Source organism: Nuphar pumila, chromosome 10 (assembly GCF_984573655.1).
Source record: "Nuphar pumila chromosome 10, dmNupPumi1.hap1.1, whole genome shotgun sequence".
Taxonomy (NCBI): Eukaryota; Viridiplantae; Streptophyta; class Magnoliopsida; order Nymphaeales; family Nymphaeaceae; genus Nuphar; species Nuphar pumila.
Genome location: NC_143258.1, coordinates 41,343,907 through 41,415,995, shown reverse-complemented (window position 1 = coordinate 41,415,995; position 72,089 = coordinate 41,343,907). Strand labels below are relative to the sequence as shown.

Below are 72,089 nucleotides of genomic sequence, written 5' to 3'. Positions count from 1 at the left end.
GAGCGCTACCAGGCTCGATTAGCGGCATAAGGTTATACTCAACAAGAAGGATTGGATTATCATGACACATTTGCTCCAGTTGCCAAGTTAGTTACTATGAGATGCCTATTATCCATTGTCGCCCACCACAATTGGTCCCTTCATCAATTAGATGTTAATAATGCATTTTTGCATGGGAACCTTGATGAAGAAATTTATATGCAGTTGCCACCCGGGTATCATCGATAGGGGGAAAGCCGATTATGTCGACTTAACAAATCTCTATATGGGCTCAAGCAAGCTTCCAGACAATGGTTTGCAAAGTTTTTCAATACTCTCATCAAGTTTGGTTTCACACAAACTCGAGCAGATTACTCACTCTTTTTTAAGAGACATGTTGGACAAGAAATATTTATTTTGGTTTATGTAGATGATGTTATTATAACAGGCAATGATGATGTGGCCATTGAGAAGCTAAAAAAGCTTCTTGACAAAACATTTCACATAAAAAATCTAGGAAAATTAAGATATTTTCTAGGTATAGAGGTGACACGATCAAGACAAGGGATATTTCTTAATCAAAGAAAGTGCGTTCTTGATTTATTAAAGGAAACAGGATTTCTAGGATCAAAACCATCAGCTATTCCCATGGAGTCTCAAAAGAAGTTTGATCATAGTGGAAACATGGTCACAAATGCAGCTGGTTTTAGGAGGTTAATTGGTTGACTCATTTATCTGACCATTACAAGGCCGGATATCACATTCACCGTGCATATTCTCAGCCAATTCATGCATGAACCACAAGAACAACATTGGGAGGCTGCCACCAAATTATTGAGATATCTAAAGGGAACACCTGGGCAAGGTATCATGTTGAAAGCAAATAATAAAGTCAAATTGAGTTGTTATGTGGACTCTGACTGGGCAAGTTGTCCAATAACAAGAAGGTCTACATCAGGTTATTGTACCTTTCTAGGTGACAATATCATATCTTGGAAAACGAAGAAACAAACAGTTGTTTCTAGATCATCAGCAGAAGGTGAATTTAGAAGCATGGCGACAGGAACAAGTGAAGTTGCATGGTTAACATATCTTCTTGAAGACCTTGGTTGTAAGCAAGATAGCCCAGCAGTCTTATTCTGTGACAATCAAGCCGCAAAGCATATAGCGGCTAATCCGGTGTTCCACGAACGAACAAAACATATTGAGTTAGATTGTTACTTTGTTCGAGAAAAAATAGAGGCAGGAGTAATTTGTATCGAGTACGTTCGAAGTAAAGATCAAAGAGCGGACATACTTGCCAAAGCATTAAGTAAAGAAAGTTTCAGGTATCCGGTGAACAAGTTGGGCCTGCTAAACATAGAGGCGCCAACTTGAGGGGTAATGTTGAAGCTTATGGAAAGTTATCCCAAGCATATCGTATGATCTGTTATGAGATCACGATAATCAAGGAAGAGGATATCCTGTAAATCTTACCAAGGATATCATAAATTTTATTGTGAGAAACAACGGTAATCAAGGTCGCCATTTGAATATATCGTGAATCAGATGCAGAGATTTAAGGAAATATTTTAAATGTTATTGATGATCTTTATCCAGAATCTGCCATTGTACAAGTATATATATTAGCTTTGTAAACGTATTTTATTCATTCAATACACAGAATTCCTTTCTCTTCCTCTGCGTACTTTACAACAAGTTTGAATTCCAATGGTATATGGTTGTATAACCAGTAGGGGTCCGTCTAACTCCAGCTTTCTCTGTTCCCCCACCCCCCACCCCCAAAAAAAAAAAGATTCTCCACAATCATTGTTACTAGTTGAGGCCAATACTTTTTGTTCACTACACGTACCTTTTAGAGGTTGCAAATATTTTTTTAGCATGAATGTAAGGATTGCAGGCCAATCAAATTCTAAAAAAGGTATTTGATTCCTAAACAATATAATAAACAATGAATCTCATAATTATCATAAAAATAGGAAATAATTCAAGACAATTTTCAATTGGTGAAGCTGAGCCACTTGGATCCCTAGTTACATACATACAAATTTAAAAAAATATGTAATTTTCAAATTTCTCCCAAAGGGTCACTGCTCTGCTTGTTGTGCATTGAACACTAGATCTAAGGATGTATTCATGTAGAGCCTTACTAAATCCAGAACATTTCATGCCCAGATATTTGTATCTTTGTGAGATCTGTCAGCATGATTGCTTTTTATTGAACTCTGGATTTGAAGATGTAAATCATATAGAGCCTTGCTAAATCCAAAACATACCATATCCATATCCGAGCAATGCAGGTCCAATCCATTTTCAGCCTCTCGTTCAAAAATTTGTATGTCTTTTCTTTGCTCCCTTCTCTCTCTAATTTCATTATTTTCTCTCCCACTTAAATTGGGTAATATCTCTAAGAATATTCAGCCTATCCTTAATCCTTGATCACTGTAGTTGTCAGTTCAAATTCCATGAAAACATTGCCAAGCACAAAAGATGTGGACACGGCTTGACTTATGACTCGAGTTCGATACACCATTTAGAAAATTTTCTGAAATATAGGATAAGGTGATACATGTTTTAAATGTTTTATTCTGAAAAAAAAAGTTATTTTTTGGTATGAAAATATATAATCATTTGTTTTTATTGAAATATTACTAAAAGTTAAAATAGTGTTTAACAAATTAATTAAAATAATGTCCATACATGTTGGAGTCATGTCCTCACTCATGACGCAACATATAAATGGTGTGTCCCAATGACATGGATCGACATAGTCCCAAAAATAAATAAACAAATTGTATTTTATTACTAATAAAACAAGAACTTAAAGGTTGTGTTTGAATGCATCGACTCTTGAGATTTGAAATCCTTAGATTTGAGAACCATGGATCTCTAACCCAACCATACAGAGGGGGCCCACACACCTCCCTAGGTGGGTGAACTAAAGGCTTTCAAGTTGAAGGAGGTGGATCAGCTTAAGGCTTTCAATGTTTGTCACTAACTGCTGGGAATTTGGTTTATTAACCAAACCGTTGTACCAAAGTTTCTACCCAATATATTACAGGGACCTTAGAGTGAAAAATAATTAATATTTCTAACTCTACTATGGTCCCCTGTCTTCTCTTAGCTAGCCCATTTTGTTCAAGGGTCTTAGGGCATGAAATATTATGCTTGCTTTCATTCTGTTTTAGAAAATAATTTTAGTAGACGTATTCCTGCCACCATCTGATTGAATAACCTTTATTTTCTTTCCAATTTGGATTTTAATAAAATTATGAAAAAACTCAAAACATTCAACCAACTCTGATTGTTGCTTCAAAGGTAGAACTAAGTATAACGAGAGTGATCATCAAAAAAAAAATGCACAATAGTGAAACCCTTGATTAGAAATTATAGGAGACGGACCCATAAATCTTAATGAACCTTATCAAAAGGCTTATTATATGAATAACCAGAATCATAAAACGACACTCGACACTACTTGGCCATTGCACAACTAGTGCAACTTTTATTCAACTTATGCAAAAAACTAGTAATTATCATTTTTATTCTTCTTCAAGAAATTCACGACCTCCATTTGTGGGTGCCTGAGCCTTTGATGCCAAATGTTGTCATGCACTACTCAATTACGAGTAGCAAAGCGAGTTTCATTCTTTCTTGGATCAAGAATATAGAGATCTCCACTTCTATGCCCCACTGCTACTCCCGACTTGCTTGCCCTGTCCTTTAAGATAAACCCATCAGAGTAAAATTTGACAGCCAGTGGTTGTTCCAAAGTAAATTGGCTAACATAAATTAAATTTCTTCTTATTTTTGGAGTGATCAAAACATTGTCAGGACATTCGATCGACCATAATCTTCCCAGGTGCTTCATACTTAACTAAGTTGCCAAGTTTACCTGAATCAAAAGACATATGAGACAATGCACTAGTGTCAGAGAACTAGGCATGATCCTAGTTGTTCGAAATTGTCATAACAGGTACGTATTACTAAATGTCTTTCGCTTGATATGTTTGATTTAAACAATGCCAACATTTGAGAGTCATGTGGTTTGGCTTGAAGCAGATCTGGCATAGCCCATCGGTTTTTGCGCTTGATGTCTGATTTTGAGTTTGGCCTCCTTGCTATAGCTGATTATTATTTTGTTCACCTCTTCTATTTGAACCTTGATTATTGGCCTCCTTGATCTATTGGCTGACTCTTGGGAGAATCCTCTCCCTCTTTGATGTGAAATTTCCAGGACTTCTCCCTTACATAGTGACAAAAGTTAAATTGAAACGGCAAATCATTGGCAGCTAAAAATTTGTGAGAGTTTTTTTTTTTGAAAATCTCACATTTTTGGCAAAATTATGACAATAAAAAATTAAAATATATTTTTTATAAGAAAATATACATAAAAATATTTAAAATTAAAAATACATATTTTTCATGATAAATAGATGATTAAAACATAAATATCATGTTTAAAATACGATATTTATGTTTTTGATGAAAAACTCATGAGAAATTGAAAATATCTTGAGAATTTACTCATTTTAATTTTTGGATAATTTCTCATGCTAATTTTGTGAGATTTTCATAAATCTCAGGAGATTTGTCACTATGCTCCGTTGAGGGTGACCAAAGAAGGCAACATTGTAATTGACAAGGAATGACAGTTTGCCTACATGAAAGCTCTTCATAGTTTAATGTCCTTGAAGCATTGGGACAATCTCTTTGAACGTCAAAGTAGGAGGTTTTGACATTGTTGCCACTAAGTACTCATATCTAGGTCTGAGTCTGTTCAACAACATAGAAACCTTGGTATGAACATTGATTGGTTTCTCGATTGCTGCCAATTCATCACAAACATTTTTAAAATTAAGATAATCGAACACAGACAACTTTCTTTTGTGAATCATTTGCAACTTTAGCAAGAGATGACACTCTCTTTTTTGAGAGTCCAATGTGAATGCTACTGAAACTTTTAAGACTGAATCATCGTAAATGTGTTGTCTTTTAAGCAATAGTTGCTCTACTTAGAATCAAGTCATCAGAGTAATGAGTACTCATGTAACTATGCTCTCAAGATACAACAGAGCTTTTGAATGATTGGACCATGCCCTACACTGGGTGAGCCCAACAACCTCGACTCAGACCCCCTTGAACAACCTATTGACTAGTGTTGAATCAGGTATAAATTCTGAGTATGGATACGAGTATGAATCTGGATCCTATAACAACTTGGCTATGGATCACAACTGGATCTAGGCTAACTCAATTAGGACCAAAAGAATTTGGGCTAACTGAATCTGGGTTAACCGGATCGAGATAGCAATCAAACCTGGATTTGAATAGTAACTGAATCCGAACTTTGAACTTTGAAAACCAAAAGAGGAAAGAGAAAGCATAACTCAAGGAGAATATAGTGAGCAAAGTGCACTCGTGAGAGAAAGAGGAGAGAAGAGAATGAGATGCTTAGAATGGGAGAGGGTTGGGGTTTATATAGGCCCTAGCCCAACAATTATCAATTAAGGTCATATAGGGCTTTGAATAGGCCCAAACGATAAAAAATAAATGGACCACGGCCGACTAAACGGTCAGCCATGAATTCCCAAATGGCTGGAAAGAGAGGGCACCCATTTTCGGTCCAAAATAATAATGGAAGGGTCAAAGTCAACCAATACTGGGTCAATAATAGAAGGTCAATAAGTTTGGATGGCTATGGACCGTTTGGATCTTTAATGCCCATGCAAAAATGTTGAGCAAGGCCCAAACGGATTCTGGTAAGTGTCCAAAAAGATTCAAATAGTTTTAATGGAAAGTCAAAATCGATTTAATGGTTGGTCAAAGATGAAAAATATACTTGAGGATTAAAATAGTCGTAAGTACTAAAACAAAGTCAAAGACGAAACCAAACCAAGTCAGGTCGAGTCTAGGTCTGTAATCCACAAACCCAAATCTAAATCTAAATCTAAATATATGTTATTTATGATCCAAGATCCAATTGTGGGTTTATAAGTTTGTTCAAGCCCAAAATCAAATGCCCTTGAGGGCAATGCACTCTAAGGCACCACCCTTCTATACAAAGTCAATGAAAGTTCCTACAACTTCCAAGACCAAACTTTTGTAGAAAACTCAAAACCCACAACTTAATCAAATGAAGAAAAATAAGTAGGAAACTTAGGTAGTTTTAAGATATAATCCCAATAATCCCCATGTGGATTAAAACTATAAGAAGAGGTCTCAAGAGACAATTCGCAAAGTGTATAATTGAGGGTACCTTTTGGATTTAAACCCCTATGTTAGTGTTACTTAGTCTTAGTTAGTTTGAGATCTCAATGATGGTAGTTTTGAATTGAGAATCATAATTGACTTTCTAGACAATGTAACAAACACTTTCACTTTAGGTGGTCAAAAGTGTGTCTATCAATATATAAAAGCCGCACATTAAGGGTCATGTGTTGTATCTCAGTTTTATGAGTGCTTTAAAAACAAAGTTCAAAGTCTCATATAAGGCAACCCCTACCTTTATACTCACATAGATAAGTCCATCAAGGGTGTAAATTTGTTTGAAACAAACCCAACTATAAGGCATATGGATCTTATTAAGAGTTCAACTTGAATCAAGCTATGTATGCAAGTTTCAAGCACTTGACATCAAGAATGAAAAAATTATTAAGTGTTCAATTTAGTTACTAAGAGACTTGTTCTTTCATTAAACCACTCAACATAGTTTGACCATTATCATGTGGTTGTGTTCCCATCAATGATGTTTGCCTTTATAGACTTTAACTCAATTTTTCTTGATGTCTTAAATACAATATCTCGAGAAAATCCTTTTGTCGGCGGATCTGATAAGTTTCTACATATTCAATTGAGATTACTTTTTGCTTGAGTAAATTATTCACATAATTATGCTTTAGACTTATATGCCTAACTTTTTTCACAAAAAATATTACTTTTTGCTTTATATATAGTTGTTTGACTATCACAATGCATAACTATCGAGGGTACAAACTTATCTCTTAATGACATCTTCATTAAGGGATTTTTTAGCCACTCAGCTTTGATACTGGTTGATGCTAGTTCTATCAAATCTATTTTCATCGTAGAATGGGTTATCATAAAAACTTAGAAGATGTGTTGGATTGGATTGGTATGTGTCTTTTAGGATTGTGATATATGATCCTGTGATGGTTTCAACTCTTCACACTTACTGAAAATATTGACTAAAAAGTCTAAAACACACAAAGTCTGATCTGATAAGAATGAATCTGATCCATAGATTGGATCTTGTTGCATGATCTGTATAAGAAATTCAGGCTGGGTCGTGGATTGGATCTTCATTCTGGATCCCATGACACCTTGGAAGTTATTGGATTTAATTGGCCCGTAATTCCCCCCGTAAGTGCTTTAATTGGCAAATAGTGATTAATCAGCCTCGACCATCCTCATCATTTAGATTCTTTGAAAAATCATGATTAATCACCACAAAAAAATTAGTCATTTACATTTTAAGAATAAAATAATTAGAACTAAAATTATTATAAAAAAAGAGTTCGATAACACAAAACAACAATTTTGAGTCTAAACCCCGTCACGTAAGCTGACCTAAGTTTTGTTTAACTTTCTACCACTAGATGGTATTAAAAAACAGTCAATATTCTCCCCGTAAATATATATAAAAAAAAATCTAGGCATGTGCCCTATGTCGTATCAGTTGCTCCTCACCCTACATCGGATCATCAGATCAGAGATTTTTAGGTACCAAAAATCCATGGTTCCATCACCCCAAGTCTCTATTATGTACTCTGGTTGCTTGTGTGCTGCATTTGGGCCCAGAAAAATCTTTGGGTAAAGGTTTCCCTTATATCCAATTTTCGATCCTATTAAGAAGTTAATTTATCATGAAAATAAATTTCTTTCTTCTTAAAACATAAAACAATTTTGCAAGACATTTTTTTTTAATATGTTTACGTCTAGAATTAAGTTGAGCCTTACTGCCTCAAAGTGCTATAAGGCTTACCTCTTGTGTATATTTTTCAAAAATGCCTCGTCATGCTTCATAGGTTTTTAAATCCTTCGTTGGGGTTTTGATAATTGCTTGTTGTAGCACTGCAATGCCAAGACAAATTTCTTTGATTTTCTTGAAAATAAATTCTAATAGAGTTGTCATTTTTTCTGATATTCCAAAAGAGCCATATATTTCTTAAAAAAATATTTTATGGCCCAATTTTTCACAACTGTCAAATAGAGTCCCCATCAAGATTAAATAATCGAGATTTTTTCTTTTATAGCTTGAATACAACAATGATCCACTACAGACGGTTGAGATATAGAAATAAATCATATGACTTATCTTTCCAGATTCTATTACAGCCCACTATACACAGTTTGCAAGAGCACAGCCACGCAGGTCATATAGTTACTATTCTTATCTACGAGAGTGCTCCAATTGCATGATAAAACAAGCATAACAACCTTTTCAAAGTAAGGTTAAAACGACTTTTTATGAGGATCTTAGCAAATATCAGGCAACAGGCAGGTCTTCAAATGAAAATATCTATTTTCTTTAAGTTTTAGCCTTCTTTAAAGTAATGGGGTCAAACCAGAACATGTCATCCCGCTCCTTCTTGTGTAAGAGTCAACATGACCTCATCCTCATCCCCTTGGGAAAGCAACTCCATGCAGGAACTCATGTGCATCATAATAAATTCGTGTTATTTTGTGCTACAGTGGGGGATGTGAAACCATAGTTAGTTATTAGGTTACAAAATGAATACAGGAAGCAATGTGTGGAGTCAATGCAAGAAAGTAAGTGTTAAAAAGTAATATGAAGCATGCAGTTGGATTCATTTTTGAAAGCGATTGTGGAAGTGTGTGAGAAGTGAAGAAGACAGTGTGTAGGAAGCAATGGAGAAGTGGAAAGCAAAAGCATTAATTATTATTATGAAATATAAAAAACAAGAGAAAAACAAGATGGAAGCGATATAAATTGAATGAGAAGCAAAGAGAAAGCATGTTGCCTTATAAAGCAGCAAGTGTGCTTCTCACAAATAAGAAGCGAGTCTTCCCTTCCATTTTCTAAAGCATGCTTCCTCACTAAGTGAGTACTTCCAGTAACTATGTGTGAATCAGTCAGAAACATAGGAATGTCGGCTAGGTCCAATGCAAGTACAACCCAAATTGAGTTTCAAATTTAAACTCATTTGTTGCCTATGCGGGAAAAAAGGAGGGTGACTTGGGCGCATTTTTTTACGTCCGTACGCACTAGCGAGAGGTTTGAAAATTCTACGGTAATCCCTTCGTGGTGTTTGCGTGGGTGGGTCCCACTCCCACGTCCGAGTCGCGCTGGAAATGGAGAACGGGGCACCCATGCATTTTCGCGGAAATTCTCTCCACTTTCCACGCAACGCAAACGCTCCTTCAGACAGCAGAATGGGTCGGTGGTCGTTACGGTCTAGGCTCCTCGAATGTCGTTGATCCAGTGGATGAACGGCACTCAACCACTGGAGCGTTTGCTGCTCAGCCATCTAGATAGCGCTCATCTAGAGCCTCAAAAGCTCTGAAGGTTTTCGTGGGGCCCATTTTACTTGGGTCAGTAGAGTTACCACTTAGTGGACTTGAACTTGAATCCGATTGGGTATGGTCCAGTCAGGTTCATATAATCTTTATAGGACCTGGGTATGGTTTCTTTTATGGTGGGTCCAATTGGACCCAAAAATGAACCCGGTACCAGCACCTTAAATCAGATCCGATCCCGCCTAGGTATGAAGCAGGTTTCATACTAATATCATTAGACCGTACGTTTCTCTTGATATGTTCAAATAATAGCTTGGAGCGTAAACTGAAAATTTCAGTTCTCAACCAAAACCTCTGTAAAATTCAGCAAAAGTACTTAATTCTATGCAATTGGCAACCTGATGTCATGTTGCTTCATTTATGGATCATCTCTGTTTTTGTTTCTTTACGAGAAGAAATCACAGCTTTGGTTTGGATGGTAATGGCCGAGAGCTGCTGTGCTGACCGTGATGTGGTTTCGATGTTTGTGGTACAAAACTTTCCTATTATTTTCAGTCCATCCAGGATAGTTTTTCATTGGCTTGTAGCAATTGGCACCTTTTTGTTTATAACCCCAATAAACCGCACCTGGCACGAAAACTTGGTCGCGGCTCAGCCTGCCATACCTACTCCTAGGACCCCTGCCCCCGGGCCTATGCTGGCATCGGCCTGCGTAGAGGGGAGACCTCTTTTGCATGTCGATCTTTTTTTTTTTTTGAGATTTATAACTCGAAGAAACCTCACCCAGCATGAAGACCTGGTTGCACTGGCTCAGCCTACAATACCTACAATCATCGTGCCTGCCGCATAAAACTCCGAGGCTAGGACCCTTGCCCCTGGGGCCTATGCTAAGCCTTGGCTTGCGCAGAGGGTTGACACCCATCATGTCAAACTTACTTTTGATGTCCAATTCAAACTCCCCCCCTAAAGGAACCCACATGTGATGTGAGCTTCTGCGTCATTTCTTGTGCGACCCGTATCACTAGGGAAGTAAAGCAGTCTCATGGCCCTGGGAAAGTAGAGCTACTGCTAGGCTAACCTAACAAGTGATAGCTGTTAACATGACTCTCTTTTTTCCAAACTCAACATCCATTTAGCAAGTCACTTTCCTAATTTCCTTGTACACATTTGCCGTCCACCAAACGTATAAGCTTTATGTCGCTTTGGAAGAAAGACAGAAAGAAATGAATGGCTCCCTTGGCCTTTTTTCTAAGATTCTGTTTGGGGGAAGATAGTTGGGATGAGAGTTTATGTATTTGGTAAAATCTTGGTCAAGATCAAACGGTGTCTGCTTTTTCTTGTTTTTGGAAGTTTAAAGGTGAGTAAATTGCCTTACGGAGCAGTCTCACGTAGAGGTAGGCCCCCGTTTTTGTGCCTACCACTGTAAAAAAAAAAAGAGGCGTGGGCCTCACATTAAGGCCCACGCTTCTTAAGTATTGCTAAGCCCCTTGTATGGGGAGGGCGTAAGCCTCACCACCCAGCAAAGAGGCTTAAGCCTCAAGGCGTTGGGTTGGGTAGGTCGTTAAAGGCCTACTCCTCCTTTAACGCACAACACCCTTAAAATATCTCGACACTCCGGTGTTAAAAACTATTGTTTTTATAGTCATTGAAAAGCTGAGACATAGATCTAAAAGTTTTTCTTTTTGGGTCAAAACCAAAAACCCCTCTAGGGTCCTCGTTAAAGGATTCCAAAATTTGAGACAAAAATCTGGTCTACAAACAATAGTCGTCATACAATTTGTGTTCTAGAAGTCATTTCTCTCTAATCACTTATTAGTTTAGGACGATCTTAGTGGAGTTGGAAAGCTAACATCCCATTCTGCTTTTGTTATTTTTACTACTTCCAATTTCTGGCATTAGTGGTCCAAAATTAGTTTAAAATAGTTAGAAAAGGTGCTCCAGTGCCTATTTTTCTCCTATCTTAGGTTCATTGTTGGGGCTCTATCTCAACGTTTGTTAGTTTCTTTTTTGATGAATAGGATATCATTGAAAAGGTCTTTGAGTTTGATTTCTCTATTGCTTTTGGAGTTTTCTAAAAAACTATCATTTTCTTAGTCCAAAATTAGTGTAAAAAATGTGAAACGGATATTGGATTTCATGAGAATCCATTGACTCTTTAGTTTTGGATCCGATCTGGTTTTTGGGTACCGAAATCCTATGATTCTATCACCCCAAGTCTCTATTCTGTCCTTTGGTTGCTTGTGTGTTGTGTTTGGACCTGGAGAAATAGTTGGGTAAAGGTTTCTTTTAGATCCAATTTTTTATCCTATTAAAAAGTTAATTTTCTGTAAAAATCAATTTCTTTCTTCTTAAAACATAAAACAATATATATAGTGTTTTTTAGTGTTTATTTCTTGCTACATAGGTAGATACCCAAGGTAGAATTAGATATTTGCTTATTTGCTTTAGTCTAAGGAATTTACTTAGAAACTCTTGTTGGAGAATATTCTAACACAATTTTTCTTATAAAAATTTCAATAACCTCTAACCAATCAGGTGTTCATTTTGTGTGAGATATTGTCTGCAATGTCTTTGTTTTCTCTCATTTTATCCTTGTTTTCTTAAGACTTTGATTGTAGAGTCTCTATTTTCCTGCTTGGATTTTCAAAACCCTTAATCATGTCTTACATTTTAGATATTCAGATCTCTCCATTAGCATCTGAAGCCATCAACTTTGGTATATTGTGTTGGACTAAGCAAGTTGCTCACATGTACTAGAAGTCATAGCTTGGGTATATAGCGAAAGGTTCGGTAAGAGAAAGCCTTAACCCAATAAAGTGACTTAACAGGTTCGTGGAGCAATCGAGAAGACCTAGAAAACTTGGTTTTCAAAATTTTTGATTTGTACGTTGTGTGGTTTAAGTGATTTTTTGTTTGTGGATAGATCTCAAACCAATGGGTCAGAAGAAAGATTCCCATATGGATCCTCTTAAGAACCCAAACTCATCTAATCAGAGACAAGGTTTCGAGAACCTCAAACCAAATACATAACATGAGTCCATAGCCCAAGATCCGCCTAGAAACTCTAGGAAGAAACCTCGAGGTATTAGAGAGTTGTGAGCCATGATGGGTGGCAGTTCATACCCCGAAATGGTGGTGACTATCCCATATGGATGAGATTCTTTCGATCAACACAATGTGGAAGAGACTGATTCAGAAAATAAAGAGGGAGATGTCTAGTCTGAGATGTCAAGTAAAGGAAAGGGAATAGTCTAAGATTTTTCAAAGGAGGCTGCTTTGGAGGAATTGGAAAACCTGAACGCTGCTATGAAATTAATGATGCAAGAAATCTATTAGAAATTCATGAAAAATGAGGCCAAGTTGAGAAGTTACAAACATAAGGGTCAGAGTGTTCCCGTCAGAAGAGTTCAGTCAGTGTGCTAAAGATACTAGTCCCAACAGTCTGTGCCACATCCTCCCAACCCAATGAATACAGGCAATGGTTTTGAAATTTGGAGGAAGAGATGAGAAACATGAGTCACTAGATGAAGGAAACAAAAGTTGAAAGAAGACTATATGAGGTCAAAGATTTTGTCTCGAGTCAAGATAATGAATGTAAAACACATAATTTTTTAGGATTATTATTAAATAAAGAACTCATTTTTTTATCTCTAAATTAGAAATGTGTTTCTAGTTTTTGAATTTTATTTATTGATATATTAAATGTTCATTTGTGTATTCAAGTCAATCAGGGCATAATTTGCATTTATATAACTATTTTGGACTATAAATAACTATTTATATATATATATATATATATATATTATATTTAAATATATTTTTGATAGAGTTTATAAATTATTGGAGTGTATTTGTGTATTATGTAGCTCTTGGTAATGGTTTATAGAATAATTTGCTATTTTTGGTTAATCTTGTTATAATTGGCATTTTTTTTTTAGTTTTTGGCATTTGCGATCACATACGAAGGGTTCGTTGTATTGCTTGGGTAGCAGTCTTTGCGAACTTTGAAAGCCTTTGGTCTTTTGAGTATCGATTAATTGTTCTCCACATTATTAAGGTAAGATACTTTAACTGAACTTATAAAGAGCATGTTTAGGCACTAATTGTGTAAGCATGATGTTGTTGCACCGAATATCTAAATGAATTGCAAATACAAGTTATGCTCACACACTTTACTTCGTTATGAATATCTAGGACTCTTGTGATTGTAGTTCGGAGATCATACTTGTCATGATTGTAGTTAGCAGAATATGGAGTATATTTTTTACTGTACATCTTTAAGTTTTATGAAACTTTGGGATGGCACTGCCTTCTTTAAAGTATTGGGGTCAAACCAGAACATGTCATTCCGCTCCTTCCTGTGTAAGAGTCAACATGACCTCATCCTCATCCCCTTGGGAAAGCAACTCCATGCAGGAACTCATGTGCATCATAATAAATTCGTGTTATTTTGTGCTACAGTGGGGGATGTGAAACCATAGTTAGTTATTAGGTTACAAAATGAATACAGGAAGCAATGTGTGGAGTCAATGCAAGAAAGTAAGTGTTAAAAAGTAATATGAAGCATGCAGTTGGATTCATTTTTTAAAGCGATTGTGGAAGTGTGTGAGAAGTGAAGAAGACAGTGTGTAGGAAGCAATGGAGAAGTGGAAAGCAAAAGCATTAAATATTATTATGAAATATAAAAAACAAGAGAAAAACAAGATGGAAGCGATATAAATTGAATGAGAAGCAAAGAGAAAGCATGTTGCCTTATAAAGCAGCAAGTGTGCTTCTCACAAATAAGAAGCGAGTCTTCCCTTCCATTTTCTAAAGCATGCTTCCTCACTAAGTGAGTACTTCCAGTAACTATGTGTGAATCAGTCAGAAACATAGGAATGTCGGCTAGGTCCAATGCAAGTACAACCCAAATTGAGTTTCAAATTTAAACTCATTTGTTGCCTATGCCTTGGGCAAGGACCATTAATAACAACTTGCCCAAATCAAATCAGGGCAAACCCACTAGATTTGACCTACAACAAGTATCATAGTAAGATATTATAGACACCACAATTTTGACCGAGTCATTTCATGTCAGGAGTCATATGCCAAAATTCAGTATTTTTGGCTAATTTTAAAATTATGCTAAATTGAAATTTATTTTTTGGCCTCCAAAATGACACTTACAAGATTTTTGTCCAACATATCAACTAAATTAGAGGATTTTAGCTTTGCAACAAGCCAGAAATCAGGTCAATCTGACATTTGAGCCAAATGTTATGACCAAAAGAAGGTGAATTATTTAGTAAAAATCCACTTTTTTAGGTAGATCTTATTTTGAGTACTTTTTTTTACCATCAAAAAGATCAAATTTGATTTTTTACTTAAAAGATTAAAGTAAAGAATGTTAGCGTTTCAACGCATTAAAAATCTCTTCAAAACAACATCTAGAAAAAAAGATATGGCCAAAATAAGTTAACATGTCGAATCTGTTTAGCATGTTTTTCTAACAACAATTCATGTGTCATTAGAAAAATGCTAATGGCATATGGATTGATCTAGATCTCCTATCTCACCCACCTTCAGAACCTGCACCTAGCTGGAGTACTACTTAAGCCCGATGTGAGATTTGGTTTGTTCTTATGCTTACTTAATTTATTTAATTTATTTTATAAGGGTAAATTTGACTAACCTTCGTATATTGTTCATGTGTCTTGCCTTTTTTTCGAGCCTTAGTAGCTTATGCCATCAAGCTCATTTTTCTAGGACTTGTATACGAGGTACATGAACCTGCAAAGCTGAAGCCCATGTTGAAGATTTCAAGTCCTTCGTGCAACTGATCCTTTCTCAACAGTGGTGGAAAGGCGTGTAACTTGAAGAGTGAACCTCATAAACTATCAAGTTCGGATCCAGATTTTGATTCAAATTAAAATTTTCTTTTAAAAAACCCTCCTTTTGCTCTTTTGAAAATTTGAGGATCTATAGAATAACGATTATAGTGGGACCAATTGTTTAGACTTCAAAATTGTCATCTTCAGAATTTTCAGCGCTGCAAGGTTAATACATTTATTCTTCTTTATTTTTTAGATATTGGATCAATCTCATATCCAAAATCAAAGTTTTTGCTTTCTTTCAAGTTTGACTATGTCCTGTTGATAGAGTCGTATCTGCCTCTTTGTAGCTCATATTTTCATGTTCTAAGACTTGTTGAAAAATAGACAACTGACCCTATAGTTCTCATTTTTATCATGGATTTAGATTTCGGGCCTCAAAAAATGCAAAAAAATTAAGAAAATAATTAGTTTTAAAATGTTTTTTATAGACCTATTCTTGCTCCTTAGACAATATCTTGACACTGGTGTTAAAAACTATTGTTTTTATAGTCATTGAAAAGCTGAGACATAGATCTAAAAGTTTTTCTTTTTGGGTCAAAACCAAAAACCTCTCTAGGGTCCTCGTTAAAGGATTCCAAAATTTGAGACAAAAATCTGGTCTACAAACAATAGTCGTCATACAATTTGTGTTCTAGAAGTCATTTCTCTCTAATCACTTATTAGTTTAGGACGATCTTAGTGGAGTTGGAAAGCTAACATCCCATTCTGCCTTTGTTATTTTTACTGCTTCCAATTTATGACATTAGTGGTCCAAAATTAGTTTAAAATAGTTAGAAAAGGTGCTCCAGTGCCTATTTTTCTCCTATCTTAGGTTCATTGTTGGGGCTCTATCTCAACGTTTGTTAGTTTCTTTTTTGATGAATAGGATATCATTAAAAAGGTCTTTGAGTTTGATTTCTCTATTGCTTTTGGAGTTTTCTAAAAAGCTATCATTTTCTTAGTCCAAAATTAGTGTAAAAAATCTGAAACGGATATTGGATTTCATGAGAATCCATTGACTCTTTAGTTTTGGATCTGATCTGGTTTTTGGGTACCGAAATCCTATGATTCTATCACCCCAAGTCTCTATTCTGTCCTTTGGTTGCTTGTGTGTTGCGTTTGGACCTGGAGAAATTGTTGGGTAACGGTTTCTTTTAGATCCAATTTTTTATCCTATTAAAAAGTTAATTTTCTGTAAAAACAATTTCTTTCTTCTTAAAACATAAAACAATATATATATAGTGTTTTTTAGTGTTTATTTCTTGCTACATAAGTAGATACCCTAGGTAGAATTAGATATTTGCATATTTGCTTTAGTCTAAGGAATTTACTTAGAAACTCTTGTTGGAGAATATCCTAACACAATTTTTCTTATAAAAAATTCAATAACCTCTAACCAATCGAGTGTTCATTTTATGTGAGATATTGTCTGCAATGTCTTTGTTTTCTCTCATTTTATCCTTATTTTCTTAAGATCTTGATTATAGAGTCTCTTTTTTTCTGCTTGGATTTTCAAAACCCTTAATCATGTCTTACATTTTAGATCTTCAGATCTCTCCATTAGCATCAGAAGCCATCAACTTTGGTATATCGTGTTGGACTAAGCAAGTTGCTCACATGTACTACAAGTCATAGCTCGGGTATATAGCGAAAGGTTTGGTAAGAGAAAGCCTTAACCCATTAAAGTGACTTAACAGGTTCATGGAGCAATCGAGAAGACCTAGAAAACTTGGTTTTCAAAAATTTTGATTTGTATGTTGTGTGGTTTAAGTGCTTTTTGTTTGTGGATAGATCTTAAACCAATGGGTCAGAAGAAAGATTCCCATATGGATCCTCTTAAGAACCCAAACTCATCTAATCAGAGACAAGGTTTCGAGAATCCCAAACCAAATACATAACATGAGTCCATAGCCCAAGATCCGCCTAGAAACTCTAGGAAGAAACCTCGAGGTATTAGAGAGTTGTGAGCCATGATGGGTGGCAGTTCATACCCCGAAATGGTGGTGACTATCCCATATGGATGAGATTCTTTCGATCAACACAATGTGGAAGAGACTGATTCAGAAAATAAAGAGGGAGATGTCTAGTCTGAGATGTCAAGTAAAGGAAAGGGAATAGTCTAAGATTTTTCAAAGGAGGCTGCTTTGGAGGAATTGGAAAACCTGAACGCTGCTATGAAATTAATGATGCAAGAAATCTATTAGAAATTCATGAAAAATGAGGCCAAGTTGAGAAGTTACAAACATAAGGGTCAGAGTGTTCCCGTCAGAAGAGTTCAGTCAGTGTGCTAAAGATAGTAGTCCCAACAGTTTGTGCCACATCCTCCCAACCCAATGAATACAGGCAATGGTTTTGAAATTTGGAGGAAGAGATGAGAAACATGAGTCACTAGATGAAGGAAACAAAAGTTGAAAGAAGACTATATGAGGTCAAAGATTTTGTCTCGAGTAAAGATAATGAATGTAAAACACATAATTTTTTAGGATTATTAATAAATAAAGAACTCATTTTTTTATCTCTAAATTAGAAATGTGTTTCTAGCTTTTGAATTTTATTTATTGATATATTAAATGTTCATTTGTGTATTCAAGTCAATCAGGGCATAATTTGCATTTATATAACTATTTTGGACTATAAATAACTATTTATATATAGGAGTTATGTATATTGAGGTTTAGTTACTTCATATTATGAAATGTGCATGTTCACGTATGCATGCATAGAACTTATATTTTGTTTATGCATACTTCGAGGTTCAATTTATGAAATACAATATTTCTTGTGGTGATGATATGGTGTGTAGGATAATATGATTATGTATGATATGATTTAAATGCCATGTGATATAAAATTATGAAGGTATGCAATAAATGTTTAAGTTCAATAGTGAACTATGGTTCATGGAACCTTATTGGTTAAATGTGTAATTTTATAATTTAAGTGTCATATGAAGTGATGTATGATGTGATGCATATTGATTGTATACATGCTTGTACCGTGTTAGTGGCTATCGACCCTGAGAGTGGTCAATTGTATTGATGTATGTATTATAATAGTTTTCATTGGATATGGTACACATTGATGAACTGTTCCCAAAGGATTCTTTGTAAGAGTGTTTATGATCAGATCAGGTAATCTAGCTAAAGCGGTAAGTCTTTGTGAGGAAATGCATTGTCCAAAAGCGGGTAGCCTGCGAAGATGGTATATTCCTGTGAGAAAGTGCATTGTCCAAGACCAGGCAGACCATCCGTTTAGGGCAGTAACTCCTTGGTCGGTTGTACATTTCTCAAACCAGGTGATCTGGCGTGGATCTTGTAAATCTTTATTATGATTAAACAAAATATTATAATGAATTATAATGATCTTCTGAGTTGATTGAGATAGCTAGTTATGAATCTATAGATTTGACTTTTCTGTTATAGCATGATTATATGTTGAACTCAGATCTGAGAATCAGATCCTTATTGATTTTAGATCTTGATATGAGGTTATGATTGTGACACTTATGTTAGTGTATAGGTGACACGTCTATAAATGACTAGTTTTGACTTATTAGGTGAATGATACATCACACCTACATAGTTTCATTGCAAATGATTGCATTATGACTGTCTAAGTAAATATATTATACCTATGTATTATGATTGATGTGCATCATGAATATTTAACTAAATTACTTAGAATGTATGTGCGTGTGTTTCATGCTGGAATGGTTAAATGTGATTTGACTTATTGTTTATAAGAGTTATGAATGCATATGAAAATGATGCAATGATCTGAATATCTTAGATGCATATATATATGACTTGAATGCATAGATTATGCTTTATTGTGTGAGTTAATGTTGAATAAAATATTAAATGATGAAATGCTTTATATTTGAATGCTTGAAATGAATGACTCATAGGACATTGTTCTTTTGTCTATCACTTGACGATTGATGAATAATATATCATGTCTTGACCTTTAAATGTTTGATATATTTTCTTTAAGTTTCACTTTGGGTTGCTTTACCAGACTTTAGTGAGTCTGATTTCGTTTTATGGGGGACAGGTAATGAAGGTAAAGTATAATGAGTAGTTGGAGCAAAGGGCTGGTCGAGCTGCATCCTTGAGGGTACACTCTTACCTTGCGATCTTGATATTCATGATTCTTTTGTTTTAAGTACTTGATAATGTAGAGTCTTAAGTGTTGTTTTTATACTCTGACTTGAAATAAAATTAAAACTCTTTATATTTCAGTCTTATATTGTACGTGGTTTGAAATATGTATATTCTGTACATTTTGATTTGATTATTATCTTTAGTGTAACCTCGCTCAAAGTCTTAACCATTTTTTTTTAAATCGTTTCTGCATTATAAGATCTTATTTACTTATAGTTATAAAAAAAATATTGGCCTCGAAATTTCAAAATTTGAATAATAATTAAGGTTAAAATTTTGGGGGTGTTACAATGAACCTTTGTGTCTTACCTCTAGAAAGTTTGTCAAGTTCAATGGGAAAGAAAATCTCAAGACCCATGTAACTCTATTCCTAGATGTCTGCTTAGGTTGCCTGGAGAATAATAGTGCCCTAATTCGGTGGTTCTTGAGGAGTTTTGTGGAGGCCTTGTCTTGGTTCTCTACCCTAGATGTTCATCAAATAAGACAATTCTCAGCCCTCATAAACTAGTTCATTGAGTGATTCTAGTTTAAAATATATGCTCTATCAATTATGAACAAATTTTATGATCTTAGGCAAAAGAAGGATGAAGACCGTCAGAACTTCATAAACAGGTAGAAATTAGTGTATCATCATATAACGATCTAGGGAGTCCCATACCATTACCCCCATTATAAACAACTTCAATCAACCACTCAAGGGCCTCTTGGCTACTCAAATGTGTGATACCTTAAAAGAGACATGTATGATGAGATTCTAGTTAATACTGAGTCCAAAAAAGATAGATCAAAAAAGAAAGAATTACTCAAATTGTAGGTTAGTTTGGCTATTTCTCGAAGAGCAAAGACAAATTTTGGGTCTCCTAAGCAAAATCAAGGGCAAACTCAAAATCATAGATGACACAAAAACAAAAAATTCACTAACATTTAACATCTAGCTGACTCAATATCGGGTCCTAGATATCTTGTTGCAAAATAAAGATTTTAAATTACCCAAAGTGTCAGATCCCTTTGTATCCAAGAAAGGTTTCTCTCTCTCTCACAAGAAAATCCCGTCTGTCGATTGTTCTCAAAATCCATCTCATCACCCTCCACTTAAGATCATCCCAAGGTGAAATATCCTGTTTCCTTCTTCTCGTTCCTCTCTCCTGGACAATTCTTCATTTTGCATCCATAGTTACAAATAGCAAGATTTTGAAAATATTGTGAAAAAGCACATTTTTTTTTAGGTTGGATCAATGAGATAGGTTGATCTGAATCCTTTCTTTTAAACAGTTCCACAAGAAATTGACATCGTGGAACGGTGGCTCAGATAAATAGGATGTAAAAATGGCAGTTAGTAATACAAGGTGAGAAATGTCATGGTCTATATGTGTCAATCCTTCTTTCTCTAAAGAAAATGTGACTATGATTGAGAGCTTCATAAAGACCTTAATTTTAAGAAAAACATTCACTCACCTTGGTGCTTCTTTGGCAACAAAAAAATAAGTTATTTATGAACAACATTATTTTGACTATACAGAACTAGTTTTGTCTTTTTAATGGGTGTTGCTTACATGTGATTCAATTCATGCTAAATACTTTCCTAGAGGTGGTAATTGTAGCATTTAGTGACTGAATTTTAATGGAGTTCACATGGGTATGAGTAAATTATATGCTGTTAAACAAGTCTATATTCGACCTTAATGGCATAGGATGGGTTCAGCTTAGAGCAGTTCCATGCCAAATAAAAAAAAATAAGAAATTTGCAAGAAAAACTTAATGAAAAGTGTGACTAAACATCAAATAGTCAACCTAGGCGTTGGCTGGTGTCTCACCTAGTTGCGAGAAGTTAGACAAAGGGCTAGGGGACGGGCTACTTAGGCAACATCGGCATTTTTTTCTTTCCTTTTTTTTCTTTGTTCTTCATTGCCTTTTAGTTCTAAGCAATGCTGAGGCATGCCTAGGTGAGCCAAGCAGCAAAGTGAGTCTCTTAGCACTTTTGACTAATATGAAACACAAAACAAATTCTTACTTTTTACTTTGATATTGATACTCATTTACATACTTGTTTTCGTTGTATGGTACAGTTTTTTGTTAACTCATTAAAGCTGGTGAAAATTGAAAGATGCGTCTGCAGATGTTCATATTTCTTTTACATGGTTGTTGGCAAGATGAAAATTCAAACACCTGGTGCCTTGATGCAAGTACCACAAATTCTATTCATGGGGGAAAAGATTGGAACATAGAACATCACTTGGTTCAAAGTTTTTTCTCAAGACAAAGAACATATTCTTCCAAGATTATCCTCATGAAGATCATGGACTGAGTGATTTTTTTACTTGAGAACTCTATCATTTTTTTTCTGGTGTAGCTCATGTTATGGAGTCTGGTCATGAACTTTGTATATGTTATGATATTGAATTTGTAACAAAAGAATCAGAAATGTCAAGGTGGAAATGCTATTGTTAAAACTTGTAAGTTGTTAATGTGATGTTTGTAGTTTTATGTTATGTTTTTTCATTTTTTCATGCATTATATTTTTTACAATAATTATTTTAAAAAAATTCTATGGGTTGGAAATAGTGGCAGTTTACCTTGACACTGTTTGTCTGATGCGGCCCCAAATAGGTTACTAGTGGAAATTTGCAACTGCCATTGTTGACGGCAACTGTGGCAATTTATCAGTGCTGCTATTTGTAACTACAACACCAGTTGAAAGTGCCACTGTTCCCATTAGTGGCAAATTGAATTCCCCCCTGTAGTTCCTGTTGAACCCATAAAGTTGGAATTGTAGTGGCAGTTTTAAATGCCACCGTACATTAACAATAGCAATTTCTTAATGTTGCTATAGGTCGTTACAACGATAATTATACTGGACACTGTAGGTTGGATAACTGTCACCGATACCAACAACGACAGGACCTACAGTGCCATCGTCGAACTGCGCTATTTGTTTCAGTGGCACTGCATCCTTTTTTTTTCGTTTATTACACAGAGAAACCAACTTCAGTCAGTTCTGCCATGCTAAAAAGTCCTGCAGAGCTATGGTTGCCACGGGTGCCGGTATAGAACCCTGCCCCGAGGCTGCCCCATTTGCCCACCAGGGAGCTCGCTGCTTTGGTCTTGGCCAAAGGAAAAACAATCTGAATTTAAAAGATGTGGGTACCATGCAACTGCATTTATATTGTGTTAATTTAAAAATATTACGATCTCTCTGCAAACATCGTGATTAAAATTAAAATATATTCAGAATATCTCTAATATTTGTGATACAGGTTTGACCTTTTATTGACTCTTATGTAGAGCAGAATTTATAAGTGGGATCGAGTTGGTCAACTAATGTGACTAGCTACATGTGGAACCTTGTTGGTTCAATCAGGTTCAAGTTTGATCCAAGTTAATTTCACCTACATGTTTGGTTTTGGCTTATTCTAATTCCAGAACATATGCTTCCTAGCCCGGTTTCAGTGCAGAGAGTAAGTAAAATCTAATATGTTGGATGCAATTACTAAAAGAATAGGTACCAATAGCAACGACATTTTAATGACTAAAAAAAGTGGTTGTTGTTAGGTGGGCAATAGCAACGATTTTAACGATGACAGATGATACACAAATATTAGCTTCTCAAGTGACTTTCAATAATAAGTGGCTGCCATTGGGTAAGCAATAATGACCACACTCTTAGTGGTTTGTGGTGTATTAGCAACCACTTTTTCAAGTGACCTTGGATAATCTACTACAACCATATTAATGGTTGCTATTGGGTAAGCAATAATAGCTACACTTTTAGTGTCTGCTAATACTTGTGTATTAGCATCCACTTTCTCAAGTGATCTTTGATAATCTACTACAACCAAATTAGTAATAACGACCACACTTTTAGTGATAGCTAATACTTGTTTATTATCAGTCACTTTTTTAAGTGACCTTTAATAATCTACTACAATTGCATTGGTAGAAACTATTGAGTAAGCAATAACAGTCACACTTTTGATAATCTACTACAGCCGCATTAGTGGCTGCTATTGGGTAAGCAATAACAACGACATTTTTAGTGGTTGCTAATACACAAGCAACCACTTTCTCAAGTGGCCTTTGATAATGTGGCTGATATTAGGTAGCAATAAGAATTTTCTTAAGATGCAACCACCAAATTGGCTGCTATTAGAAGGGAAATAGCAATGACTTTTAAGTGGTTGCTATTAACATTTTTTAGCAGCCATAATGTAATGTCGTTGCTATTTAACTTTCAAATTGCATATTTATGAAAATTATGAGTTGTTGATTTTCAAGCCTTAAAAGATCTTTCTTATATATCGTAATCGGATGATCCAAGAGTCTATTTCTATAAAATCATGCATTTAGATCGCTTACAAACGGTAAAATTTTAGAAAAAAAAACTATGAAAATCTCGTTGGTTTTCATGAGTCCACTTTTCCTAAAAAATAGACTATTGGTTCATCGTAATCAAATCAAGAAATGTGATTTTTCATGCTTGCATATTTATAAAATTCTAAGCCGTCGATTTTCAAGCATTAAAAGATCCTTCTTATACATCGTAATCAGATGATCTAATAGTTTATTTCTATAAAACCATCTATCTAGATCGTATCCGTACAGTAAAATTTTAGAAAAAAAAAACCTATGAAAATCTCGGTGATACAATTTACATATTTTAGTTACCCTAGATCAAGAGAAACTGAAATATGTAAACTGGTATGAAATGAGATTTTCATAGTTTTCTTTTGCAAATCCAACCCAGCAAATCCATTTAGAGTGAAAATTTTGGTGCATACAAGTTTACATATTTTAGTTACCCTGAATCTGAAATATGTAAACTAACAAAATATATAAACTAGCATGAACCAAAATTTTCATAGTTTTTTTTTGCAAATCTAATCCTGCGGATGCATTCAACATGGTTCATTTGCTTGGAATCAACTATTAGATCATCCTAATCGGATTAAGAAATGTGATTTTTATGCTTGCATATTTATGAAAATTCTAAGTCATTGATTTTAAAGCCTTAAAAGATCCTTCTTATACATTGTAATCAGATGATCCAAGAATCTGTTTTTATAAAACCATGTATCTAGATCACATCTGTATGGTGACATTTTAGAAAAAAATAAAAAAACCTATGAAAATCTCAGTGCATACTAGTTTACTTATTTCAGTTACCCTCGATCAAGGGAAACTGAAATATGTAAACTGATATGAACCAAGATTTTCATAGGTTTTTTGTTGCAAATCTAACCCTGTATATGCATTAGGCGTGGTCTATTTGCTTGGAATTGACTATTCGATTATGGTAGGCTTAAGAAAGCAAAAGCGGACTTCATCTGTTGAGTGTCCTTTCTTCTATTCTAGGTCAACTCAGCCAATTTCTGGATTTTATGCTATCTGAAACCTTTAGTTTCTGTAACTTATTATGGTGTCATAATTTTGCCAATCATGTAGTTTAGTCCTTGAACTCTGATACAGGTGGAGCTGTGGACGTGGTCTTGAAATCTCTACTTAATTATAATAAATGCAAATAACAGTAAAAGAATAGGCAGATGATGATAAGATTTAAAAAAAATATTCTAAGACACTATCTTGTCACTTATTTTTTGTTGATGTTTTGCAAGATCCATACTTTGCGGTTTGTCAGAATTTTTTTTTGCAAATAGGAAGCAAAATTTTGGCATTTATATTGTCCTGTTTTCTTATGTTCATAACTTATGCAAAATGGAGCAAAATTTTGTCATTTATACCAGGCCAGCCTGTTTTTCTATATCCATAACTTATAGCCATGTGTTGACAACATTATTTGGCTATCCGATTACAAGAAACACACTCCTCTTGGATTCATTCCCATACAAAGAGATTGAGAATAGAATGTTGTGGGAGGTTGAAGGAAAGGTTAGTACCATTACCTTTTGCTTCTTATACATTAGCTACATTAGCAAATTTGATTGGTTTACTTTTTTGTTGCTTTGTTGCAAGGAGAGGCATCCTTATTTTCTTTGTATGTCTTACATTTGTTTTGTTTTTCAGAGATATAGCCTTGTCATGTATGTTATACTTCCAGAAACTTGATGTCTGATCTTCTTTCAGTTCTTACAATATTTTCTCATAATCTAATAATTGCTGGCAGTAGGTTGTCCAAGGAGCAATTGATGTAGACATTAGTGCAAACCCATCTGCAGAGGGCGGGGAAGAAGATGATGTCCAAGCTGTCAAAGTAGTGGATATTGTTGACACTTTCATACTTCAGTTAGAACTTGTGTGTGTATGTGTGGGCATTACAGATATTGTGATGTATATATACACCTAAAAAATATAACAAGGCTGATCATTGCATTGTTGTTTTTTCACAGGAGCAACCTTCTTTTGACAAGCAGCAGTTTGTGACCTATATGAAACGTTGACGGGGTGAAGCAAGAACTTTTAAAAAGCACATTGAGGGAGCAACCAAATTTCTTCTCTCTAAGCTTAGTGACATTCAACTGTGAGTACCTTGCTTTTTTTTTGGGCCATGTTACTTTTTAAATCAAACGATTATTGTCATGAGCAAGGTAAAACACATGCTTATTTTGATACCGCCTTCTCCTAGCACTGCTAGTAGTGCACCTTAAGCAAACATGTGCTGGCTGCTTTTGACTGCTGGGAAGCCCGGCAGTTATGTACTGGCAAAGTTTGGGACATGGCTTTGGGATGTATGATTTTTGCCAGAGGTGCTGTTGTGGTTCCCAGCTTAGGAAAAGACTAGTCATGCTTGATGTGTTCTCGAGGAAAGAGAAAAAAATCATGTTCATTGCTTCCAATATTTTCGGTTCTAGGACTTCGATTTGAGATCTTTTGTATTGCTGTAGGCTACTGTTTCCCTCTGCAACAGTAGCAGGGTGTGTTCAGTTTGCTAAATGCAGATTACTAAATGCAGATTACTTTCTTTGTTGAGGTCGAGCATGAATTCTAATACTTTATTTGTAGTCTTCAGCTTGTAACCTGTAAGACTGAGTTATGCTGATGTCTTAGGTTTGCCTTATTGTATAAGATGTTCATCTCATTTTCTTTCTTCCGTTATTTGGTACGTGTATATGCTCAGTCATTTGGTTTTACATTTTTTGTCCATTTCATCTGTCTCAACTCATGTCATGCTTGTCTAGTGATAATCTGCTTTACCTCTCGTACAAGCTTTGGTCTCTCTCAACCTTTATCAAGTCTAGGGCTTACAAGAAGAAAATTTACAAGTTCAGCCGTTATTTAGTCTTACATTCTTTATACATGCATATTTTAATTTGTGCTTTTTACCTAGGCAATTGCAGCGACATTTTTGTGTGGCTGCTATTGTAACAATAACACCCCTCCTACCAGCCACATTAACATGGCTGCTATTGGTAAACTGGTGGCCCTTATAGATTAATAGCGACACTTTTGTCCATGCTATTGCTAACAATAGAAGCCACATCCAAAGTCGCCGTGATTACTTAGGAAGTCGCTGTTAATTGGGGTTGCTGCTAATACTGCTACCAATAGCAGCAACCCAATTTTCTGGCTGCTGAAGAGCAACAAGAGCCAGGTATATATATGTAGCCAAAAATGTCGACTCAATAGCAGTGACATTTTTACTAATAGCAGCCACAAATGAAGCCCTTTATCCTTGTAGCGAATGCTGTCTGAATTGGTTTATGAATCAAATTGGTTTCCAAAACAATTCAGAAAATTAGTCTGAATCAAATTGTATTGAATCAGTTTATTTAAAAAAAATAAGAAATTCAAACAATAAAAACATATAAGAAAATACAAAATTTTAGGATAAATTATCTGAAAAAAGAAAATGCAGATCAAACTGAAGTAAATGATGACTTGGTGGTTCAATCAAATTCTAAAATAAAATTTAATACTTAAAAAATATAATAGCAAACAAATATCACAAGTCATAACTATAAAAAAATATGAAGTGCCGATTCGATTCTAATCAACCGGTTCGTGATGATTCAATTCGATTTTAACATTGGTTGGGTGGGAGCTGTACAATCTCATGCACACACTATACCAGTCCATAGGGTGGGTCACTGCATAATAATTTTGCCAGCAAATGCATAGTTGGTCTTTAATCCAGATTATATATTGTCTAAGGGACAACTAAGTTTGAAATAAAAAAAAAAAATGATTGCCTAACTGCAAAATTATTAGGATGTAACCTTGCCATCTTTCCAGCTGCCACATGTAAATTTGAGTAAATTTTTATTTGCCCAAATACTTTCTGTTAATTTCAAAACTGCCCCTAACATTAGACATTTATGGTAGAAGTAGAACCCGTGTCGTGGAATTAGGGGTGTCAATGGGTCGGGTTTGGTTGGGATCCAGGTGAGACTTGGGTAAGATTTTTGGGTATGCTATCGGGTCTGGACTCGGGTATAATCGGGTCTACTATAAGAGAAACCAACCATACCCGGACTCGATAAAAATTACATGATCCAAACTCGAACTACACCCAGTAAAATAATATATTTTTTATTATTTTTACATTGAAAATTTGCAGGGCTTAATCGGAACTCGGGCCTGGGTCTGGTATAAAATCATTACAAGAAACCTGTGGATTAGCGACAACCTAAATCCGTCGCTAAACTGTTTAGCAACGGATTAGCGTCGGATTAGCGACGAATAACTTTTATCGCGAATTTTTCGACACTAAGTAGTGCCACAACTTATCCGCCGTTAATTCCGTCGCTAATTTGCGACGGATATGATCCATCGCGAGTCCTTCGCTATTTTAAATTAGCGATGGATAATATCTGTCGCTAATCCGTCGTTAAATTTAAAAAAAAAATCAAAAAAAAAATTGCTCGCTGCCGGCGCGTTCTCCGGCAGGGAACAAATTTTTTGTACAGAATCGACGTTGGGACGCTCTTCCGCAGTGAGCCAGTCACGGCTGGAGACGGGATCCGACGAAGGTCGTAGTGGAGACAGGATCCGACGAGGGAGAGGCAGGACAGGCGGTGGAGACTGCCGAGGGGCACCGCCGGGAGGAGCGGTCAAGGCAGGCGGCGTAGCCAGGGTTCGCAGGGGAGAACTTGCAGGAGGCGTCGGGCTGGACAACGATGCAGAGGATGGAGGTGCCATTGGTGCCCGAGCAGTCTCCACCGAGAGGTGCCTGAGAATAGAGGATGGAGGTGCCGTCGGGCTGGACGACAAGACAAGGACGGAGGGATCGCTGCAGAGCGGCTGCAGAAGTTGCGCGTGGTGCGAGAGGTGTCGTCGGGCTGGACGATGAGACGTGGACGGAGGGATCGCTGCAGAGCGGCTGCAGAAGCTGCGCGTGGTGCAAGAGGTGCCTGAGAAGGTCGACCTTCGTGGTGCGAGAGGTCGTTGCGCATCGTCAGAGGAAGATGGGGATGGTTTAAATCGAACGGGAGGAGGGAAAAACAGAGGGAAGAAAATTTTCGAATGGGGGGAGGGAAAATTTTGCGCCTCAGGCGAGACAGTTTTAAATCGAAAATTAGCGAGGGAATTTTTTCGTCCCTAATCCGTCGCTAATTTGCGATGGATTAGGGACGGAAAAATTCCCTCGCTAATTATCATTTTTTGTAGTGTTTTGGCGACGAAAAAACGTTGTCGCTAATCCATCGCTAATTAGCGACGGATTTAGCGACAGAAATATTTCCATCGCTAATTTTGAAAATATTTCAAATGTTAGCGACAAATAGTTTTCGCTCGTTGATCCGTCACAAATTTGTGATGGAAAAAATCCGTCGCAAATTTCTGTCGCTAATTAGCATTTTTCTTGTAGTGAATTTCACAAACTATACTCGGGTCCATGTATTAATCGGACCTTTGGCTCCGGACTTGGGTCTTAATAGGGTTTTCTTATTTGTCACCATTAAGGCTGGTAAACGAACAGAGCAGCTCTTGACTTGGTTCGGTTCTGCTCATCATAAACAGGTTCGTGATCGGTTCGTATAGTTGGCAAGCCAAGCCACGAGCAGCTCGCTTAGCTTAAGTGAGTTGAGCCCGAAGACAAGTTGTTCATCTTGGCTCGGCTTGATAGTGCTCGTATAGATAATATATATTTTATGTAATATATAAAAGAAAGAATGCATAAAATATATATAAAAAAGGATGAATGAAAAATATATACATAAAATATGGACTATTAAGTGTAATTTATAAAAAGTTATATACTATGTATAAATAACATGACATTTTTTACACCAGCCATCTCGTGTTCGGATTCTCATTCAGGGACAAGCTAAGCTCGAGCTCGTTTCGGCTAAACATGAACACAAGTCGAGCCATGAGCTCAATCCACTAGTAAACAAGCCGACCCCAAACATGCCCAGTTCGGTTCGTTCAACTCGTTTACCAGCCTTAATCACCATACTCGGACTCTATAGGGTTTGGTCCGGGTAAACCAGGCCCATTGGCACCCCCACGTGGAATATAGTATTTTTCTTAAGTCCATGAGATTTGAACCTAGACCACCTGCCTAGCAGCCTAGGCCCCATCCCACTCTGCCAAACCCCTTGCGCAAGCCGTGGCGGCCTTTGGGGCAAGCGATAAGCCCACGAAGTTTTGCGCAGCAAGGACAATAATCATAAGTATGACAGGCAGAGCCAGTGCAGCTAGGTCTCTGATCTTAGATGGTTTCTCCGTGTAAATATAAAAAAAAACTGGATTTCACCTCTGAGCATCCTCTGAGCATATTAACAAATCTCAGTGATAAAAAAAATCCCGTAATAATATACATGAAAAATAATACCATATAAAAAAGCATAAAATACATAAAAATATAGTAAAAAATATAAACAGTACAATTGTCAAAAACACTTTTAGAACGTAAATTTTGCATTCAAAACATGATATTTGAAAAGAGTTGATATTTTTTTTAATATCAAGTTTTTTTCACATAATTTAAACCATTGAAGCTGTTGCATTTAAATCATGATATTATCAAAATATTGGCGATATTTGTTACTATGCATTTATCCAATTTCTACCTTACTATTTAGAATCAGATTCAAAATGACACATGCCAGGCTCATTCATTTTTGCCAGATATGGTAGCACCATGCCAAGAACTGAATCGGATAGAACCATTTTAGGCCCAACTGAGAATTTTTGGATTCGGACATACGTCCACTCTGAAAGGCCTGGATACATACCAAATGGTCTCCGCTGAAATCGGACCCATTTTCATCCCATATTGAGATGTACCCATATCCAACAAAATAAAACAGAGTTTGTATCCGGCCATGTTTCGATCTGATCCATTTGCTTCAGAACTGGGGTAAAAGATGTGGGTGCTCACTAGGGATGGCAATGGACCGGAGCGGGGGCAGGGGCAGGGGACAAGGTCTCCACCCCCACCCCGTCTCAAAATACGAACCTCCATCCCCGCACGGGGATGGATTTTAACCTCCACCCCCCCCCCCCCCCCCTCCCCGTTTCATGTCCTCCATCCCCAGTCCAAATGGGGGCGAGGTGGGGCCCCATTTCCCCTTGGTCTAGTGTCATCCCTTAGAAGGATTGGGGATGGGGCGAGGCGGGGCAGGGCAGAGCCGTACCTGTGTTTTATGGGGCCTGAGTCGGAGGGAAAAAATGGCCCCCCTATTAATAGTAGGAGTGCGGGGGTGGCGCCACAGATTTTTTTTTTTAAAGAATCAAAATAACAATAAAGTTTGCATTCACATTAAACAAATATAATATTCCAAATATTTATATTATATTAAATAAAAATGTATAAAATATTTATATAAACTACCTAAACAATACTCATTGGCCTTAAAAATGGGGCCCTAAAATTTTTTTGGGCCCAGCAGCCCTGAGGCCCAAGCCTCATTGGCCTCTTTACAGGTCCGGCTCTGGGGCAGGGCAAGGCGGGGATCGAGACTGGGACGGGGTGGGGGAAAGGAAGTCCATCCCCGTTTCATGCCCTTCATCCCCGGTCCAAACGGGGCGAGGTGGGGCGGGGCTCCGCTTTCCCCCGGTCCACTGCCATCCCTAGTGCTCACATGTGAGTAGTGAACTTATTCCAATTCCCCTGTCAAACCAAAAATGATGAGTAGAGAAAAAGGACCCACAATTAATACATCTTCCAAACAGGGTTCATACTCTCACAGTCCAAAAACTCACCAATTGAAAACCTCCACTAACAAAATAAAAGGGCATGCACAAGGGGAGAAACACATTCCAGAGCTAACAATATTTAGACCTTGAGTCTCTTCCTTGGTCTTCCCATCTCAAAAGATAGTTTAAGTTTTGAGAACACCTGTGGGCTGCAACTAGGTGAGATGTGTGACAAATAATGGCGATATTTTGAGAATATTGCAAATAATGCTATATTTTAACTCACCATTTTAATATCCAAAATATCATGGTATTTTCAAAATATTGTGGTATTATGTTAAAACATAAATTTCCTGATTAATTTGCAATATGTACGTTTCCCTAGTTGTTTTTCAAGAAAAATGGTGATTTTTTTTCTTACCGATGTAATTTTTTAATTTTTTGATGCTGTTGTATCGCTTCTGATTTGAATGAAACATTTTTCAGTCAATTTTTTTTTGATGTATTTATTTTTTGCTGATAACAACATGAGAAATATGAAAATTTTCAAATTCTCACGGGAATTTGGCTGCTGTTCTCTCTCATTTTCAATATTTTGTCACTACGGTGAGATCCAGGCCGACCAGCAATTAATGTGCTGAAATCTGGGTCCAAAAACTGGGTGTTATTTTGCACGCCCACCTGAATTGTAGTATATAGGGGTGGCAAAATCTGACACGACCCACCAACCCAACCCACCAACCCGCTTCTTAACAGGGTTCGGGTTTGGCTTAAACGGGTTCGTGTCATAAATGGGTCGACCAGCCTAACCCGTTTATCAAACAGGTCGGGTTCGTGTTAGGGGTATGCCAACCCGGCTGACCCGTTTAATAAACGGGTTAAGCGGGCGGGTCAACCCGTTTACCCAAACCTGACCCACCAACCCGTTTACCCGACCCGCCCGCCAACCTATTTACTCGAACCGCTAACCCGCCAACCCGTTTACTCGACCCGACCCGTTTATTAAACGGGTTAACCGTGTCATGTCGGGTTACCCATTTAATAAATGGGTTGGGTTCGTGTTTGCCACAGCGGACCCGTTTAATAAACGGGTCGGGTTCGTGTTGAGGTATGCTGACCCGCCAACCCGACCCGATTGCCACCCCTAGTAGTATATATCCATTTTGAACTATGGCGCATGGAAGCAGATCAGGTCATGCTGAACATGAGCTTTTTTGCTCATGCCAACATGGTACGTTTTGTATTTTGAAAAGTTAAAACGTCAACGGAACAGTTATATGCTACGTGGCATTCATCCAAAATGCAAACAGACGGCCGCGATGTTGGCATGAGCAAAAAGCTTATGTTCAGCATCACCTGATCTGCTTCCATGGCGCACTCATGGCAACCCATTCGATTGAGTCAAAAGCCATAATAAATTTCGATTTCCATGTTGGGTCAGGCGCAAACAGATCATAAATGTCATCCATCTAGGTCTAGGCCTCTAGCTAAGGCTGTCAATATTGGCCGGGTACCCGACCCATGAGGGTGTACTCAAACCCCCAAATAACATACTGCCGGGTTCAGCTTTGGGTTTTGTCAGGTCACCAAAATGAAATCCTAAACTCAAATCCGTATCATTTCAGAAGTTTTACTTAAAATACATATAAAACATTCAAATAAGGTCAGGTACCCGACCCACGTATTGCTCAGGTTGGGTTTGGGTATTTTTTGGATTGGCACTTTTATGTACATACTCAAGAATTCCGGTTCGGGTCAGGTCGGATACCTGGTACAAACCTGATCGTTTGACAATCCTAGGTCTAGCTTCCAAAACACGAAAACCAAAAGAAAAATATGGGTCCATTCAGACCTACCTAAGGCTCCCATTGGAAGCTGGTTGTATGGTAGAGACTATGCATTTGAAAAAGTGTCAAAGGAGAGAGGACCTCACTTCCCATCTTAAATTCATAGACACCCATCCCAACTACCAGTTTTCAAACGCTCACTACCAATAAGGGAGTCAACGGGTCGGGTTTGGACTCATGTGGAACCAGATTTGGACTCAATTTTTGGGTATGAATAAGATCCGGACCCAGGTCTACTCGGGTCCAGTATAAGAAAAACCATACCCAGACCTAATAAGAATTACATGAACCAGACCAAGACTATACCCTGTAAAACCATATTTTTTATTAATTTTACATTGAAAAATTGGGGGTCTTAATCGGAACTCGGGTCAAGTCCAGGTCTGATATAAAATTTCACAAACTATACCCGGGTCCATGTATATCTTGGCCCGGGTCTTAATCAAGTCTTCTTATTTATCACCATACCCGGACCCTATAGGGTTTGGTTCCGGTCAGGTCTGGGTAAACCCAACCCGTTGACACCCCTAACTACCAAGTTTTTACCAATTTCATTAACTCCCACCCCAGCTACTAATTTCCAAACAAAGCCTACAGCCCAAGTACAGCAAGTCGTGGCTGTATTTGTCAATTGTCATTTGATCCCAAAGCAACCACTCAAACATCACCACGGTCGGTATCAACCACATTCAAAATACGATTTACAAACAACACCAAATGGTCACAACCACCAGCCTTATGTGACCAACGGCCACTTTGTTAGGTTGCTCCTCTTCCCCACCTTACACTTTGTGCACCAAGACTAATGAGATGTGATCACTGATCACCCGCAGGGTCTCCGGCCAGTTGTGTCCGGGATCGATGGCGCTTGTGCTATACTGGTATGACTTCATCTGCTTCGCCATTATCGGGGCTTCGATTGCCGGTGCCTTGTGGGTGATCTGGCGCAAAGAAGGTGCCGGGGAATGCCGAACCAGGTCCAAGTATGAAAGCCTGTTGCTAAGTAGTGCTGAAGAAGATGAGTTCGTTGGTTTGACACATCCAGGCCATGTTGGTGCAGACATGTTGTGGATGAGCTGCTGGCGCGGCGTGCACCCGGGCTTTCTTTTAGTGACCCGGCTGGCATCTGGGCTCATCATGACCGGCTTTTTGGCATGGGACACCCGGGTTTGGGGTGCGGACATCTTCGTGTACTACACAGAGTATGTTTCTTTGTTGCTTCAACTTTAGGAGATGATACTTTAGGGTGTGTTTGTTCTATAGGGAAAGGGTGTTGGCTTTTCACTTTCCCTGCATATCATGTTTGGATAATGTGCTGATTATTTTCCTATCCCCCAACAACTTCTTCGGATCCAAGACACACATGCCGTGATGCCTGAGAGAAGATCAGGTCATACAGTTATAGATTCAATCGCCAGCACACATCTCACTCAATGGAGATGCCCATGGGCCCCACTCCTGCAATTCTCAAGTGAGATGCACAGTTCCTAAGTGTGATGTGTGGTGGAGATTCAATATATTCAATATGACATGATCCGCTCAACAATGTGGAGAGAAGAATAGCAGATCCAGTGATCGGGCGAGAAATTAGTAATAGGGATGGCAGTGGGGCGGGGCGGGGCGGGGGACAAGGTCTCCACCCCCGCCCCACCTCAAGATTAGAACCTCCATCCCCGCCTCCATCCCCTGCGGGGATGGATTTTAACCTCCACCCCCGCCTTCATCCCTGTTTCATGTCCTCCATCCCCGGTTCAAACGGGGATGAGGCGGAGAAAAGTGGCAGGGACGGGGATGGGGGACGGGGCGGGGAAAAGGGTACGTCCATCCCCGCCTCCATCCCCGAATCGGGATGGATTTTAACCTTCGTCCCCGCCTCCATCCCCGTTTCATACCCTTCATCCCCGGTCCAAATGGGGTGAGGCGGGGCGGGGCTCCGCTTTCCCCCGGTCCACTGCCATCCCTACTTAGTAAAGTGGTTGGGATAAAAAATAGTTCTGCATGAAACAGCTAAAAGTAGCTACGTGCGATGTTCACACATCACATACAGTGAGTTTTGCCATTTTATGAATCGATTTGTGTGTTTTGTGTGGGCCGAGTACTTTGTTAAATATTTCAGTCCGATCATTGGATATGCCAATCGGTTTTGTAGTTGATGAAATCTGACGACCATTTAAAAATGGACCGTGGATGCAAGCATTGATATGGGTTGTGTGGTTAGTTTATGGGATCACTAGTGAACAGTTCGATGTCTTTCTTTTTGGATATTATTTTTTTTTATTTTCTTTGGTTTCACATCACTTATATAAAAAAATGCTTGGAATGAATGGCAGATCAGTTTGAGCAAGCTATCAAAAGTACTACTTAAAAGAAAAACTTAGTTGTTAGGAAAATTAGATATATACAATGTATGCCTAACAGTCAAAGAGGCCCCAAATTGGACATATTCCATGTTCAGATCCCTATGAAAGATCCATATCTTGTAAATCAATCAACTAACCTATGGCCATGTTTCTCACCAACTTACACAAATGAGCTTGATTATGGGCACTTTTGCCAAACTTATGGAAATAGCTTTATTACCTGAGAAAGTAGGTGTTTCTGAAAGAGTTTTTCCTACAGTCCGTTTGTTTCATGTAGTTTTCATAGAAAAATGTTGAGCTGACATCCTTTTTCTGCTATGAGTGAATCAAACATCCAAGCATCATAGTGGAAAAGTGCCATGCTAGAATAAGTGAAGTAGAATTTTCTCCACTACCTTTTTTTTCATCTGAAATTCCTTTTATACCTTCTACCATATGAAAGGACATTCATTAGAAAGCTGAGCTCGCAGGAGGTTTTAGAAACCTACACCTTTTGCCATGAAAGAGCTACCTTCTTTTCTTCATGAGAATGAAACAGACAGGCATAATTGATCATTGTATCATAGGAAACATGATGCTACATTTTCACAAGTGAGAAAATCTTGAAGTTTTATTGACCCTTTCCAGGGGAAACCATTTGTCAACTATACCTTCCAAAGTGAGAAAGTGCTAATAAGAATTATGGGAATTTATGAAAATAGCAGAAAATGAACAATATTTTCTCAAATTGGACACAATGTGATTAAAAGTTGAAGTAGGTAAAATAATGCAAAATATCAAAGCCATTCCCATAACTCCTTTAGCATTTTCTTTTAGCATGGAAATGCTGTGGGTGGCATGGTATGTATAAGACCAGTGTGCAACAAGCAAGGGCTGCTATGTCAATTGTGATGTCAACGGATTGGATTTTATCTGATATCCGACCGAATCCAGCTCTGTTTAATCTGATTTAGTAAGCCAAAACCATATCTAATTATAATTGAATGCAAATATAGTTTTGATTTTTCGATATCAAATCTGATGGATATCCAAACCTGATTACATTTAAAAGATTGGATTTGGTATGAGATTTTCACCATCCGAATCTAAATCCGAAAATCAATTAAATAATAAAAAATCCATGTCCTGATGTCTTATTTTTTTAAAAATTTGCAAACTCGTATCGAGTCAAGGTGTCTTCGTGTCATTATGACATCAAGGGCAGGAAGAGCTGTGTATCGCACCCTAGAAGGGAAAGTATGAACTGTAAAGATCGTGCTTGCATATGATGGTTCTATTGGCTTTATAACTTCCTCTGTTTGACTGATGCTAGATCTGGTAAAAACCATAGTTAGCAAATCTCTCTTTAAAACACATCTTTTGCAATAATGAGGAAAAAAATGAACTCTTTTTCTGTTTTTAAGTCCGTAAAAATTTTATTCTTTGATAAAAAACACTTAGAAATTGGAAATTTTTATTTCGACAGGCACTTAACTAAAACACTCAAACATGGATCAAATTTTATTAAATCTTTAATCACATTTTGTCATGAATTTCAACCCTGAAGTCACTATATCCTACCTTAATTTTCAAGAAAAAATCTGATATATATGACGTTTTTTCGACATTGTTTTATTAAATTAAAAAACAAACTAGCTAGAATAATTAAACTTCTAAGGTCTAAAAGCTAGAATAATGTTAAACTACTTTTGTTAATAAAATATTTTAGGGACTATATTATTAATGCAGAGTTTGATTAGCTCTTTTTTATTATTCTCACGTTGATATTTTATTATGCAAACTCTACTTCCACAAAGTTTGCTTGAAATGATAAAATCCTTAATGCACTTAACATTTTATCTCCAAAACTTAGATTAAATTTACTTTTGTCATGATATTTGCTGTTTTTCCTTGTTTTGTGTGACTAGTTCTATTATTGCACTTTTAGGAAGCTTTAATTTACATTCTCCTTATTTTAAGCTATTGTTTTTCAGGTGGACCTTCTCACTAGTCCTCATCTATTTTGTGGTAAGCATTTTTTATGCATTATCACTTCCATTTTTATAAGCCATCCAAAAGGTTAAATCATGCTAACAACTATACTTTCTAAAACAGATTGGGACCGGTGTCTCTGCTTATGGTTGTTTTTTACATTCAAAAAGCCAACACATACAAAGTGAGGAACAAGTTAGTTTTGTTCAAGATTCACAAGAAAGTAAGTCTACAATCATAACCTTTAGAAGCAATATAAATAAGGGAACCATCAAATTGCGAAGCCATTATGAGCTGGAGGAATTTGAACATAGAGCTGGTTTTTGGGGCTATACCATGCAGATTGCCTATCAGGTTCGTTTATTGTAATTTGTAATATTGGATTTTTTTTATAGAAAATCACATTAGATTTTTTTGTTTTCTTCTATATTTTGATAACAATCTACATTTGTTTCTTCTCTTGCTTATGAATTTTCATGTAAATGTATATGTCACTAGGAATCAAGTTTCTTTTATATTTCTCGAAGTACAAGCATGACTTCTTGTTAATATTGGCATTTTGTATCCACCTTTATCAAAATATTATATATTTTTTTTGGTTATTTTATTAGTATTGAAGCTGATCTTCTCACTCATTCAGGCCTCTGCAGGTGCTGTAATGCTAACAGACCTTATCTTTTGGTTCCTTATTGTCCCATTTCTCTCAATCGAACATTTTAGCCTCACCTTGGTAAGATTACCTAGTCTTTGTAATTATTTCATATAGTTTGAAACTTGAAAGATGTTCAAGTTTCTTATTTTTATATTGTTTCAATGTGAAGAAACATCATATTTTTCATTTCCAATTTGAAGGGTGTTCTTGTTATCATTAACATGACATCTTTCATTTTGATCTCATGTTGCAAAATTTGGTGATGGTAACTTTATTTGTCAACCAATATTTATTCATGATCATGCTACAAACTTATACATGCACAAGTAGGAATCATTTAAAAACCTATGGCATTTGTTTACTTTTAGCTTCAACTTTTCAAAATAACAGAGTATAGACACAAAAGACACAAATGTTTTTTTTTTTTGTATAAGAAATAAATGCCTTAAATAGTGATGTGTAATATGCACCTCAATATACACATGGTAATATTCATTTCTTGCCTAAATCAAGTCATTTATGGATATTATTACTGGTCTCATGCATCAATCTAGTCTAGCACCTCTTTCAATCCACGAGGATCAACATCAAATGAAATAGTTGAGTCTTGCCAACAAAGCATATCAAAACTATTATAAAGTTTATGGTTTCTTTCAATGGATTTTTTTTGTCATTTTCATCAATTTGTTTAGTTTCAGTTTTTTGTTTAGCTACTAAATCATGAACGATGTTAGAAATGATCAACTAGACAAGTTGATATATTGGGGAATCTCCATGTCTCAATAATAGAAAACGAGATCACATTTTCTGCAACTCATGCTAGATTTCTAGCTACAATAAATATTTATGTACAATAAGATTTTAGTTATCCATACTTTATCTTCTATTGCTGCTATAGAATGGCATCATCTACAACAACATACCTTATCTTCATGATCCAAAACTAAACTTTGGTAATGATTATGTCAAAGAGAATCTACTATTGTCCCTCCCACTGGCACACAATTTTGTGCTTTGAGGTACCCTAGAAATATCTAGGTATGGATTTGAATTTAAACTTGGAATCTTGGTACACCCCTCATTGTTTATGGGGCATACATCACATTGTCATATGATTATGAGAATTAACATGCAGATAATGAGCTAGTGAAAATATTTGCAAGTTAATTTTTGGTAAAAATATATAAAACCTAGAGTAATAATTAGTGACCTAGTGTTGAAAATTAATCTCAATAATTTAGTTCATGCATGAAAAACTGGATTAGTAATAAGATAAACTGTTTAAAGATTATCACACCATAATATGAGCAAACGGGTCATAGGTTTCTAAGTTTATAAAATAGAAACTGGATCAAAATTAACTAAACTATTACATGTGCAATAGCATTGTATTATGATTATGTACCAAAAAGGGCCAGATGTTTCACTTTATGGATCTTCATAAGAGCAGTTTTGATTTGTGAAATATTGTAAAATTTTCAAGGGATTTTTAATCATTTGAAATTCCAACCCAATCAGCAACTAGATAGGTCATAATTGGTGCTTTAGAATTCTAAAATAAAAGTCCATGAGTGATTGTCATTGAGATTTGTATCCACAAATACAATGTTCAGACAAATTAGAGCATGATAGAAGTGCACTTGCAATGTTTCTATAAGGTTCAAGATCTTTACCGAGGTGGTATCCCATGTGGTAAGCGGGGTCCTGTGTCAAGCTGAAGGCCCATGATCGAATCCCTCTGCTACATGGGGCGGCTGTTGTTCTGGTAGGGGTCCACCTAACCCCAGCTTGCCTTTCAAAAAGAAAAATTTCAAGATCTTTAAATGAGTCACCATCATAGCATCATCAACAACAGGTGTGCTAACATTTAGCACAACCATGGAGGTCCCTTTTGTTTAATAAGTTTTTATCATTGGTAAGAAGTACCCAAATACACAAAAAAGCGATGCAAGTGACTTAAGGCCTTAAAGTGCATGTTCATGACGAGCAGAAAAAAAATAAAAGATGATCTTGAGATGGTCCAGTAACTAATAGAGTTATAATATTTGGTGCTATTGAAGGCACAAAACTATTGAGTACAAATTAACTTTTCATATTTTTTGGACTTTTATTTTTGAAAGCAGACATTATGAATGTGATCTACAAGGTTAGTTTAGTAGAAAATGCGTTTCCAATGTGACATGTAAGAAAGTTTTTTAAGGTCTTCAAAAATGTACTAAAATTTCACAACTCAAAAAAACATATTTTTAAATAAAAAAATAACATGATCCAAGTCTTGATCTTTAGAAAACAACCATTCTGAACACATCTTTGTGGTCCGATTGAGTAAATAAAACTTGATCATATGATTTGCAGCTCAATAGTTTTGTGCCTTCAATAGCACCAAATATTAACCCCAACTAATATATCATACAACATAAATAAACACATAAAATGCTTGCTGGAGACTTAGGGATGAATAGCGAGGTATGACTTGAAGCCAACAAATCCAAGATGATTCAGGAATAAGCTGAACTAATGAAACCAAGCCATAGTGGGTACTGTGCACCTTACATACATGAAAAGTATAACAAGGATTAAAAAGGATACACAATTGATGCACATAAATTTTTTCATCTAACTGTGCATGAAAGTGTGTCATATTCTTTTAGGATCCTATAAAGTCTCCTAAGCTTGCCACAATCCTTCTAACTCCCTACCCGATTCTCATTTGGCCATGTTCCAACAAGCGAATAGAAGTTTATCACAAAGCTATCGCTTTTTTAAGATGCAACCCATAAGGAAATCACAGGTGTGTGCGTGTGTCTATATATATAATAGTAGTAATAATAATAATAACCTGATTTAAGTGTAATGAGTTGTATACATGTGCTTACTACTGCAGTGTTTTCTGGTGACAGTTAATGGGAAGCATGCATGTATTGAATGCTGTATTTCTTCTCCTGGATACCTGTTTAAATAGTTTGGTGAGTAGCACAAATCATAAAATGAGCAATCCAGTTATTATCTTTCAGTGAGAAATTAATACTAATAGTACTGATTTAATTTTCAGCCATTTCCTTGGTTTCGTCTTTCTTATTTCGTGCTCTGGAGTTGTTCCTATGTCATCTTTCAATGGATTATTCATGCATGTGGCTTTTCATGGTAAGCAATAACTTGTGCTTTTAGACAAAAAAACAAAAACCTCTTTTGTTATTTAACTATGGGCTATGGTTGCCTCTCTTTTCTTTCAGGTGGCCCTACCCTTTTCTTGAGCTCTCAACTGCCTGGGCTCCTTTATGGTAAATTCTGTCTCTTGATTTTTACTCATACGATTCTATGGTATCAATCTTTTATCTTGTTATAAACTTACAATCTTACGGGAAGACCTTGGTTGCATTCTGACATGAGATAAATGAACTTCCTACAGGTACTTGATTTTGGCAGTGATTCACATCCCGTGTTATGGTCTGTATGCCCTGATTGTCAAAATAAAAAATGAAGTTTTCTCAAAACTATTCCCTCATGCATTTATAAGGTCATGTTAAGCAGCCTTTGGTTTAAATTTTATATGTAAAAATGGTTCATCTCCCAAGAGGTGTACCTCAACTGCATGTGTGTGTGAGAGAGCTGAGATGAGCTGAGCTTCGAAGTGGTTAGGTGTTGCGGGCTTTTGACTATGTGGAGTTGTGTGTATGGTTAGAGAGGAATAACAGGATTTTTCAAGACAAGCACGACTCCCTCCTCTCGTTGCTGCAGGCTATTTGTTGCAGCTGATGGAGCATTTGCAGATCAAGTGGCCTGGTTTGGAGTTGCACTGAGCTGGGGAACAACGAATTGGCAAGGCGGGATTGGTGCATAATGGCACCCGATGATCGATCCTTCACCTGTTTTTTTTTTGTTTCTTGCCGTTCGGATTTGTTCTGCCTGATTTGTATGGGAACCCTGGTTACCCTGTTCCCCTAAGCATATCTTAATATATTTAATTATCTTTTCTCTCTCTCTCTAAAAAAAAAAAAAAAACTAGAGTGTGTATAGATGAACAAGTCCTATTCTCATTTTTAATTTTATGACAAATAAAAGGTCAAATTGAGCTTTCTAATTTGGGCTTTCACAACCAAACAAAAACCTTGAGGTCAAAAATCAACTATATGCGGATTAGAGTTGCCAGTTGGGAAAACAAGAGCCGGAAGTGGAAGTGAAAAGCGAGACACTTTTAAAATTTTAAGAAGCGAGAAGCATGAAATGACTTAGAAGCAAACCAGGAATTTTCTGGAAAGCGACCTAGGAAGCGAGGAGAAAATGAAGGGAAAGCAACAAAAAGAAAATAAAAAATAAAAATAAAAATACAAAAAAATACAAAAAAAAGAAGAAGCGAGCTTTCTCTAAATGAGAAGCACACTTTTCAAAATTTTTTGGCGCTTCTCAGCATGTTTCGAAAGTGGCACATTTCGTGCTTTAGGAAAACACACTTCCCCTTGCCCTATGGCACTTCCAGTGCAGATTCATTATAATTTTTCAAATCAATTAGTTGGATGATGGGATTTGATTCATCTTCTGATTTCCACGTCCTTTTGTGAATCAGACTCCAAACCTGTTTACAGAGATGTATGTTTGATTAGAGAAATTGTTGAGCACCTGATCCACAAATGAACTTGGTGTTTTCTCTGACATGGATGTGGATATGAAGAAACAGAAAAATGACTTGAATCCGGCCCATTTTATTAATTATTCCAATAATTTCTTCTTGAAAATCATGTGTGCTAAAAGACATATTTTTGTATAGTGGTTCTGACCGAGATCTGATCAATCAGTTACCATCTTCATCATGTACAGTGTCAATGGATCAAATTTGATAAGAACTCCAATCTTAATCTGATATAGTCAGATTACATGATCGGCCTCTTTCAGACTGAGATTCAAATTTGGATTGGTACCTTTTATATTGGATCTGCATTTAGATTGTTGGAACCAGTACTAACATTTATATTTCAGATATGTACTAACCTATGTCACACGGGCACCACTAAAGGGACACAGGACATACCATTTATTGCATAAACTTTTATTAACAATAGTATATGAAGGGACATATGACATGAGGGTTAAGTTGGAGTGTCCCTGTGAGATAGGTATTCTACAACATCAAATCTAGTTCGATTCAGATTCAGACCGACTATTCAAGCTCAAATACAGGCCTCTCAATGTCAAGCAGTATCCAACTCATTTGGACCCCTGTTGCTGCTGGTTGCGAAATTCCTAAAAAATTGCGATACTACTTGTAAAAATCGTGATACTATAGTATGAAAATAGTAACACTAAATAGGATGTTTTATTTTTTAAAACCTTTTATGCACAATTCAGAGTTATTTTTGCATAACATAGGATTTCTTGTGATCCCCAAACTTCCTTTCTCTTCGGCAAAATTTTGGTGATTATTTTCGGCAAATCACACATCGATGACACTTCATCCGCAACACTTCATCTTGTCACTGATTTTTGAACCAAAAAATGAAGGAATTCGAAAAATATAAAGAAGAATAGAGATTTTAGACAAAAATATATTTTCAATGATATTTTATTTATTGAAAAATGATGAACGGGTGCTGAGATACAAATTCAAGAACATTCGTAAAATAAAAAATAAACAAGCGCAGCTGTGCTTATCTCGTTAATTCTACGCTATTTTTTGGCCACCTTCACAGAGAATCTATGAAAACATAATCAAGACGTTAACCTTCTAACACCATCAAGATCACATCAATCTCATATAAGGTTGAAGAGAAACACTTTTTGGAACACGGTTCGGCTATAACAATTTGGAGAACAATTTTTTGTTCCAGGTTTAGATCTCAGGAATAAGAACCTTAGAGGGTTTTGGAAGGTTTTGGTTCTTACTCAAAACAGGAAATTTTGAGATCTATATCTCAGCTTTCTAATATCTATGACAATATAGGTTTTCGATGTAGAATGACTGAGATATAGATTTGATAACAGAAGTTGTTTTGCATATTTATAAAATAAATTACGTATTTGGGATGTGAAATTCATAAGGTTCGCACATACAAAGGGTAAAAAGGTCCTCAAAAGTCAAGAACCTGCAAAATTAAACATGCTGATTTCAAAATTTGTGATTTCAAAATTTGTGAAGCATGTTTGGAAGCATGTCAAATTAATCGTATAGTAGTCATTTTCAGTTTTTTTTATTGGCAAGATGGAGCAGACCCAACCAGATCACAATCAGATTAGAGCATTAAACATAAATTACAACTGATATGGAACTGAGAACCACTTAGGTGGCTTGTCTTTCCAAATCCTATCCTGATCCAAGAAACACATTTTAGCTAGGTTGCAAGCACTGCAAATGTTTTCTTTACCCAACTGGCTACATCTCTTGCGAATTTGTGAAATACATAATGAGAATGAAAATTCCAAAATTCACATTTTGGCGAAGTCCTTCAGAGTAAAAACCAAGGGTATTCGGCCATCAATCGAGGCTAGCACTCAGGAAGATCAGACGGCGGAGGCAGCTTCTGGCTGAGCAGCTTTCCATCCAAGACCACCCAAGCCATCTTCAGACCCCAATAGATCCCATGAAACCCAATGCAGATCAGATCGACTTGAAGAAGAAAAATGATTAGAGCTCACATTGACAGCTTGGAGGATCCTCTAGCAGGAAAGAAACTAACCACTTTTTAAAGACAAGGCCAGTGATATTGAAGTGATCTATAACCAGCTTCGTTGGGAACTAACCTGGAGGGAGCATCTAAAATCAAAGCAGGTTATATGTTCCCCCCCCCAAACAGGGCAGTTAGCTACATCTCATGTTCGGGGGTCCCAAAGAGCACCACGTACGTAAGCATGTGCGTCTCGTATCCCCATGTTTGTCAGCATTAATTAGCATTGGAGTTTGATGCGATTGCAAAGACTTAAGTACCCTCTCCTCCATTGGTGCCAAAAAAAATGACAATTCTTGAAAAGGAGTGGTTGTAAAGACTTAAGTGCCCCGAAGATGATTATTTAAGACTCAGTCTCTGCACTGCAGAATTATCTGAGAAAGGAATCTCCCCTGGAAGAGGCCATGAACATCAACCCTCTCACTCTCTCTCTCTCCCTTCTCTTTCTGCTTCTATGCACATCCAACAAAAAATCTTACATTGCTCCATCAAGCACCGGCTGACCTGCACATTGACTGTTGTGGAACCTGATTCAGAGTTTTTACCCTTACAGGAGGAGGGTTTGGGGGCTCCTCCCAACGTGGGTAGCATCATTCAACTAAATGAGTTGTAGATCCTGATTCAGAGTTTTTACCCTTACAGGAGGAGGGTTTGGGGGCTCCTCCCAGCGTGAGTAGCATCATTCAACTTGATTCGTTGTGGAGCCTGATTCAGAGTTTTTGCCCTTACAGGAGAGGGGTCTGGGGGCTCCTCCCAACGTGGGTAGCATCATTCAACTTGAAGAGTTGTGGAGTCTGATTCAGAGTTTTTACCCTTACAGAAAGGGGAGTCTGAGGGCTCCTCCCAGCGTGGGTAGCATCATTCAACTTGATGAGTTGTGGAGTCTGATTCAGAGTTTTTGCCCTTATAGGAGGAGGGTTTGGGGGCTCCTCCCAGCGTGGATAGCATCGTTCAACTTGATTCATTGTGAAGCTTGATTTAGAGTTTTTGCCCTTATAGGAGGAGGGTTTGGGGGCTCCTCCCAGCGTGGGTAGCATCGTTCAACTTGATTCATTGTGGAGCCTGATTTAGAGTTTTTGCCCTTATAGGAGGGGGGTCTGGGGGCTCCCCCCGGCACGGGTTCGGGGGCTCCCCCCGGCACGGGTCCGGAGGCTCCCCCCGGCACGGGTCCCGGGTGTTGTGGTCAAAACCTGCACAGGGTATCGTGGTGAGAAAGACATATTTTTGTGCCCCGAAGATGATTATTTAAGACCCAGTCTCTGCACTGCAGGATTATCTGAGAAAGAAATCTCCTCTGGAGGAGGCCATGAACATCAACCCTCTCACTCTCTCTCTTCCTTCTCTTTCTGCTTCTATGCACATCCAATAGAAGATCTTACATTGCTCCATCAAGCACCAGCTGACCTGCACATTGACTGTTGTGGAGCCTGATTGGAATAAATCAATGGAAAATCCAACAAGGAGCATGCCAGAATCAAGATGTGGATGTCAAGCAAGAATGGTGTTGTGCAACTCAAATAACACAAAATAATAGGGGTCTGGTTTATAGTTAAAATGAGGAATGAAATGACAATAGAAATCGCTGAAAATTTAGAGAAATAAACTAGACTCAATAACAAAGACATCATTTATTACGGATTTGGAATATGACCTCCGATTAGGGAGATATGGCCCTGACAAGTTTGTCCTAATTCGGGTAGTGATTTACAACGATTTGCTTACTGAATAACACTACAAATTGCTATAGTGATTTGCGGAAGACACTACAAATCGCTATAGCGATTTGCGGAAGAATCTACAAATCGCTATAGCGATTTGCGGAAGACACTACAAATCGCTATAGCGATTTACGGAAGACACTACAAATCGCTATAGCGATTTGCGATTTGTAGTGTCTTCCGCAAATCACTATAGTGTTTCATTGGAGACCCGAAAATACTATAAATTGTTGTAGGAAAGCCCAATAATACTACAAATCGTTGTTGGAAGGCCCAAAAAAAATTTGGTCTCGAGGGCGCTGCCCCCCGAGCCCCCCCCGCCAGGGGCGGCCCCCCTGGACCCCTGCCTGCTGACCGCGCTGGGGGGGAGCCCCCGGACCCCCCTTCTGTAAGGGCAAAAACTCTAAATCAGGCACAAAAGTAGAGAGAGAAGGGAGAGAGAGTGAGAGGGTTTTACAGTGTTTTACGGAGAAAGAAGAAGAAGACTTTGAAGAGTCATCATCATCCTCGACTTTCTGGATGGAGGACATGTTTGTCCTTTTTTTGAACTGTTTATTTTTTCTTTTTTGAATGAAGGGCATTTTTGTCATTTTCTCAAACCATCACTTTATGAGAAGAATAGCCAGAAAGGGTACTTAAGTCTTTGCAACAACACCAGAGTCCGATGCAAAGTTATGTCAACATACACGGGAATACGTGCCCCATGTGCTTGTATACGTGGTGCTCATTCAAAGCCCCGAACACAGACGTGGGATTCAATGAATCATCGAGGGTGAACATACACCACCCTCTCGTCTAAAATGGCTGAATCTTCCGACGGACTGGATTGGGGATTGCAAATCCGCAGCCTAAGGATCTGTAACTTTGGTATTGTATTTTTTCTGTACTTGTTGATCGCGGTTTTTGTGAGATAGGGTGCGTGATACCTCATCACTCCCCGAACCCCCAACGTGAAACTCTGTTTTTTCTCTGTTGTACTGTTATATTAATATCAATATACTTCTCTTTTTCTCAAAAAAAAAAATTAAAGCTCACTAGTTAAACTGTTTCATGTTTTCTGCTAATCTAATTAATGATCTCCGTTAAGTATGCAATTTTTAACTGTGCAATAAGATGATCAGCAGACCACTATTATGCATGCAGTTGATCAATTAAATGCTGCTAACGTCAATATAACTTACCTAAATTAAGTTCCCTGTTTTCTTTTTTATTTTTTTATTTTGTTTTTTGTTTTTTGTTTTTAGTGAACACGGTTTATTTAGTGAAAAGCATGTTTTGAATTATGCAATTATGCCGTGTAAGCTAGAGGTGGCAATCGGGTCGGGTCAGCATACCTCAACACGAACCCGACCTGTTTATTAAACGGGTTACCCGACACGACACGGTTAACTCGTTTAATAAACGGATCGGGTCGGGTAAACGGGTTGGCGGGTTAACGTGCGGGTTGGCGGGTCGGTTTCGGGTAAACGGGTTGTCTGGTCGCGTTCGGGTAAACCGGTTGGTGGGCGGGTTGGGGTCGGGTAAACGGGTTGGCGGGTCGGGTTCGGGTAAACGGGTTGACCCACCCGCCTAACCCGTTTATTAAACGGGTCAGCCGGGTTGGCATACCCCTAACATGAACCCGACCCGTTTAATAAACGAGTTAGGCGGGTTGACCCATTTACGACATGAACCCGTTTAAGCCAAACCCGAACCTGGCTAAGAAGCGGGTTGGCGGGTCGTGTCAGATTTTGCCACCCCTAGTGTAAGCAGGTTTTCCAAGTGTTCAAAAAGTCAATTGCTCACAATGCAGTAAAATTTCACAATCCAAGAGAACATGTTTTAGTGTTGATCAATCTCTAACAAACAAGCGATGTTGAATGCATTCATAGAGATATATTGTTTGAACAAAGCATTCACCTATGATTTATAACTAGATAGTATGGTACAATAGACAATATATATATATATATATATAATATTTTTCCTAATTGCCAAAAGCCTACGGCCTCTATTCGTTAATTTGGGTGCGCCATCTATCATGAAGTTGTTTTGCTAGGTATCTGCATATTTTTGTTATTTATCTAAAAAAATGATGATACTTTTTATGTGTGTGTTATGCGCCAAGTAACAAAGATACTATTGACACGCGGCTCGAGTTTAAAATTTTTTATGGAAAATAAGGTATGGATGCAAACAAGTTTCTAATTTTTAATCAATAAAAAATGTTTTTTAACATTTTAATATAAAAAAATGAATTTCATTAAAATATTATTAAAAAATAAAAATATTAAAATAATGTATGTAAGTATAGAGTCGTGTAGCATGCCCAAATCGTGTCACCCATGACACAACATCTAAATGGTGTGTCACTATGACATGGGTTGTCGGCAGTTGAGCGCATTTGTATATTTTCTCCATGCCTCTATTTTTTTTCACCTGGATTGTCGGCCAAAAATCGAATTCCAACCCATCCACCACTTGGCACTGCTATTGTATTCCATTCCATGGGATCGACTAAATGAAATTGAGAGGATCCTTCTTTGGATCGTAGTTCTCAAACCCTTGTCCCATCACAAAGAAGTTGAAGCCATAAAGATGAAGAGGATGGCTCTCTGCTCCAAGAAAGCTTGTATCTAGCAACACCAACTCAATGCTTGTGTTGTAGCTCAGCATTGCCACCTTGGTACCATTGATCACCTGCATATTGTTAGGAGGATGTTGGGTTTCCCTCCTTATGGGAACCATCTCTAATGAAAATGGATCGTTTGAGAGCAGATCATTTATGACAACATCCATTGGTTCGATGCACATTCAGTGTCGCTGCAGAATTCTAAGCACGACGCTTGATCTTCTTGAGGACATTTTGGAGTATTCGCTGGATAGCGATTTGTAGAAGTCCTCTCAGCTGAATGACTATTCAGTTGTTCAGAGTTTGAGGATCAACGATTTGTCGATGACAATTTGTGGTTAGTGCTTTGAGCTGCGTAAGTCGAATTCGGTATCACTGGGATAGCGATTTGTGGCTTCAACTGGATAGCAGTTTATGGTATCGCTGCATAGCGATTTGGCACTTCAACCGGATGACGATTTGTGATATCGCTTAATAGCGATTTGTGGCATCACTGGATAGTGATTTGTTGGTATCGCTGGATAGCGATTTACAGTGCTTGCTGAATAGTGATTTGTGATAAGGCACTTTAGGCGCATCGTAAGTTATGAAAGATGTTTAGTCTTCCGTATTTAATGAGGGTCTTGTCTCCTATTTAAGGGTAGTTGGACGAGAGAGAAAAAGTGTATGAACACATAGAAAAACATTAGAGAGAGTGTGTGAGAAACACTTTTAGGGCACCGAAAGGGTGCAGAGAGAACAAAGCCAGAAGTGTCGCTACACTTCTTTCAGGGCAGCTTCATCAAGCTGGTTCTTCAGATCATTTGTTCTTTGTTCCTCTGTGAGGTATATCCTCTTGTTCATTTTGTTACACCTTGTGTATTTATAAGGCTTATGCCTTTTGGCCACTTTGTAATCTTTGTTTGAAGATAGTGGAAAGTGCTAACCTATTGGTCGTCGTGGACGTACCTCAGTTGAGAGGGAACCACGTAAATCGTTGTGTGTTATTTTTGTTTCTGCTCTTGGTTTAATTTTATTTCTTCCACTGTTATTGTTGCATTGTTTTCATTGATTCACACTTGTGGGGAGATTCGGTACGTCCATTTTTTCCCCAACATCTGGTATCAGAGCTTTGGTCCGTATATTTGTGTGTGAAGTCATAGAGAACAATGTTGGGCGTATAAGCAGTTTGAATGGCACAAACTGGATGACATGGAAAACTAAAATGGAAGACCTCTTGGCTTGTAAAGATTTGGATGGACCCATTGAGGGTGTCAGCGGCAAACCAGAAGAAATGAAAGATGACGAATGGATAAAGCTAGACCGAAAGAAGGTCGATTTTATTCAGCAATGGATAGATGATAGTGTCTTTCATCATGCATCCACAGAAACATCGATGTATGGTCTTTGGACCAAACTAGAAAGCCTTTACGACAAAAAGATGATAGTGAATAAGGCCTTTCTATTTCGAAAGCTTATAAACCTCGGGTATAAAGAGGGCAGCTCTATTGCAGAGCATTTGAATGAGATCAAAAGCATTGTGAATCAGTTGGCTACTATGAAAATCGCTTTTGATGATGAGTTGCAAGTTTTGTTGCTCCTTAGTTTCCTTCCTGAGAGTTGGGAAACCTTGGTGGTCACAATCAGTAACTCTGCACCTGATGGAATGGTAATGATGAGCCAAATTACTAGCAGTCTGTTGAATGAAGAGATCAGAAGAAAGTCATCAGGTTCTTCTACCTCCGAAACTCTTGTGATTGAAAACGGTGGGAGAAGCAAGAGTAAGAGCAAGGCTCCACACTATCGTGGCAAATTCAGAGGCCACTCACACTCGAGCTCAAAGAAAGACGTCGAGTGTTATTATTGCTACAAGAAAGGGCATATGAAGAGGGAGTGCAGGAAGCTCAAACTCAAGGAGCAGAGTAGAGAGAAAAGCTCAGAAGAAAAGCAGGGTGCCACAACCGCAGTCACAGATGAAGAGTTCATGGTTGTTTGTGATGGCACCAACATAAATTTGATTGGTCAAGAGACTGATTGAGTGATTGACTCTGGAGATTCATTTTATGTTACCTCACAGACTGATTTCTTCACTTCCTACTCGCAAGGTGATTTCGATAATGTTTGAATGGGAAATGAAGATGTGTCAAAGATTATTGGCATAAGCGACATTTGCTTGGAAACAAATGTTGGTTGCAAATTGTTGCTGAAAGATGTGAGGCATGTACCGACATCCGACTGAATCTGATCTCTGTCAGAAAGTTGGATGATGAGGGCTACAACAACACCTTCAGTGATGGAAGATGGAAGTTAACCAAGGGTTCCTTGGTGGTAGTCGGAGGAACAAAGACATGTTTCCTTTACACTTTGCAAGTGAAGATCTGCAAGAGTATTGTAAATGTTGTGGAGAATGGCTCATCGACAGAGTTATGGCATAGAAGGCTCGGGCATATGAGCGAGAAAGGACTGCAAGTCCTAGTCAAGAAAGAGCTCCTAGCGGGTGCAACAGGTACATCTTTGGAACCATGTGTTCATTGCTTTCATTGTAAACAAAATAGAGTTTCTTTTTATAGAAGCATTGTATCTAAAAATCTCATGTTCTAGATCTTGTACATTCTGATGTGTGTAGACCTTTGAAGGTCAAGATACTTGGTGGTGCACTGTGCTTTGTAACTTTCATTGATGATCACTCCAGAAAAGTCTAGGCTTATACATTGAGAACTAAAGATCAAGTTCTAGATGTATTCAAGCACTTTCAGGTCATGGCTGAAAGAGAAACTAGCAAGCAGTTGAAGTGTCTTTGCTCAGATAATGGTGGCGAATATATTGGGCCATTTGATCAATATTGCACCAATCATGGCATCAAGCATGAAAGGACTGTGAGGATGACACCTTAACAAAATGGGATTGCTGAGTGAATGAATCACACCATTCTTGATAGAGTCAGATGTTTGTTGTCACACTCTAAATTGCTAAGATCTTTCTGGGGTGAGGCAATGAGGACAATAATTGATCTTATCAACTTGTTTTTTTCTATTCCCTTGAAGGGAGATGTTCCAGAGAAAGATTGGACAGAGAAAGAACCTTCCTATGGACACTTAAGAGTGTTTGGCTGCAAAGCATTTGTTCACATTCCGAAGGAAAAGAGGTCTAAGCTTGATCCAAAAGTCAAGCAATGAGTATTCCTTGGCTATGGACATGAAGAATTTGGCTACAGACTATATGACCCTGTTGATAAGAAGGTAGTCAGAAGTCAAGATATTGTCTTCATGAAATATCAAACCATTAAAGACATTGGTGAGTCTGAGCCATCAGAGTCTATTACATGTGATCTTGTTGATTTAGATCCCCTAAATACACCGACTATTCGTGATTTCATGGAAGAGATGCCACCTCCCCATAATGATACAGAGGAAGGAAGTGCTGAGTCTGAAATTGAGGAAGAGCCAACACCCCAAGAGTCACTTCCTCAGACTCCGATAAGGAGATCCATTAGAGAGAAACAACCATTCAGGAAATACTCATCAAATGAGTATGTGATGATTACAGATCAAGGTGAGCCAGAAACTTTTAAAGAAGTTTTGGAAGAAGAAAACAAGTATGAGTGGCTTAAGGTAATGAAAGAAGAAATTGATTCATTGCATGAGAATCACACCTTTGATCTGGTAAAGACACCTAAAGGGAAGAAGGTGTTGAAAAATAAATGGGCCTTCAAGCAGAAGACTGATGCAAACAACTCTCAACCTAGATACAAGATACGTCTTATTGTGAAAGGTTTTGCTCAAAAAAAGGGAGTTGATTTTGATGAGATCTTTTCACCAGTTGTGAAGATGTCCTCCATCTGAACTGTGTTCGGTATAGCTGCAAGCATGAATTTGAAAGTTGAACAGCTTGATGTGAAAACTGCATTTTTGCATGGTGACTTAGATAAATAAATTTTTATGAAGCAACCTGAGGGCTTCATTGACAAGGGTAAAGAGCACCTAATTTGCAAGCTGAAGAAGAGCTTGTATGGACTGAAGCAAGCACAAAGGCAGTGGTATAAGAAATTTGATTCCTTTATGACTGAGCATGGATATTCAAGAACCTCCACAGACCATTGTGTGTTTGTGAAGAAATTTTCAGATGGTAATTTTACCATTCTCTTGCTTTATGTGGATGATATCTTGATTATGAGCCAAGACATCAGCAAGATTAACAAGTTGAAGTTTGAGCTAAGTGAGACCTTTGCCATGAAGGATTTAGGTCCAGCAAAGCAGATTCTTGGGATGAGAATCGTTCGTGATAGATCACATGGGCTGATCTGGTTATCTCAAGAGAAGTATATCAGAAAGGTTCTTGATAGGTTCAACATAGACAAAGCAAAGCCTGTTAATTGTCCACTTGCAGGTCATTTCAAACTTAACTCAAGACAATGTTCTGCAAATGATGAAGAAGGAATCGAGATGCATAAAATCTCCTATGCTTCGGCAGTAGGTTCATTGATGTATGCTATGGTCTGTACTCGACCAGACATAGCTCATGCTGTTAGAGTTGTTAGTCAGTTTCTGTCAAATCCAGAGAAAGAACATTGGGCAGCAGTGAAATGAATTCTGAGGTATCTTCATGGCACTTCAAAGATGAGTCTGTGCTTTGGAAAGTGTGAACCTATTCTTGAAGGATTCACAGATTCTGTTATGGCTGGTGATGTAGACAGTAGGAAGTCTACTTCTGGGTATTTGATTACTTTTGCAGGGGGAGCAATTGCATGGCAATCAAAATTACAGAAATGTGTAGCTCTCTTCACTACAAAAGCAAAGTTCATCCCCATTACAAAAGTCAGTAAGGAATTGCTGTGGGTGAAGAAATTCTTGCAAGAGTTGGGCTTGAAGCAAGAAAAGTATGGTCTTCACTGCGATAGCCAGAGTTATATTCATTTGATTAAGAATTCCTCGTTTCATTCAAGATCGAAACATCTCGATGTTCGATACCACTGGATTCGAGATGTCCTGAATGAAAAATTGTTGCAACTGAAGAAAGTGCATACTAATGACAATATATTAGATATGATGACCAAGTCATTACCCAAGAACAAGCTTGAGAAGTGTCGATTCCTAGCAGGAATCGAAGAAGACTCCTCATAAGTCGAGAAGGGGGAGAATTGTTGGGTTTCCCTCCTTATGGGAACCATTTGTGTTGGAAATGGATCGTCTGAGAGTAGATCATTTATGACACCATTCATTGGTTCAATGCACATTCAATATCGCTGCAGAATTCTAAGCACAATGCTTGATCTTCTCGAGGACATTTTGGAGTATTCGCTGGATAGCGATTTGTAAAAGTCCTTTCAGCTGAATGACGATTCAGTTGTTCAGAGTTTGAGGATCAGCAATTTGTCGATGACAATTTGTAGTTAGTTCTTTGAGCTGCGTAAGTCGAATTTGGTATCGCTGGGATAGCAATTTGTGGCTTTAACTGGATAGCAATTTGTGGTATCGCTGCATAGCGATTTGGTGCTTCGACCAGATGACGATTTGTGATATCGCTTAATAGTGATTTATGGCATCACTGGATAGTGATTTTTTGGTATCGCTGGATAGCGATTTGCAGTGCTTATTGAATAATGATTTATGATAAGGTGCTTTAGGCGCATCATAAGTTATGAAAGACGTTTAGTCTTCCACATTTAATGCGGGTCTCGTCTCCTATTTAAGGGTGGTTGGACGAGAGAGAAAGTGTGTGTGAACACGAAGCAAAATATTAGAGAGAGAGTGTGAGAAACACTTTTAGGGCACCGAAAGGGTGCGGAGAGAACAAAGCAAGAAGTGTCGCTACACTTCTTTCAGGACAACTTCATCAAGTTGGTTCTTCAGATCATTCATTTTTTGTTCCTCTGTGAGGTATATCCTCTTGTTCATTTTGTTACACCTTGTGTGTTTGTAAGGCTTATGCCTTCTGGACACTTTGAAATCTTTGTTTGAAGATAGTGGAAGGTGCTCACCTATCGGTCGTCGTGGACGTACCTCAGTTGAGAGGGAACCACGTAAATCATTGTGTGTTGTTTTTGTTTTCGTTGTTGGTTTGATTTTATTTCTTTCACTGTTATTGTTGCATTGTTTCCATCGATTCACACTTGTGGGGAGACCCGGTACGTCCGTTTTATCCCCAACAGAGGAGTCCCCGTATGATTGAAAGGAACATGAGGTTGACTGGGAAAATCTATTGTATAAACTCCATTTGATTGACTGAAGAAGAATGCGTGAAGCAGTGCAATGCTCAGAAGAACAAAGGACACATTGTTGACATAGGATGAGAATTTAATCTCATTAGGCCCTTGACATGTTTGGTTCTTAGGACAAGGTAAGACACTAAGTCCTGTTGTGATGAAGAAGCGCTTGTCCACGTTTTGTGAGACGTTCGTTGGAAATTGCACTCTCGCCAGGCTTTGAAACCTTATGCTAAAATTAACAGCAAAATTGGTGTCATTTAGAGCAGGAAAAGGGGATCATGAGTGGGAGTTTAGAAGAGGAGGTGCTATTGTGGTCTTGATTGATTCCATATTGGAGGAGCCCCACTCTGGTTGAGTTATCAAATGTTCCTTGACCCGTTACATAAGGCCTAGCGGCCACCATGAATATGGCATTTGAGATGTGTGGCCTAGAATGAAGCAGCACGTTGGTGGGCCTTTCAAAATTTTGAAACGAATTTGTAAAACAGCACATAGAATAGAGTTGTTGTTTCAATTTGCTCAGATTCATAATGTATTTCATGCTTCAATGTTCCAAAAATATGTATATGATCTATCTCATATCATCAAACACCAGGATATAGTAATTCGAGAAGACATGACCATTAAAGAAAAACTCATAGAGATTATAGATAGAAGATATCAAGTGTTGAGAACGAAGACTATCCCTCTGGTCAAGGTCAGATGGCAACATCATAAAATTGATGAATGTACTTGGGAACCTGAGAACAACATGAGAGAAAGGTATCCTGAATTTTTTAAACAATTTGTAGTGTAAATTTGGGGGACAAAATTTTTCTTTAAGAAGGGTAAAATGTAATACATGAAAATTTCAATGTTTAATTAATTCTAAAAAAAAAATCAAGTCTTCATTTTTTAACCATCTTAGATATGATTTAAAGTCTAAAACCCTAATTTTTGAGTAATTAGTAGTCCCAAACAATGATCCAAATTCATATATGAACTTTAGACTAATCAAAACAGAGAATTGTTCAAAATCCAAAATTCAAAGATATTCTCATAATTAATTAAATTATCTAGGGAAAAATTATAATTTGCCAATCCAGTGGTATTTTCTAGTAAATTCTTCAACTTTGTAGGAGTAAAAAGGTAATTTTTATATCAAGAATATTTTTAAGAAATTAATAAATTTGTTAGGGATAAAATGGTAATTTACCACCCCCAATGGTAGATCCAGTCAATTTCTAAACTACCAAAGGGTAACTTCTTATTTCTATAGTGACATCTGTAAAATATGAGACCTGATCAAGGGCAAACTAGATAAAAAACTAGGTATTAAAATATGATATAATATAATATTAATATTAGCTAACCCATGGTTTTGAAAAAACCGTCTACTCAAAACCATGGGCAGCCATGATTTTCCAAAACCATGGGGATGAGGTGTCATCTCCAAAGAGGAGAGGTGACACCCATCCTCTTTCTCTTGCCAACACTTGGCAGAGAGGGGTGAGTCATCACACCTCACTCTGAAAAATGATACCTAGCTAGAGGTGGGGCCCACAGGAGGGTGACACCTCCTCTCCCCCTTATAAATACCTCCTCTCTACCATGTTGATCTTCCCCACTTTCTCTCTCTAGCTCTCCTTCTCTCCTAAAAATCTTTTTTTCTCTCTCTAAACTCAAGTCTATTTCTCTAGAATTTCAATATGAACCTCCGTCAAAACTTAAAATATTCTTGACAAACATCTTCTAGCCTATTTCCTCTCTTCATAGGCAGTCTCCATTCTCTCAAAGGAGTTTTGATGGGCCAGAATCGGCCACTAGAGTGTTGTCAGCAGAAGTTTTGCTTAAGTTAGCAGAAATTCTAAAATAAGGCTATAGAAGCGCTGCTCAAATCTTCATAAAGCAGGTTAGTACTTGTATTCTTCCTCTAGAGCCTAATTCATGTCTATAAGACAACCTATTCTTCTACTCAACCCCTAGGGCTTTTCTCTGTATTTTAAATTTGTGACAATTTTGCCAAAATTTTATTGAGCCCCACCTCTACAGAGTGAAGGTTCTGTTAAAATTTTTATAAGTATTTTTAAACATTAAGAACTACTATAGCAGTACTTCTGACAAAAAAAATTTAAAGACTTTTGAAAAATAGATTTAGTATAGCAGTAGTTTTGATAAAATTTTCTTAAAATTTTTGAATAATAGAATTAGTATAGCAATAGTTCTAGCAAAATGTTTTTTAAGATTTTTGAATTTTTGAATTATTATAATCAAAATTTTGGCAAATTTTTTTTAGACATTTTTAAAATTTTGAATTATTTTAGTAAGAATTATGTCAAAAATTTTCTAAGTATTTTAAAAAAATTTGAATTTTATAAAAGAGATTTTGTCAAAAAAATTTAAATCCTTTTTAAATATTCAAATATTCTTTTTTGAAAAAACTCTATAAAAATATTTATGATACAAAGTCATGTTAGAATTTCTATAACTCAAATTCAAGTTTGAGATCTTTTTTGAATATATGAGTTATTACAGAGGAAACTTTATAAAAAAATTATAAATTTTTTAAGATTATTTTAAAATAGCTTTTAGATTTTTTAGAGATTAATTAAAAAGGATTTCTCCTTAGTTCTATAGGGAAAATACTGCCTAAAAATTTATTAGAAAAATATAGTCTAATATAATATATTTTTTACTAGAATAAATCGAAGCACTAGTGATCTATTCTGTTCTACCTCAAAACATCATAAATAAAAGTAAGTTTTTTTTATCAAAATCTTATAATTTTTATATTAGATATGTTTCTGATGCATGCATGATTATTTAAAGTTTTATTCATGATCATATGCATATTTTAACACTTGAATGAATAAATGCCTGTTTAGAATGACAAGATTTTAAATTTTAGGAGTTTTGAATTAAAATCATCCAAAACTTTTATAAAGTATTATGGCCAAGCAGTGGCCAAAGTTTAGACGAAGTTCAAATTTTGTTAAAAAGAGTAATTGTTGTGTAGCATGTTATTTCTTAAAAAAATTTGTTATACAGGTTTTCTAAACCCAAAATGGTTCAAATAAAATACCCATTTTGCTTTATGAGTTATGTTTACATACAAACTTATATAGTTCTGCCTTCATAGGGGAGTGCTCATTTTTACCAAGCAATACTAGATGGGCTGGGTACATATGACCCTAGTGTTTACTCTAAATGAGTATTTGGGCAATTTAGTCTAGTTTTGAAAATGTTAAGTCCTATAAAAGTAAAATGAGTGTTCTATTTGCACCATTTTGGGTTTAGAAAATGTTAAGTATGATCCTAGGTGTGATCCATAGCAAACAAATAATATTGAACACATCTATAATGTTAGATAGAGTGGGTGCAACTTGCACCTATGATTTTCAACTAGGTTGTACATAGAGTGCCCATTATCCAATAACAAATATATATATATATATATATATATATATATATTTATGGATGATTTTTTTTAATTATCTGAAATCATCATTTCTTAATTTGGGGTAAGAACCAATATTATCAAAATTTATTTGAATCTGCTGTCTCAGTTCAAGCCAGCTTGAATCAGCTGATTAGGAAAAAAAAACCTTAACGAAATGAAAGGTGAGCCAATTGAGCCATTTCCAAAAATTTGGCTTACTTTTAGCTGAATCAACCCAAATTAGGCTAATTCTACCCTGAATGGATTCACTTATGTTTTTAACAAATTATATTTATAAGAAATAAAATTAAAAAAAAATATTCGAATGACCCAGTTAAAAAAGAATCCAATTCGATTAATCTCAAACTGATATTATCATTTTTTTTATTAACCAATTCAATTAGTGAATCGATTTTAACAAGATTGGTAAAAGCTAAATGTCGGCTTACATGTCTCGCAGCAAGTAGACATTTCATTTGAGCAATTGAGGGGCAGGCAATATCAAACTTATAAATATTGTACATGAATACCACGCCAGGGTCGCCCCCTTGGCTAGCAGGATGCTTGTGAATGTGTTGAGTTGAAGACTCTAAATCAAACCCCGCTGACGCACAAGTATCCGTAGCTTTCAGAGGTGAGCCATGTAAGTCAGGGTGGTCGTAGGCCCCTCTTAGGTTTTTCTCTTACTTTGGCAAGGGTTCCTCATCAAAAAAATCATTGTACACTTTTTTTGAATTATAATCCAAAAAAACCACACCCGACACAAAGACCGGGTCGCTTTGGCTTAGCCTGCCATACATGTATATCTTACCATGTGCAAGGCTGACTTCAATCTCGACCATATATGTTCAGCCCAAAAGTCAAATATTGAGCACTTAATCGCCAACTAACCTAGTGTACTACCTACTCATTTTGACCAAGAATCTATGTAACAACTATGGGTGATATTTACCACCGAGGTGGTATCCCATATGGTAAGCGGGGTCATGTGTCAAGCTGAAGGCCAAGGATCAAATCCCTCTGCCATATGGGGCAGTTGTTTTCTGGTAAGGGTCTGCCTAACTTAGTTTGCCTTTCAAAAAAAAAAACTATGGGTGATATTTTGAAAGTATGAAGATTTTATCATGATAATTTTCAAAGCCGATACTTAACTCCCAAAAACATTTTATATTTTTAAAATATTGACAACATATCCCATTTTCTCAAGATAAGATACCTTTTCTTGGTAATTTTTAATGCTTTCATATTTTAACCACAGTGGTATATTCCTAAATTTATAATTTTCTATAATTTATATTTGTATACTTTTAACTTTTATATATGTCTGTATTCTCTCAAGATTTTCCAAGAAAACCAAAAGTTTCATAATTATCATGAGATTTTTAACATGATGTCTTATTCAAGTAAGTAGACAATCACAATATATAGCAAGTCACTACAAGAAAACTGGTTATTACCAACCAAAAAAATAGCAATGATAAATTATAATCATCAATAATAATGTAATCCTGACAATATTTTATGTTGTAGTAAAAACATCTATTGTGGACGATATTTTATTGTCAATCTTATCTTGTCGGTAGTATGAATAGGAAGACATGTAAGATGGTCAAATATCATTTATAGTTATGACAATAATTAATCATCATCAATAATCACATGATGATAATTATCGTCGATTTTAATTAATAGTTGACGATAATTATCATCGGCTAAAAATCATATACCTGACGATATTTATCGTCGGTTTTAGACTAACATAACTGATGATAATTTATCATCAATATAAGAAACATAGCTGACAATTTTTATCATTGGCTATGTCTATTTTTTAAAATTTTGAAACTAACATAGCCGATGATAAATTATCGTCAGCATAAGAAATATAGCCGATGATAAAAATCATTGGCTATGTCCAATTTTTGTTTTTTTATTTTGAAATTAACATAGCTGATGATAAATTATCGTCAGTATAAGAAATATAATCGATGATTTTTATCATCGACTATGTCTAATTGTTTTTTGTTTTTGTTTTTTGAAACTAACTTAACCGACAATAAATTATCATTGGTATAAGAAATATAGTCGACCACTTTTAACATTGACTATGTGCAATTTTTTTATTTTATTTTGAAACTAATATACTCGATGATAGAACTCATTGGCTATATTTCTTATATCGACGATAATTTTTCATTGGCTATGTCAAATTTTTGCTTTTTTATCTTGAAATTAATATAGGCAACCATAAATTATCGTCAATATAAGAAATATAGCCAACAATTTTTAACGTCGGCTATGTCTAATTTTTGTATACTTTTAATTTTGAAACTAGTATAGCCGATGATAAATTATCATCGGTATAAGAAATTTAGCCAATGATTTTTATCGTTAGCTATATCCAATTTTTGTTTTTTTATTTTATTTTGAAACTAATATTGTAACGCCCCGTGATTTAAAAACCTTTAAAAATGCATAAAAATTAAAAATTTCCTTTTTCTTTTTAAAATAAGCAGTGAAAACGATTTTGAAGCTTTGGTTTAAAACCTCGAGCGAGTTATATTTCACAAAATACAATACAAATAAAGACAAAATTAAATGTAAAGAAACATTATATATACAGTCCTTTACACACGGTCTAGAAAATAAAAACATTTAGGATTAAAATTTAAAACAAATCCTAAATTAATCCTGAGATCTTGGAAATCTGAATTCTTCAATGCCGCTCATGTCCAAACCGGAAAGTAACATGCATGTATATGATAATAAATTATCATGTAAAAGTACATTAGATCTTGCATGTTATTCATATTATGAATTTGATCTCTATGAATTCAGCATACTTGAATATGACATGCATGTGTATGACATGTTTATATTGATTCAAAATTACGAAATACATGTTTATGATGTTTTTTTTATGTAAAACATGTATTTAATTATATGCTTGTTAAAAATGCATTTTGCCATGTGATTTTTATTGTGACAAATTTAAAATAAATGCATGGTTCTCCAAAACTATGAATAAAAAATTTCTTAAATTTTAGAGAGAAGTTCCAGTCATGTAGGAGAAGTATCAGTCATGTAGGAGATGTATAAAAAAACAAATTAAGTTCATTTGAGTTCGGATTGGTTGATACAACCTCTGCCAGTTAGAATAGAATTTCTGTCCTGACAGAAATTATGTAATGGTTGCATGCTTTTGTTGATTTTATTTCTCTCAATTTGTTCCATATTTATGATAAATATTTTTATGTATTTTTATATAATAATAAATAAATAATAAAAAACTTGTGCACAAATTTATTATAGTTTATGAATTAAAAATCATGAAAATAGGTTATAGAGTCTGAAATTTTGGAATCATTGTTTGTCTAAGAATAGGAATAGACTGTAGTGCATGAATTTTAATTCTCAAGTGGATGGAGTTTAGACTTAATTGTTTTTAGAGATTGTGTCAGATATACATAGCCAACAATAGTAAAATTTATAAAAATTATTTAATTTTATAAATTTATTGACTAATGGTTCTTTGGTAATGTAAAACCCACAAAAAAATAAAAATAAAAATTATTTGGACTCAGGCCGAATCCGGATCCGAACCCGGATCCGACCTAGATCTGTCAGGTGTTAGTCGGCTGCATGCTTATAAAAGCACGCAGCACCAAGGGGGGGAGGTTTCTCGAAACCTCCTTCCCCTCTATTCTCCCATTTTCTCTATGTCTCTCTGCACCCTCGCCACTGCCTCTCACTCTCTCGTATCTCTCTCGATACTCGACCCACTCTCCTTGAGTTTGTCGAGCAGCGGCCTTCGGCAATGCTCGCACACTGGCGACCTTCCCTCTGGCAACCCTCCAGGTACGCACCACCTCCTCCTCTCCTTTGTTCATTTTTCTCTCCCTCACCTCTTTGTTACAGAGGGAGGGGGTTGAGCCGCCTCCCTGCTGCCCTAAATCGCAAAGGAGGGGCAGAGCCCCCTCCCTGCTGCCCTAAATCACAAAGGAGGGGCAAAGCCCCCTCCCTGCGACTCCTTTTAGCGAGAGAGGAGTTGAGCCCCTCCCTATGCCGTATTTTGAAAGTGAGAGGTCGAGCCCCCTCATGGTGGCCTCTGTTTGTAGGGGAGGGGTCAAGCTCCTCCCTGCACCCTTGTAGGGAAGGGACAGGCCGAGCTCCTTCCCTGTGTCTCCTTTTGACAGAGGAGGGGTCGAGCCCTCCTTGTGCTCCTTGCGGCCAAGGGAGGGGTCCCCCTCCCTGCACCACCTTTAGCAAGGGAGGGGCCCAACCTCCTCTCTACTCCCTTTTGACATCAGGGAATGGTCGTCCGGCAACGGCTTTAGCCCCTGCCACTTTGCTGATAGGTCAACAGGGGTAAAACCCCAGCTGCATGTGAGAAGGGTCTTGGCAGGGGGTTTTGGGGCCCCTGCCTACCCTTTTGTTTTCACCAGGGAGGGTAGAGACCCCTCCCTGTCTCTTCTTTTTCACAGGGAGGGTCAAGCCCTCCCTGTCTCTTCTTTTTATTGCGTAGGGGAGGGTTCGATCCTCCCTGCCTCTGTTTGTTTTGGGGAGACACTTAAACCCTCCCTGCCTTCGAGCTACACATGGGGAGGGGTCGGGCCCCTCCCTGCTTGTTTATTGCGTAGGGAAGGGGTCGGCTCCCTCCCTGCTTCCCTGTTTCACTGGGAAGGGGTCGAGACCCCTTTGCTTCCTTGGTTGGGGTAGGGGAGGGACTGAGTCCCCTCTCTACACCCTCTTCTTTAGGGCAGGGGCATCACCTCTGCCATCTTCAGTTTTCGATAGGCAGGAGCGAAGCTCCCTGCCTCTGTACTTTTCAACTGGCAAGGGCGAAGCCCCTGCCTCTCTCCTTGCCTTCGTCAGGCAAGGGTGAAACCCCTGCCTCTATCTGAACAATCGGTAGGCCGAGGTGCAACACGCTGCCACCCTATTCTTGTTGATAGTGGGTCGATAGAGGCTCGCAGCCCTTTCCCCTGTTTCTTGCACGTAAAGAAGGTTCGTCGGGGGCACTCTGCCTCTGCTTCTTTCACACCAGGACAGCGGCAACGCCCTTGTCCTCTCAACCTTTCTGATTGAGATAACATGTTGGCGTCTTGCTTTTGCAGCTCGTACGATAAATCTCGCTCGCGCCCTGCAATCCGAGTCATCCATCACTTACACCCGCAGACGCCAGCAATCTCGCAACTCCCCAAGGTAGGGAAAGATTGCATGGAGGACTTGGACATATGAATTGAGTTCAATTAACTAAAAACGACAATTAAATAAATATATATGTATATATATATTTATACGAGTATGCATTTAACTCAAGGACGCAGTTTCACGATCCTTGTCCTTTACTTTCTGTCATATCTTTACTTTGACATCGTACTTTGCACCTAGGCTCATGCTTTTGCAAATGTTTCGTTATTGCCTTGCCATTGCAGATGATGCTCATGTTTTCGTTCATTGCATGTTCTATAAAAAGGCATCCTCATGGAGGATGCAAGAGGCATTTACCACTCTCCCTTTTGCGACAAGAGTTGAGTCAGGAGCTTAATGATACATCCTCGTCTAAGGAGAGGGATCCCTAGCAGGGATCCTGGCTTTTCGAGTGAGCAATCCTGCAAAGTAGACTTGAGAATTTAGAGAGTTGTGCAAAAGCATCAAAGACTGCCCAAATCGAAGTATTTGGAAGGATGTGATTGGCTGGTTCTATTCATCTATTCGACATATCTTGGGCAACCTCGAATTGGGGCTTGAGCGAACTTATTAGCGGGGGTTCTATTGAGAAATTCATATCCCGTTCATCGAGGCCGGTATTGAGTCATGCGAGGCATGTAGATACCACGATAGCGGATGAGATTCTAGAAAATCGCATGCCAAATGTTGGCACAAGTTATTAGCTGTTTCAAAAGATAAATAATGTCAAAAGTAAAGTTTGAGAAATATTACATCTTTGTAAAACACTTTTGTTGAGGCTCCTATTGAGGAACTATACCCCTTTCATCCTAGAGTACTTGTAGTTGTGCACTACACGCTAGTACTGCGATGATTGGATGAGACGGTCGTGCGACCTCGAATAGTGCTAAATGCACAATGTTGTAAACACATAAAAATGAGATCGCCTTCACAGGTAAGATGCTCATTTGGTTAAAAGACCAAAGCATATAGAATGAGTCGTTAGTTAATTTATCCCTGACACACTCATTCGCTTCTTTTAGTCTGTCAAGAGAGAGGACAGAGCAGTACACACTCCAATGCACAGGTTGTTAATAACCACCCCACGGGCAAAGATTCAGCCTCCCCAGTCATTGGTGTTAGGGGAAGGGACCACTAGACACTATCCTAGGTGGTAGATCCCATGGACTTCTGCGGAAGTTGGATGCATCCATTGCCAAGTACCTGCTTTTAGGGAATCCTCTCTCGGCTAAAGTCTTCCCCTTAGAAGCGGACTCAACTAGCTATTCGGGTTATTGAAAATACATAGAATAACAGACGCCCGAACTAGTCTCAATTGTTTCTACAATTTGTCTATGCGTACTTGCAGGCCAGTAATATCGAAACATAAGTATGTTCACATTGGTTGATGGGTCATAAGACTTGCTAGTTACGTGGTAATTCACAGCTTACGATCAAATGAATCATTATGTTGTGTTTGACAGTTGCACTGCTTACTTGCTTTGAAATGCTTACCTGCTTTGAACTGCTTACGTGTTTAACTATTGATCTGTTTTAAACTGCTTGGCATATTGAATTAAACGCTCTTAATTCAGTTTTATGTAGTCTCCCTTGTGCACCTACTAGTTTTTCGCTTAACTAACCCATTCTATGGGTACAGGTGATGATTAGGTACGCCATGGGCGATGGCGTGATGGCAAGATGACTTCAAGATTTTCTTTTCCTGCTCTTAGCTCACGTCCTGGACGTTTTTGGGTTTTGTCACGGTATTTCCTTTGAATATCCAAATTTTGTACTATTTGGGAACTTCTTTAAATGAAAGTGGATTTTCCAAGTATGTTGCAAGTATCATGTGTAGTGAGTTTTGGTTCTTTTAGCTAACATGCCCAAAGTTGTTAGCTTGCCTTTCTAAATTCAACAAAAGAATTATCTTCCGCTGATTACATAAACAAACTCTGAAAGGAAAAAGATTTTCTTCTAGTCTCTTGCATGTTTTCTGAAAGGTTCGCAAGTTTGTAATTTTCAGGTGTTACAGATTGGTATTAGAGCTAAGGGAAGCAAGGATTCTTGACCATTGAGCATCTGCATCGCGTTATGAGTATACAATTTCTCTTGCTTTATAGTTGTATTTTGCATTGTTAAGCTAAGTTGCTTGACACATTCTGCGTATGTACCAGCATTGCTGGGTTTTTTATAAACTAATGTTATGCATGGATAGTATGAATATTTTTGGCTTCTATCTCGAGCTTTCTGAAATTTCTAATCTTTGGTATCCCATGTTTACTTCAAAGATGGTAAGAAACTTGAACGAAGATTCTGCTGATGAATGGTCAGAACAACAGGGTTTCGTGATGGATTCCCTAAGTACCCTGACTTGTATTTTGATCAATGAATGTAATAGAAATTTTACGAACAAAATTATTTTAAGGAGGGCAGGATGTAAAACCCAAAAAAAAATTTAATTGAACCTGGGTCGGTTCCGAACACGGACCCGACCTGGATCTGTCAGGTGTTAGTCGGATGGGTGCTTATAAAAGCAGACAACGACAAGGGGGGGAGGGGGGGTTCTTGAAACCTCCTTCACCTCTGTTCTCTCTCTCTCTCTCTCTCTCTCTCTCTCTCTCTCTCTCTACCGCCTCTCGCTCTCTCATATCTCTCTCGGTACCCGACCCCCTCTCCCACTCTCCTTGCATTTGTCGAGCAGTGGCCTCCAACGACACTTGCGCGTCGACGACCTTCCCTTCGGCAACCCTCCAGGTATGCGCCTCTTCCTCCTCTCCTTTATTCATTTTTCTCTCCCTCACCTCTTTGTTGCACAAAGAGGGGGTGTGAGCCGCCTCTCTGCTGCCATAAATCGCAGAAGAGGGGCAGAGCCCCCTCCCTGCGACTCCTTTTAGCAAGGGAGGGGTTGAGCCCCTCCTTGTGCCATATTTTGAAAGTGAGAGGCCGAGCCCCCTCACGGTGGCCTCTATTTGCAGGGGAGGGATTGAGCCCCTCCCTATACCCTTGTAGGCAAGGGACGGGTCGAGCCCCTTCCTTGCGTCTCTTTTTGGCAAAGGAGGGGCCGAGCCCTCCCTATGCTCATTGCGGCCAAGGGAGGGGTTAGACCCCCTCCCTGCACCACCTTTAGCAGGGGAGGGGCCGAGCCTCTTCCCTGCTCTCTTTTGATGGTAAGGAATGGTCGTCCCAAGGGCTTTAGCCCCTGCCACTTTACCGACAGGTCGGTAGGGGTGAAACCCCTATCGCCTAAGAGAAGGGTCTTGGTAGGGGGTTTTGGGGCCTCTGCCTACCCTTTTGTTTTCACTAGGGAGGGTCGAGACCCCTCCTTGTCTCTTCTTTTTCACAGGGAGTGTCGAGCCCTCCCTGTCTCCTTTTTTTATGCGCAGGGGAGGGTTCGACCCTCCCTACCTCTGTTTGTTTCGGGGAGAGGCTCAAGCCCTCCCTACCTTTGAGCTACACAGGGGGAGGGGTTGAGCCCCTCCCAGCTTGTTTATTGCGTAGGGAAGGGGTCGGCTCCCTCCCTGCTTCCCTGTTTTGCTCGGAAGGGGCTGAGACCCCTTTCCTCCCTTGGTTGGGGCAGGGGAGGGACTAAGTCCCCTCCCTGTACCCTCTTCTTTAGTGTAGGGGCATCGCACATCCCATCGCCAGTTTTTGATAGGCAGGAGCGGAGCTCCCTGCCTCAGTACTTTCTGACAGACAAGGGAAAAGCCCCTACCTCTCTCCTTGCCTTCGTCAGGCAGGGGCGCAACCCCTGCATCTGTCTGAAAAATGGTAGGCAGGGGTGCAACACCCTGCCTCCCTATTCTTGTTGACAGCGGGTCATCAGGGGCTCGCAGCCCCTGCCCCTATTTTTTACACGTAAAGAAGGTTCACCGGGGGCACGCTGCCCCTGCCTCTGCTTCTTTCACGTCAGGACAACGACACCGCCTCTATCATCTCTACCTTTCTAATTGAGATAGCATGTTGACATTTTGCTTTTGCAGCTTGTACAACGGATCCCGCTCGTGCCCTACGACCCGAGCCATCCATCGCTTACACTCGCATACGCCAACAATCTCGCAACTCCCCAAGGTAGGGGAAGATTGCATTGAGGACTTGGATAATTGAATTGAGTTCAATTAACTAAAAATGATAATTAAATAAATATATATGTATATATATATATATATATTTATACGAGTACGCATTTAACTCAAGGACGCGGTTTCACGATCCTTATCCTTTACTTTTTGTCATGTCTTTACTTTTCCATCACACTTTGCGCCTAGGCTCTTGCTTTTGCATATGTTTTGTTATTGCCTTGCCATTGCAGATGACACTCAAGTTTTCGCTCATTGCATGTTCTATAAAAGGGCATCATCATGGAGGATGCAAGAAGCATTTACCACTCTCTCTCTGGCGACAAGATTTGAGTCAGGAGCTTAACAATACATCCTCGTCTAAGGAGAGAGATCCCTAGCAGAAATCCTGGCATTTTGAGTGAGTAGTCCTGCAAAGTAGACTTAAGAATTTAGGGAGTTATGCAAAAGCACCAAAGACTGTCCAAATCAAAGTATTTGAACGGATGTGATTGGCTGGTTCTGTTTATCTATTCGACATATCTCGGGTAATCCCGAATTGGGGCTTGAGCAAACTTCTTAGCGGGGTTCTGTTGAGAAACCCGTATCCCATTCATTGAGACCGGTATCGAGTCATACGAGGCATGTAGATACCACGATAGCGGATGAGATTCTAGAAAATCGTATGCCAAATGTTGGCACAAGTTGTTGGCTATTTCAAAAGATAAATAATGTCAAAAGTAAAGTTTGAGAAATATTACATCTTTGTAAAACACTTTTGTTGAGGCTCCTATTTAGGAACTATACCCCTTTCATCCTAGAGTACTTAGTACTGCGATGATTGGATGAGACAGTCGTGCGACCTCGAATAGTACTAAATGCACAATATTGTAAACACATAAAAATGAAATCACCTTCATAGGTAAGATACTCATTTGTTCAAAAGACCAGAGCATATAGAATGAGTCATCAGTTAATTTACCCCTGACACACTCATTCGCTTCTTGTAGTCTGTCAAGGGAGAGGATAGAGCGGTACACACTCCAATGGACAGGTTGTTAATAACCACCCCACGGGAAAAGATTCGGCATCCCCAGTCATTGGAGTTAGGGGAAGGGACTACCAGAAATTATCTTAGGTGGTAGATCCCATGGACTTCTGCAGAAGTTGGATGCATCTGTTGCCAAGTACCTGCCTTTAGGAAATCCTCTTTCGGATAAAGTCGTCCCCTTAGGAGCGGACTCAACTAGTTATTCGGGTTATTGAAAATACATAGAATAACAAACGCTCGAACTAGTCTCAATTGTTTCTATGATTTGTCTATTCATACCCGCAAGCCAGTAATATCGAAACATAAGTCTGTTCACACTGGTTCATGGGTCATAAGACTTGCTAGTTACGTGGTAGTTCACAACTTACGATTAAATGAATCATCATGTTGTGTTTGACAGTTGCATTGCTTACTTGCTATGAAATGCTTAACTGCTTTGAACTGCTTACGTGTTTAACTGTTGATCTGTTTTAAACTGCTTGGCATGTTGAATTAAATGTTCTTAATTCAGTTTTTTGTAGTCTCTCTTGTGCATCTACTAGTTTTTTGCGAAACTAACCCATTCTATGGGTACAGGTGATGATTAGGTACACCATGGGCGATGACGCGATGGCAAGATGGCTTCAAGATTTCCTTTTCCTGCTCTTAGCTCACGTCTTGGACGTTTTTGGGTTTTGTCATGAATTTTTCATTGGATATCCGAATTTTGTACTATTTGGGAACTTCTTTAAATGAAAGTAGCTTTCCCAAGTGTTTTGCAAGTATCATGTGTAGTGAGTTTTGGTTCTTTTAGCTAACATGCCCAAAGTTGTCAGCTTGTCTTTCTAAATTCAACAAAAAAATTATCTTCCGTTGATTACATAAACAAACTCTGAAAGGAAAAAGATTTTCTTCTAGTCTCTTGCCTATTTTTTGAAAGGTTTGCAAGTTCAAAATTTTAGGGCATTACAAGTATAGCCAAACCAGACAGGTCTGTTATGTGAATAGAAAACCAATTTTAATAAAAGATTTATTTCTCCTTGATCTTGAATAAAATTAAACCCAAATTTTTTGTTGTAGATAGCTAATATATTTGTACATATACTAACTTTTAGATTTAAATTCATTATAGTTTGGCTATGAAAGAATTTACACCAAATGATAAATTTTGTCCATGTAGTTCTTAATTGAAACTCTTGTTTGCATTTATATCATGGTTTATAAAGTGGACCAGTTTAACAAGTATGAATCCCAAAGTTGGACCGGATTGACACACATGTCATTAGAGTACAATGTATAGGCCTAATGAGGCTATACAATTATAAGTGTACTTGGGATCATGCATTGACTCATATGTTACAAATTTTTGTACAAGGTTAAAATGAATCACATGCTCATAACTTATATTGAATGACTATTGTATCATGCATTAATGATAATGTGATATGCTTAAGCATGATATTGTGATAGCATGATATGCAACATGATAATGTGTGAAATTATACATGCTTGTACTCAATAAAGAGAAATAACCTTGTGATTGATTAATTGAAATCATGCATGCATGTGCCCTGTGGAGGCTATGGACCTTGAAAATAGTTAATTGTGTTTATGCATGAATGGCAAGTGAATTAATTAAATAAAAAATGATATGTATATCAATTCTCTTGGGGCTTACAATGAGAGCGCAAGTGGTACTTTTGGATCCATGAGAAGTTTATCTCAAGCATGAAAGATTGTTTTTTCCCCACTACAAAGATGTGATTCTAGGCTATTATTGCAATTATGAGGTAGTATGCATGTGCTTCAATTGAATAAAATATGATATATCAGGTTAAAGGTGTTGAGATCTCTCTCTCGACTAAAGTCGTCCATCACCCAACACTAGTGATGGGTGCAAGGTCAGGTTAATAAGTTACAAATTGATCGAACATACCCTTGAGTTGTTGCTCTTGATATGAGATTGATTTATGTTAGTACCCACAAATGATTGGATAGCGAAACAATTCTGCATTGTGCATATAATGTAAACATTGCATGTATTATTTAAGTAAAAAAATCTAAATAAAAGAAATTAAACTCACTTATGCATGAAGGAGATGTTATGCTCATACTGCTAAGTATATGCATTAATTAAATGTTCATGCATAAATATGATATGTGCACATGAGTTGAATTATGACATGTTACTTGTATTTGAATCATGTTCTTAATGAGATAATTGTGAAGTCAATGCATGTTTCTATGTATATCTGGTTCTATACATGTATACTTTGTTATTATATTTCTTATTGAGACTCAATGAGTCTGACTCCAATTATTAAACATGTAGGTACAGATTGAAAATTTGAATTGATGATGGGATGCTTCAGGTGGTGTTAAGAGCCAATTATTTTTAATTCTTGGGATTTTTGCCTTAAATTAAATTTTAGAAAATACTTATGATTTATTTAGACTTGATTTACTCCAATGAACTTATTATTCATTTGAGGATTGAATTAATTTAAATGATGAATTTTATGATCCTTTGATTCAATCTTGTGATAATAGAATGACCAGTAACTCTCCTAATATTTTAATCAAAAGCAAAATGATATTTTTGTTGTTTATTAAAAGAATTTTTTATATAATATAGCCAAATCGGTTTTTATCTTTGGTAGTTTCAAACTGGAACTGGTATTAAGAGGCTAAGACACACTTGCGCTTGTACTTAGACGGGGCCGTCTAGTGCTTGGTATGGTTGGAGCATAGCTATTGGTAAGCCCATTGCATCATTATGTATTGGAATCAATGCTTTAAAAAAAATCTTGTATTCTTGGGTTAAGATTTTAGGGTTACAATTTTGGTATCAAAGCAAGTTGAAAATTTTGGCTCACGGTACATC

At 37.5% G+C, this 72,089-nt stretch overlaps 1 protein-coding gene and 1 pseudogene across 2 annotated transcripts; one reads left to right on the top strand and one right to left on the bottom strand.

The window, feature by feature from the left end:
* Positions 1 to 34,163: 34,163 nt before the first annotated feature.
* On the top strand, positions 34,164 to 42,335 carry LOC149826725 (uncharacterized). 2 transcript variants are annotated; one of them, XM_090020118.1, is made up of 8 exons: positions 34,164 to 34,577; positions 37,709 to 37,742; positions 37,830 to 38,060; positions 38,347 to 38,436; positions 41,259 to 41,324; positions 41,411 to 41,502; positions 41,592 to 41,639; positions 41,768 to 42,335. In XM_090020118.1, exons 1-8 carry the CDS (start codon positions 34,237 to 34,239, stop codon positions 41,883 to 41,885), a joined length of 1,020 nt encoding a protein of 339 aa, XP_089876244.1. In that variant the 5' UTR covers positions 34,164 to 34,236; the 3' UTR covers positions 41,886 to 42,335. The 2 variants fall into 2 exon arrangements, with proteins under 2 accessions (XP_089876244.1, XP_089876245.1); XM_090020119.1 differs by lacking the exon at positions 41,259 to 41,324 and having other exon boundaries at positions 34,167 to 34,577.
* Positions 42,336 to 44,834: 2,499 nt separating this feature from the next.
* LOC149826724 (laccase-17-like) lies at positions 44,835 to 64,108 on the bottom strand (annotated as a pseudogene).
* Between the last annotated feature and the right edge of the window lie 7,981 nt (positions 64,109 to 72,089).

Coding starts and splice junctions, on each gene's coding strand:
- LOC149826725 (XM_090020118.1), top strand. CDS start 34,237: ATGGCGCTTGTGCTATACTGGTATGACTTCATCTGCTTCGCCATTATC. Junction 41,325..41,410: donor ATACCTGTTTAAATAGTTTG/GTGAGTAGCACA, acceptor TTTAATTTTCAG/CCATTTCCTTGGTTTCGTCT. Junction 41,640..41,767: donor ACTGCCTGGGCTCCTTTATG/GTAAATTCTGTC, acceptor AACTTCCTACAG/GTACTTGATTTTGGCAGTGA.